This window comes from Callospermophilus lateralis, chromosome 4 (genome assembly GCF_048772815.1).
Source record: "Callospermophilus lateralis isolate mCalLat2 chromosome 4, mCalLat2.hap1, whole genome shotgun sequence".
In the NCBI taxonomy this organism is placed as follows: domain Eukaryota; kingdom Metazoa; phylum Chordata; class Mammalia; order Rodentia; family Sciuridae; genus Callospermophilus; species Callospermophilus lateralis.
Window position 1 is genome coordinate 79,879,268 of NC_135308.1, and position 72,089 is coordinate 79,951,356.

A 72,089-nucleotide genomic window follows, 5' to 3' on the forward strand; every position below is an offset into this window, starting at 1 on the left:
AGTATGGAGATTCCTGGGAAAGCTGGGAATGGAACCACCATTTGACCCAGCTATCGCCCTTCTCGGTCTATTCCCTGAGGACCTTAAAAGAGCATACTATAAGGATACTGCCACGTCAATGATCATAGCAGCACAATTCACAATAGCTAGACTCTGGAATCAAACTAGATGCCCTTCAATAGATGAATGGATAAAAAAAATGTGGCATTTATACACAATGGTGTATTACGCAGCACTAAAAAATGACAAAATCATGGATTTTGCAGGGAAATGGATGGCATTAGAGCAGATTATGCTAAGTGAAGCTAGCCAATCCTTAAAAAACAAATGCCAAATGTCTTCTCTGATATAAAGAGAGCAACTAAGAACAGAACAGGGAAGAAGAGCATGAGGAAAAGATTAACATTAAACAGAGACGAGTGAGGGGAGAGAAAGGGAGAGAGAAGGGAAACTGTATGGAAATGGAAGGAGACCCTTATTGTTACACAAAATTGCATATAAGAGTTTGTGAGGGGAAAGGGGGAAAGAAAACAATGGAGAGAATCAAGCAACAGCAGATGGGGTAGAGAGGGAAGATGAGAGGGAAGGGGAGGGGGGATAGTAGGGGTTAGGAAAGGTAGCAGAATACAACAGTCATTAATATGGTATTATGTAAAAATGTGGATGTGTAACCGATGTGATTCTTCAACTTGTATTTGGGGTAAAAATGGGAGTTCATAACCCACTTGAATCAAAAGTATGAAAGATGATATGTCATGAGCTTTGTAATGATGTGAACAACCAATAAAAAATAAATAAATAAAATAAAATACAAAAAAAATTTAAAAATAAATAAAGTTTTGACATCTTCAAAAAAAATTCTCTCTCTCTCTCTCTCTCTCTCTCTATATATATATATATATATATATATATATATGTGTTTGTGTGTGTGTGTATATAAAAGATAAGATTACTCCCCATTAATTCAGAGCTAGAAATTTGTATGACATGAGAAGAACATGGTATGTAGCAGGAGAAAGGTGATCACAGTTTGTAAGGCTTTCCCGTGGGCCATGGGCAGGCATCTCTGAACCCTCTGACATTGTGCTGCATCTCTTCAGATGTTTCCACAGGACATGATTAGCAGGCAAAAAGCCAGTAAGGACACAGAAAAGGGGATGAACATGAACATAGAGTTGATGAGAAAAAGAAGTTTGGTAGTTTGTACAGTGTTTCTGAAAATGGAACTGTGAGATGGGTTTCTTTCATATTCATCCCAGCCATCAATATGTTTGTTTGTAAGTATAATATTTAAAAACAAGAACATCAGAGACTCCAGCAGCATCACTGAAACCACTTTTTTAACTCTCCACCTTAAGTAGAGAAAAATAGACTAAGAAAAACTAGCTATTTTAAGAAAATAAAAGATGCCAAGGCTTGTTGACAGAAGTTGAAAGGATTGATCGCTGTCCAGATCAAAACAGTCGTTTTCATCATTTTTGCAGTCAGCAACGAATCTAGACAAAGCACAGGTGCAAGGATATTGATTGGTATTGATGAGAGCACACCAATTCTGGAGATTGCCAGAGCTCTGAGGATTCGTTCAACTGAAGAGACCTTCTCTTGACCCATCCACACAGTTCACCAGTGCTATGAATCCATTTCCTAAACTCCCAGTTATTACTTCCACACTTAAAATAATTGTAAATATGTTGTATATGACACCACCCACTATCCTAAAAGAATGTCCCAAGGTTTAATATCACTGCTGAAGACTAGTTTATACATTCATTTAAAATGCAATGGAAACTCCGCAACCCTGGGCGTGGATGGAAGTTTCAGAGCTGCGGGGCGTTTATTCTTTCTGCTGCAAAGGCGATGTCGCAGCGGGCCAGGCCCCGAGGCGCCCCCCATGGCGGGGCAGCGGGTGGAGGTCGACGGCGGGATCTTGGAAGGGGGCGGCCAGATCCTCAGGGTCTCCACCGCCCTCAGCTGTGTCCTGGGCCTCCCCTTGAGGGTGCAGAAGATCCGGGCGGGCCGCAGCACGCCAGGCTTGAGTGAAGGCCTGAAGGCCTCAACATTTATCTGGACTGGAAATGATTGGAGATTTGTGTGATGGGCAACTGGAGGGAGCAGCGAAGATCAAAGGTGGAACCCACACAGCAGATACCAAGACAGCAGGGAGTGTGTGCCTCTTGATGCAGGTTTCAATGCCATGTGTTCTGTTTGCTGCTTCTCCATCAGAACTTCATTTGAAAGGTGGAACTAATGCTGAAATGGCACCACAGATCGACTACACAGTGATGGTCTTCAAGCCAATTGTTGAAAAATTTGGTTTTAATTTTAATTGTGACATCAAAATGAGGGGCTATTATCCAAAAGGTGGTGGTGAAGTGATTGTTCGGATGTCACCAGTTACACACTTGAACCCAATAAATTTGACTGATCGTGGCTCTGTGACTAAGATATATGGAAGAGCTTTTGTTGCTGGTGTTCTGCCATTTAAAGTAGCAAAAGATATGGCAGCAGCGGCTGTGAGATGCATCAGAAAGGAGATCAGAGATCTATATGTTAACATCCAGCCTGTTCAGGAACCCAAAGACCAAGCATTTGGCAATGGAAATGGAATAATAATTATTGCTGAGACATCCACAGGCTGTTTGTTTGCTGGATCATCGCTTGGGAAACGAAGTGTAAATGCAGACAAGGTTGGAATTGATGCTGCTGAAATGCTGTTAGCTAATCTTAGACATGGTGGAACTGTGGATGAGCTTCTGCAAGACCAGCTGATTATTTTCATGGCATTAGCCAATGGAGTTTCCAGAATAAAAACAGGACCAGTTACACTCCATACACAAACTGCTATACATTTTGCTGAACAACTAGCAAAGGCTAAATTTACTGTGAAGAAATCAGAAGATGAAGAAGATTCCTCTAAAGACACTTATATTATTGAATGCCAAGGAATTGGGATGAGAAATCCAAATCTATAGGGTATTTACCTCTTAAATGATACCTCAGTGATGTATCGCACTAACTTATTTTATGTATACTACAAAACAGCGAATGTTATTAAAGGGCCTGACTAAATTTGGATATGAAATATGTTCTAGATTTACTGAGAATGCTTCATCAAATTAATCTTACTTTAAATATCTCCTGAGATATGGGCAATAAAATGTAAAAATTGATGGATATGAAAAAAAAATGCAATGGATGATGGATTATTGAAAATACAGAAATATTCTCCCTTCAAAAACTTGTGTATACAGTGACAAACCAAGAAACATCCAGATTTTCTCATGACTGGATTAAGTTTTCTGCATGAAAATCTTGTATTTTCCAGACAGCCCTACTCGGCTCCTCAAAATATTGTGTACCTTACACATAGTAGTCTGGAGTCTTTTGAAGTTGATGATGGATATGTTGAATTCTTTTGTGCTAACATTTGCATTGCTTTGATTTTTTTTTTTTTTTTGCCCTATCAACATATTTCAGTCTGGCAGCATGAATTCTGAGTAAGTAATATTACAAAATCCTAACATAACACACATAGCAGGTACCAAAAATGAGCTGGATCCTCAGCATCACAAAAAAATAATGAGGGGGGGAGCTGAGCTGGTAAATGAAACTTCCAAAGCATTGAGGATTTAAAACAAAAGTTAAGCATATATGGAAACCTATGCAGATGTTTTCCAGAGCTCTTCCTACAAAGTGTCAGCATGGAGCTCATTATTCCTACAATGCTGAGGATTGAAATAATGTCATTTTAGTTTTTATAAATACATGGGTAGACAACATACACAACCAAACCATAAAAACACATTTACTTAAATCCAAATCTCCTTCTCTTTCACTCTAATAATTGAGGTTTTTTAGATTTGCATTCAATATACCTCTACCTCATACTGAGTACAGTGATAGTTATTCTGTCATTCTTTTAAAAATGTTTCCAGGTTGATATATATATATTATTAAATGTGAATATTCAGTAAACTTTATTTTTCTGTGCATATAAAAAGTGGTGGAAATCTCTCTGTGGTCCCCTGAAGCAGTCACTTCAGCAAAAGAGTTCATCCACACAAGAATCCTCATCATTCTCCACCTGCTCCTTGCTCAGTAGGGACCATTCCTCCATCAGGGACCATTCCTCCACCAGAGACTTTCACATTTTATACACCTGCTCTCACATCCCACCAACATCTACTCCATGACCCTCACTACAGGTACCCAGGTAATGAAAGATAAAGGTAAAGGCAGATAAAGGTAAAGGTAAAGGTACCCAAATAAAGGCAGCCTGAGCAAGATGGGAACTAAGCAGCCTGGTGACATTGTTTCTCCTCAATAGCTAAGAAGTAAGCAGGGAACAAATAAGAGGAATACAGCAACAACTACCAGAAGGAAAAGAAAAACATGTATTCTAAACTTTAGGCATAGCAGGGAAAGACCTGGAATATTGCATGGTGAACATGTGACACACCCTCCATCATAAAACAATACTGAACCAAGCAAGTGAATCCAATATATCTTGAAATTTCTCACAGATGCCCAACAATTAGGGAAGAGAAATACTGAATAAAGGTAGACCTGCCTGGGCAAAATACAATGAATACTCCTCAGAACAGAAGAAAGTATGCAGCTGGAAGGTCCCTTGGCTTTACTCCACACATCAAAGATGAGCTCAAGAAAGACAACCTAGGGATAGGGATATGTGGAGGGGGAACTGGGACTGAAACTTCTTAGGCTTTTTGAAAAGAGCCAGAACGTGGGTCCCACGAAGGCCACACTCACCTCTGAGCAGCTCTCCCTGAAGCTTCACCTGTGCACCTTTCCCCTGGTGGGGAACAATTTAGGTTTCTACCTGAACAATAGTCCCAAAAGAAAAACAACACCTTAGTTCCTCAGGGAGAAACAGTTTCTTTATTCATTTCATAGTTAATGTTATATTTAGGCAATATTGTATTTAGACAAGGTTGAGAAATTTCTTTTTAACATTTTCATTGTGATTACAGTATCAAGTGCAAACAAAATGAAATGGACTCATGGAACATAATTCTATGTAGCTCTCTGCTTGGTCACTATATCCATAATAACAGTATCTGTTCATAAACCAAGTGATAAGCATATTGTTATCTTAAGTAAAACTATATTAAGTTTTTGGTCATCATCACTCTAATTTAGCAAAAATTCAGGCAAAATATTATTGGAGCTCCCCTCTCCTTGTTCAATTTCTGGTAGTGTTACTTCTAAATATATCTTTCATATTTGAAGAGAAAAGAGTATGTTTTCTTATGTGAGATGATGCATGGATGGATGGATGATATATTAGATGTATGTATGGATGGATAGGTAGGTAAGTAGATAGATAGATAGATGATAGATAGATAGATAGATAGATACACTCAGTTTTATTCACCTCTATGGAGCTGCTTAACTAAAGACTAGTAAAAGATTATATAAGCTGATCATGAGGTTAGCATAACTCCAGTATCTGTGGAACCAAAGAGACCTTGTGGTACACTGCATGGAGTAGGAGCTCCTAAATATCACATGAAACTGAAGTCCATCCCTATGTGTTTCTAAATGTGTAGTTAACATGAACAGATTTGGCCATTGGCAAAACTCTCACATTGCTTCCTGATCTGTATAGTAAGGGACATGGTTGTGAGCAGGACCAAGGGGCACTCTGAAACTCTCTCTTCCTGAAAGACAATGAATAAAAATTAAAAATCACACTTTTGAAGGAATGGGATAGATTACTGCCAGCATAGAAACCTTAAATGTTGCAGGGGATCATATTCCTTTTCATATCCTTGTTGAATTCAAGTATCTGGACTCTGCCAAAAACAGCTGGGATACAGGATATGGGTGCAGATTACCATAAATTTACATTTCACTGGTTGATCTTTCCAGGAAGTGTTATCTTCAATGAGTAGGACACACCATCTGGCCCTTTGTATGTGGTTATTGATTTGGTGAATGTATTTTTAATCGATAGCCATGAAGAAAGAAGGTCAAAATAATTTAATTTTATTTCTTAAATACAATAGTATACCTTCACTGTTTTATGTCAGCATTATGTCACTTTTTCAGTTCTGTTTCTTTGATATTTTGCAAAATATTTGTTTATCAAATGGTTCATATCATTAACACTATACTAATTGATATTCATAATCAGGGAATGGCAAGTTTCTTAATTATTATAAAGTACCATAACTTTAAAAACACAAATGAAATACTGGAAGAAGGTACATAAACCTGATAAGATTTAGAGACTTCAAAAATCAATGTCATTTTTAGGAGTCAATGGTTCAATTTATATGTTCCAATACATTTCCTAAGGTAGATATCATGTTGTCATATTTTTATTTCCCATCAATAAAAAGGTGGCACTATGCATTGAATTCATGAACATTGTACTGACATGGATGGAGTTTCCCTAAAGGCTGCTGGTTTCAAGTGGACCCAGAGCAAGAGAGGGCTCTGCAGCTGGTACAGGCTGTTGTGCAAGCTGCTCTTCCCATTGTGCCAGATGAGTCAGCAAATTCAAATTTGAGAGAGGTCTTTTCCAGTAGGGTCCAAGAGGCAACCAGATCTAACATTAATGTGGTAAGGACATGAATGTAGGAAAGACACTGTACAAGTCTCTAACAAGACTCATAGGCAAAGGGGTAAAGCCAAGGTCCTGCTGACTCAGTACAAGACAATACCCTCTTCAGGAGGAACACCCTGTGTCTGAGAACCAAGTGGTAAGAGCAGACATTTAAACAAAGCATAGGTCTATTCTCAGCACCACACCTTCTGTGAATGCACAAGTCATACATGTATAAGGCAAGTCACTATTGCAGGCACAAACTCAAACTCAAATGAATGGTACAAGGGATGGACTGTTCGAACACAAAATTGGCTGGTTCCTGAGATTCCCTGATGATATCCTATTGTCTTAGTCAACACTTTGTGTGATCCAGATTATCCTTCTTTTATGAACTTGAGAGTAGTCACAACGGTCTCAGCATCAGGTCTTATTTTACAAATGAGAATGAATAATGTAACACAGAAAAGTAGAGATGTTGGCTTGGGGTTAACACTGACCAATGAGAAATAGAAGAGAGAAGAAAGCTGAGAACATAAATTTCTGATCCTTCTGTCAGTGATGGATTGATGATAATTCTGGTTCCTCTTGTACCTCCGAGAAAAATTCTTGGGACCAAGTGCCCACCTGTGCTGACCACCTTGCTGCCTCTCAGCTCCTGGTGAGGAGGCCACCAGCAGAGAGTCACACACCACATCACAGTGTTCCACCCATTCTCATGGCTCAGTTTCCATATGTCCTCTGCATTTCTGCCTGGGACTTGCCTTCTTAAACAAGTATCATTACATTAATCCCAGATATCTGCTCAGGTTTTTGAAGTCTCAGGTTAGGATATTCATTGAGTTATACATTTTCTATTTGTTTCCTCTCTGTGAGTTTACAACATAGAAATAATTTAAAAAAAAAAACATCTATTTAGATAAGATATTGAAAAAATATGTCAAATATTTTTTAGGCAGAAGCTGGTTACTAACCATATTTTTTTAATCAAATGCCACTTTGTATAAAAAATAGTCACTGAGAAAATATCAAAAAATAACACATCACTCAGAATAGAAAATTTATATAAATTTACCCAATCCTTCTGTATTTTTTAAACTATCGTACTGTGAAAACTGTCATTGAACTTTGATGTTCCAACTTATCTCCACATTCCTAACATAGCTACATAAAGACTCAATTTTACTGATGGCTTCCCTAGAATCATGGGATAGCCACGATTTCAACAGCTTGAAACTTACTGAAATAACTATAACATGAAACCAGGAGCAAAACCCCATGCAGTGTGCAGATTTTATGATGGGTTTTAATTTTATTGGCTTATCATTTCTAATCTAGTTCATTCATTCACTAATTTCTTTTGTAAAATGTATTTTTTGGCCACCTTATCCATGCACCGGCTCTCAGGTCCTGGATATCAATAGTCAACAACATAGATGTTGTCTCTGCTCTCTTGATGTTTATACTGCATTACAGAGAAGAATGATGAAGTCAACAGAGAAAGCAGATTGGAACATGATTTATCTGAAATTTCAATAATAATGTTATTGAATAAGGTTAAAATTTCGTGACAGCCCAAATAAATAAAGTCAGGTAGATATCAATAGTCAACAACATAGATGTTGTCTCTGCTCTCTTGATGTTTATACTGCATTATGGAGAAGAATGATGAAGTCAATAGATAAAGCAGACTGGGACATGATTTATCTGAAATTTCAATAATAATGTTATTGAATAAGGTTAAAATTTCGTGACAGCCCAAATAAATAAAGTCAGGTAGAACTCAATTGTTGAACAGGTTATACATTTCCTTCTTATAATAGAATTTGCCATTAATGATACCCAACACACTTTCTCTCATTTACATGTTTTACACGACATTATTAAAAATAGGATCTTCCTTGTAATTATTACATGAATTTCATAGTTTCTATTTTTATGTTTGCAGAAAAGTTCATTGAATTATACATAATAATTTTATATACTGAGCATTTTGTCATAATAAGAAAGATCATTTTCATATTAAATTTAGAAGGAGTCTTAAGAATAGAAGATGGAGCCAGGTGCAGTAATGCATGCCTGTAATCACAGTGGCTTGGGAGGCTGAGGCAGAAGAATCAGAGTTCAAAGCCAGCCTCAGCAAAAGCGAGGCATTAAGCAACTCAGTGAGACCCTTTCTCTAAATAAAATACAAAATAAGGCTGGGGATGTGGCTCAGTAGTCGAGTACTCCTGATTTCAGTCCTGGGAACTAAAAATTTTTTAAAAAAAAGAAAAAGAAAGATGGAGCTAGACATGGTGGTGCACACCTATAATCTCAGCAGCTCAGGTTTGTGAGGCAGGAAAATAGCAAATTCAAGGCCAACCTCAGGAATTTAGTGATGCCCTAAGCAATTTAGTAAGGCCCTGTCTCAAAAAAAATTTTTTTTTAAAAAAGGGATTGGGGATGATGTAGGTCAGTGGTAAAATGGCCCTGAGTTCAGTCCTTAATACCAAAAAAGAAAAAAGAAAAGAAAGAAAGAAATGGAAGATGGAGATGATTGGCAATTCAGAGGCTCCTGGGTGGTGTAGGAAAGAAACAGAATCAAACAGAATCAAATCTCAACTACAAAAAAGGTCTTCCATAATTTAACAACTGTAAAAAATGCCTTACCTACTGTACATGGAAATCTGTAAGAGCATTAAAATCAGGTCACAATAATGGTCCTTTATTCTTCATTTCTATTATAGAAATGATCCTTTTATTAGTTTTTCATATATTCATACTAAATCAAATATTCTTCAGTACTGCACATGGTCTATACGTGTGTGTACATATTAAATTAATTCAAAGTATATTTGTCGCTCTTTGTTTTTGGTGCCTGTTTTTATAAGAATTATGCTGCATACTCTCTATTAAACATGAAATAAGAATTCAAAATGGAATAACTATCTCAAAACAAAAAGCTCAAAATGTTAATTTCAAATTTAATGTTCTTGCCATACAAAGTACTGGGGTTTGAAAAATGAGGCCAAACACCCTGTGTTACATATGTGTATACAAATTGCAATGCAAAAATAATGATTTCCCAAGAAAAGCTGACAATTCTACAAAATGTATAAATATAAATCATAAGTTATTCAATAAGAGGATAACAGTATTATGTGAAACCTATGGATTCTTAATTCTAAAAAAATTCCTACTATATTTGGCATCACTTTTACTTACAAAAAATTAAGGGTATTTTATTATAATAATTTCTATTTTCCATCTATATGCACAAATATACACAATCATATACTCTTCTATTTATAAAATGAGGTTTTCCTTCAACACAATGATGTTTCCTTCTGCAATGATGTTTCTGCCTCATCAAAGACCTAAAAGCAATGGAACAAGATGACCATGGATGGAAACCTTGGAAACCATGATCCAAAATAAATTTTTCCTCCTTTCAGATGGTTGTCAGGTTTTTTGTCATAGCGACAGAAAGAAGACCGACCTATACTCCTATAGTTTGATTTCTACTAGAAGTCACACCATGGCCCTGCTATTGATCTTATGCATTGAAGGTTTCCATTCTTTCACCAGCACCTCTCCTGCCACAGAACCCACAGAAAGACTTGTTTCAGCTCTTTCCTTCCTGAATCAGAACATATGAATTGTTTGAAGAATAAACAATGCGAGTAGCCTGGTAAAGCAAGGCGACCAGTTCATTGAGAAGCCTCTTAGAACTCCACCCTGATATGGCTGCAGAAAAAAGAATGCATGGCAAATAAGAGAAAGAGGACAAAATTTTGCAAAAACTACAAGTGGACTTTCTTTACAGCATCTGTGCATCCTTTGCTATAGAGAAGCATCTTCCCAAGATGTTTACACAGGGAGTCAATTCAGAGAAAAAGCAGATCAGAGATTTAATAAAGGGCTTGAATTTCACTAGAATGAATACTGTCATATTTGAAGGACTTACAAAGTTGCTGAATGTGATCTTCCAAGTCACATCTCCATATTCCTACACCTGTACAGTCTTACTTGTGTTTACCACCACAGCAAGATGAGAAAATTAATGACCAAAGTCCCCAACTGTGTCACTAGAATAACACTCTTATCTCTCTGCCTTAAGTGAAGAAAAATAATATTAAAGAAATTGGCTAGCTAGAACTAATAAAATATGTTTAGGTTAGTAGCAAGCCAGGCACCAACATGGTTGATTACTGACAAGACAATGAAAACTACAATTCTTACTTGTCCACGATAACCTGGATAACTATGGTTTAATATCATTATATTAACTTTTCCAAAGCAAACAACTTTGAGAGAGAATTCCATCAACTGAGGAGCTACTTTGCCTCTTGACTCTGTCACTGCAGTTTATCAGTAGTGTGAAGACAAGGACAAAAATTCCAAAATAAATCCTGCCATTACTTGGATTGAAATGATGATTTATAGTAATCTTACCAAGTCTAGGGAGTGGGACAGGCCTACTCTTCCAGTTGTTATTTATAGCCTCCTGACCTGAAGTTTCATCAGTTCCACTTTTCTGAATGTTCTTTATTTCTTTTACATTCTGTGACCAATGTCAAGCAGAATATCATAATTGTATGCTAAAGAATTATTTTAACCCTGGTTTATGGGAAACATCATGATCCCAAAAACAGCTCAAAATATTTCATATCCATATACTGCATGTCCTTACCCTAGATTGGGTTCTTTTATGGCAGGTGTTGAGTAAAAGATGAACTCTCATTTGCTAGCATGCAAATGAAGATATATTGTCTTTCATGGTTTTGCAAGGTTTTTTCCTCTTGTCTGTTTCTACATTATTTGGAGGACAGCTAGTAAAATTTTATAGCTAGTGCATGGAATTTACCAGAAGTGTTTAAATTGATAAATGAAATTTAGTCGTGTGGAAATTACCTGAATGGTTTATTATTACTGAAGATTTATCTTTTAAAAAACCCATATATGAAGATTTAAATGAAATGATCCATAGGTGTGTTAAGTTTTTCCTTTCAAAACCTCAAGGAAACTCCAGGAAAGCTAATTCTCCCTAAAACTGGGTGCTGACAACTAGTACTTACTTGTACATAGCTTTATTGTTCTCAAGCCAAGAACACAGACACACATATTCACCAGGACCACCGACACATTTTCTTGGGTTTCTGAAATAGTTCTAAGGAAATTTAAGAGATGAATTGTTATTTTATATTTTCCAAAATGAAAAATTAGTATCTGAGAACTTACTGAAATGTAAATCTCCTTATTTCACACTCAAGCTTCTCAGTGCATAATATTTATCAAGCTTGTTCCCACACTTAAAAGTCCTACAAAGACTTTATCTCAACTACATTTGGGTTTTCCTTCTTTAATGAAAAGATTCAGGAATTTTATAGACATTCCTGAAATTCACTATGATTTTAATTGAAATTGTACTGGATACAAGGAATTGGACACAATAACTACAGTAGAAAGTTGTTTCCTCTGCTCAAGAACCCAGTGTAGGATTTTTAAAGGTTTTTCAGTACAATTTAATAAATGACTTAAGAACTATAACACATGAGATCACTTTCCAACCACTTGTTAGCTTTTGTTGCTACTATTCAAGAATACAGTTTCGAGCAATATCATTAGGTATTACTGGTGAATAGTTATATCTTAATATCGTAAAGGATAGTTTTCCTAAACTTAGTTATTCTATTTGATGGTTATCTATTGTATCTTTATGGATCATGTGTTAGTGCACTTTTTGTCAGTGTGATCAAATCCTGATTAAAACAATTTAAAGTAGGAAAGTTATTTTGGTTCATGGTTTCAAAGTTCTCAGTCCATGGTTAGCTGGCTCCATGGCTTTGGATCTGAGTGAGGCAGAATTTCAGGACAGAAGGTTATGGAAGAGGAAAGTGTTTAACTCATAATATCCAGGAAAAGGAGAGAATCCTTCAGGAGTCAGATATAGAAAAGTTGCCTACACTAGCAATCCAAAAATGAAAAAATGTTCAATTTCTCTGAATTTTGTATTTTTCCTGAGTAAGCATATACATACACTTTTATTTTTTTCCTGTAAGTTTATTGTGTTTCTAGTACTCTCTATATTTACTTTTTCTATTTATTGGTTTTTAGAAAGAATCCTTTGGTTTGTACACACCTACATTTAATATTTGAGTTTTCTAAGTAATTAATTTCTTCTGTCATTTTTACAGTCAGACCTCAGTCTCCACAGGCTCCACATTAGTGGATACAGCCAACTGGGTATTGAAAAGCAATGGGAAAAACATTTTCATTTACACTGAACATGTACATAATTTTTCCTTATTTCCTAAACAGTAATATGTTAAAACTATTTACATAGTATTTTATTGTATTACACATTATACATATTTTGAAAGCATTTTAAAATATAAGAAAGCATAGGGATGGTGATTTATAACCAATTTTTATACCATTTTAGATAAGAGAATAGTGTATCCAGATTGGGGTGTCCCTGAGGAGGCCTGGGTCACTTCTTCATAGATACCCAAGGATAACTAACTGTACATGCAGAGGTACTGGCCACAGCTCACTATGCTAGCACAGTAAGATAGGTTGCCAGGAAACCAAAGAAGACACCCAGAGAACTGGGGCCGAGACACGGGTTTATGTAAAAATATTATGGGAAAGGTCAGTGGCTATGGGTTGGACAGATGCTGCACCAGAAAATTCCATGGCGACAGGCTGGACTGGTGGGCCTCCATTTATCACAGTGCCTTCAGTGTTTTGGCAGAAAATAAAATCTCCATTCCTCAGGATGCTTTGTCCAGAGACAGCTGGCTATCTGAGCACTTCCTGTTCTGTGGTGCTTTGTCCCACATCAGTTACCACAGGGAGAGGGGTCTTATAAGTCAGGCTGCAGACACAGTGATACCCTTAGTTCACTTAGTTTATTCTGCTCCTGGCATAATCAGCATTGCAAGGAACCATTGTCCTGTAAGACATGCAAAAAAGCAACTTTCCACACATAACACTAATTACTTCCCAGCTGCTTGAGAGAAAGACAATGTCCTTCAAAATAAAACTGATGTAGGCTTTAGAGCCTGGGCCAACCCTCACTGTTCCCTTAGGTTGGCTAGATTCTTGGGAACTAAAAGAGGCATTTCAAGGACATGGTGTTTTACTGTTCTTCAGTTTTTCAAAGTATGACACAACAGTCTATATAGTAGTAATGAACATACGCTTGGGAATCAGATTTCTTGTGTAACATTTTGATTTTTAATTCCATCATATAAAATGGGAACTTGGCAAGGTTTTTAGCCTCTTTTATCATCCAGTTTCTTCATGTACCAAAGTGTCATCACTGTTATCAGACTTCAACCTGATAATACAGGTGGAACATCGAGGATGGTTTTCTGTTCAGAATTATTTAAACATTATTTTACTTATTCCTATTTTCCTTGTTTGTGGTTTTGGTTTTTTGTTTTGGTTGTTGTTGGTTTTGGTACCAGGGATTGAACCCAGGGGCGCTTAACCACTGAACCACATCCCCAACCCCCAACCCATTTTATTTTTTGAGATTAAATTGCTAAATTGCTTAGGGCCTCACTATATTGCTGAGGCTGCCTTTGAACTGGCGATCCTCCTGCCTCAGCCTCCCGAGCCACTGGAATTATAGGTCTATGTCTTCGCACCTGGCTCCTTGTACTTTTTCTGAGATTTTTTCGTCATTCATTTCTATCTTCTTTATATATATATATGTGTGTGTGTGTGTGTGTGTGTGTGTGTGTGTGTGTGTATATATATATATATATATATATATATATATATATATATATATGGTTGTAAATGGACAGTATGCATTTATTTTATTTATTTTTTTATGTGGTGCTGAAGATCAAACCCAGTGCCTCACACATGCTAGGCAAGTGCTCTGCCACTGAGCTATAGCCCCAGCCCCAGCCCCATTTCTATCTTCTTGAGTTAAATAGTCTACCCGTTCATCTTTTCAACATTCCTTTCATACAAAATGCTATCCTGGATGTGAATTTTCAAATTTTGTTGAAATTTCCAAAGTTCAATTTAGGAAGTGCTAACATTACTATACAGTTGTAAATTTGACACTGATACTACTGTGCTGTTTTATTTTTAATTCATTGAATTACAGTACAATTTTTCCATCCAAATATGTAGAATGTTATGATTACTATCATCATTTCATTAAAGTATTACTGAATCATGGTGGTAAGAAAATATGTTCTGTGTAATAATCACTATGACATATATTAAGAATTGGCGGCTCAATAAAAGTCCATGTTTGGAGACAGCTGGATGGCTGGCTTCAGAGCGGGAACTTTTATTGCACTAGCCATAAAAGACTGTTGTGAATATCAGGTGCAGAAAATGCAGCAGAATTAAAAATAGGTGAGATTGAGAAAGGTAGTTTTATTCTTAAGCATGCTTAAAGACACACTGTGGAAAGGAGAGGCAAAAACACAAGAAAGGATCAAATCTCTTTGGGCTGTTTGGGCAGAAGACAGTTCAGGCTGTTGGATTCTCTTACACTGACACCAGTGCACACAAAGCCATCCCCTAAAGAGAGGAGACATTGATGGATTATTTAGAGAATCCCACAAAGTCCACCCCTGAACAAAAATGATCTTTGCTGGTATTGAGAAAGAAAAAAAGGACAGACTTAATATCTTACATCATCAAACAGAAGCTACTAATAAATAATGGCCACTGCCTTTTGTTTTATGTATATAAAAGAGAGTCTTCTTTTGACTTTTTATGTGCACCATAAAATATTGACATCATATCAGAATTCAAATCATGAATGGTTGGCAGAATATTTTTGTTGGACAATTCCGACTTAAGTAAAATCGGCCTATAGATAAATGAATATAATCGTTTGGGTGTTTTGTTTTTTTTTCAGTTTTGATAGGAACAACAGATCAGTAAATGGCATCGCTGTTTTACCTTTCTAAAAATATGGTTGGATTTCATGTTCAGTTTCTCACAGAGATGGTGATTGACATCTCAAACCTATTAAAGACTGGTTTTATGTTTAGATTTATATAACTGGTTATACAAATATGTTTAAATGCTGAAGGAAACCCTTTCACTGTCTCAGAACCTGGCAAGACTCGTGTGTTTTAATTTGTGTTCATTAGTTTACTGAAGGCAATAGTTGAAAATTAAGGGGACACCAACTTTCTTAATAAGACTCCTATGGCGCGAGAATTAAAACCAAGAATCAATAAATGGGATGGATTCAAACTAAAAAGTTTTTTCTCAGCAAAAGAAACAATCTGTGATGTGAACAGAGAGCCTACAATCCTGGGAGCAAATCTTTACCCCTCACACATCAGATAGAGCACTAATCTCTAGGGTGTATAAAGAACTCAAAAAGCTAAGCACAATAAATAAATAAATAAATAAATAAATAACCCAGTCAACAAATGGGCCAAGGACCAGAACAGACACTTCTCAGAAGAGGATATACAATCAATCAATAAATATATGAAAAAATGCTCATCATCTCTAGCAATCAGAGAAATGCACATAAAAATACTCTAAGATACCATCTCACTCCAGTCAGAATGGCAGCTATTATAAAGACAAACAACAGTAAGTGTTGGAGAGGATGTGGGGGAAATGGTACACTCATACATTGCTGGTGGGACTGCAAATTGGTGCAGCCAGTTTGGAAAGCAGTTTGGAGATTCCTTGGAAATCTGGGAATGGAACCACCATTTGACCCAGCTATCCCTCTCCTCAGACTATACCCAAAGGATTTAAAAACAACATACTACAGGGACACAGCCCCATCAATGTTTATAACAGCACAATTCACAATAGCTAAACTGTGGAACCAACCTAGATGCCCTTCAGTGGATGAATGGATAAAAAAAAAATGTGGCATATATACACAATGGAATATTACTCAGCATTAAAAGAGAAAAAAATCATGCCATTTGCAGGTAATTGGATGACACTGGAGAAGATAATGCTAAGTGATGTTAGCCAATCCAAAACAAAAAAATGCCGAATGTTTTCTCTGATATAAGGAGACTGACTCATAGTGGGGCAGGGAGGGGGAGCATGGGAGGAATAAACGAACTCTAGATAGGGCAGAGGGGTGGGAGGGGAAAGGAGGAGGCAGGGGGTTAGCAAGGATGGTGGAATGTGATGGACATCATTAGCCAAAGTACATGTATGAAAACACGAATTGGTGTCAACATACTTTATATACAACCAGAGATATTAAAAAATTGCGCTGTATATGTGTAATAAGAATTGTAATGAATTCTGCTGTCATTTATTTTTTTAAATCAATTTTTAAAAAGCTATTTAAAAAAAGAAAATTAAGGGGACATAATCTATGTTTGCATACGTTACCAGTTTTTTTTTAAATGATTGTGTATTTTCTGCTAGTAAAAGACTTTACATTTATCTATTAAATTAGACTTATTAGCTGTATTATCCACATTTTTTAAATATTTTTTTAAGTATTTTTTTTATTGGTTGTTCAAAACATTACAAAGCTCATGGCATATCATCTTCCATACATTTGATTCAAATGGGTTATCAGCTCCCATTTTTACCCCAAATACAAGTTGCAGAATCACATCGGTTACACATCCACATTTTTACATAATACCATATTAATGACTGTTGTATTCTGCTACCTTTCCTAACCCCTACTATCCCCACTCCCCTTCCCTCTCATCTTCCCTCTCTACCCCATCTGCTGTGGTTTAATTCTCTCCCTTTTTTTTTCCCTTTCCCCTCACAAATTCTTATATGTAGTTTTATGTAACAATGAGGGTCTCCTTCCATTTCCATACAGTTTCCCTTCTCTCTCCCTCTCTCCCACCCCACTCGTCTCTGTTAAATGTTAATCTTTTCCTCATAACTGCTTGACTTATCAGCTTGTGAATATTTAAAATTTTTATTGTACATAGTTCAGTATTTTCTCCACTTTTAAAAATCCTTGGACTTATGTTGGTACTTATTTTTATACTGATTATGACCCTAATTATTTTCTTATTTATGATTCTTATCTTTTATTAGTTTAAACATCTATCTTTCAATATTAACACATTTTAATCTTATGATTTTTTTCATTTGCTATTAGTATTTTTTTACCAGCTTTTATTTGTTTGGTATGTCAGTACAGAATACAGTGTGGTATTACAAAGTTAAATGAATGAGTTAAAACTTGGTGATTTAATTAGATGAAATTTTATCTCTCACTCTTCTAACAAAAAATCTAAAGTTTAGAGGCTAGAACAAGAACATTCACAGCTAATTAATAATAATATTAATATGTGGTGCTGAGGATTGAACAGCGTCCCATGCATGCCAGGCAAGCGCGCTACCACTTGAGCCACATCCCCAGCCCTAGCATTTCATTTTCTGAGCATTGTTCTCTGTACCCTTCCCATATATATATTAGTATGCCCAGGTTTCCATGACAAAATATCAAACACCATGTAGCTTAAACAACAGAGATTTATTTCCTCACAGGTCTGGAGGCTGGAAATTCAGATCAAGGGGCCAACAGTGCTGGATTCTGGTAAGCCCACTCTCACCGCTGGTCGACAGGCCACCTTCTTGGAAACCTGTCCTCCATGAGTGCACACAGCCTTCTCTGATGCCCAGCATTTCTCCTCTTCTCATAAAAAACATCAGTCCTACTGAATTAGGAACTCTGCATATGACCTCCCTTAACCTAATGACATCCATGGTTGTCCTATCATCAAATATAGTCAAGTTGGGGGTTAGAGATCCAACATTTAGATTTTCAGGACAAACAGTTCAGTTCATTACACAGTCTTTCTGAAGTAGGTCCATAGGAAGCATTTATAGTTAGGGTATGGGTATTGGAAATTTCTCCAGGTATTTTTGTATTAAATGATATTAACTAATTTAATCTTTATAGATGTACTTTTAGTCAAGAATTTAGGGGGCTGGGGTGGTGGTTCAGCAGTAGAGTGCTCCCCTAGCACATGCAAGGCCCTGGGTTCGATCCTCAGCACCACATAAATAAAATAAAGGTATTGTGTCCAACTACAACTAAAAAATAAATATTAAAAAAAGAATTTAGGGTTGTAGTTACATTTATTAGCACTTCGATGATGTGAATCAATTATCTTCTGGCATACTTTTTAAAAACTTTCTCATGTAATTCAATTTCATTATTTTGCCTATCATTACTTTGTAGATTCCTTCTGAATTTCTCTTTACCTCTGAGGATTGCAAATTTCTTACAAAATACACAAGTGAATATATATGAGGCATTTCACTGACTATAGAATGCACACACTAGAAGACATACCATTATTAACATGCCTTTAATTGGTGAGAGAGAAATACATATTGATTCTCATACATAAAATACAATTAATACTTCTTTTTTATTTATTTATTTTTATTTTTTTTTTTACAATTGATACTTTTAACACAGGTATTATCAGAAAAGGTAGGAAGAGAATGATTCTCTCTTCAGAAAACTTGTACAACTCTTAAAACTGAACACAGTGCTATGCTTATTGTTACACTTACCATGAAACTCTATTTGCAAACAAAGATGCTAAATTTCACCACAATTTTTTAACCTTTGGAATATTCCAGCCATTTCTTTATGTAACTAACCACCAAAAATAATCTATGAATAATTAGCAGAAGTAAAATAATGATTACAAATAACTTTTATGCAGATAATATTATTTTCACCTTCAAAAGTTAAGAGAATAAGATTATAATACAAGCTCATGTGCTACATTAGTAAAGCAGCTGGTTTCCAAGTCAACAAACAAAGATACCTGTACCTTGTCATGTGCATGTTGACCAAATTCTTAATGTCATAGAAAAATAACAGCATTAAATGTAAGAAACAAAATTATACATTCTTTTATGTCTTTTTCCACTGTATTCTGGATGTGGCTATAAGCAACCTCTTTCCAGTTGACATTTAATCTGAACATGGGGGAGATCCTCCCTATGCCACGTTATTACTGTAACTCTCAGCTGGAATTCTCAGGTAACACCAGATAACTCTTTTATCATTCAGAACCTACATCTCCTCACATGAAAAAATAGTATTACACATCTATGTGTAATACTAAAAAGGTATAAAATATATGGATTCCCTGACACATACATAATATTCACTTTTTAGTGGCTACCTATTATACATATCTGCTTCTTATTTTACAAATAAAAAGTTTGTCAGACATTTCAAAATGACAAATAGAAAATTTGTGCTGCATATATTTGCTCAATGAATAAATAATTAAATGAAATATATAGAAGAACAGGAAAATCTACATACCAAATTCAAACCAGCAGTTCAAAGGGATTTGTCAAGAAACTAAATCACAAAGAATTCTTCATGTTTAAAAATTTATAGACTTTTCCAAATGTTGGTGCAGCCAATTTGGAAAGCAGTATGGAGATTTCTTGGAAAGCTGGGAATGGAACCACCATTTGACCCCGCTATTCCCCTTCTCGGTCTATTCCCTAAAGACCTAAAAAGAGCATGCTACCGGGACACTGCTACATCCATGTTCATAGCAGCACAATTCGCAATAGCAAGACTGTGGAACCAACCTAGATGCCCTTCAATAGACGAATGGATAAAAAAAAAAAAAATGTGGCATTTATACACAATGGAGTATTACTCTGCATTAAAAAATGACAAAAATCATAGAATTTGGAGGGAAATGGATGACATTAGAGCAGATTATGCTAAGTGAAGCTAGCTAATCCCTAAAAAACAAATGCCAAATGTCTTCTTTGATATAAGGAGAGTAACTAAGAACAGAGTAGGGACGAAGAGCATGAGAAGAAGATTAACATTAAACAGGGATGAGAGGTGGAAGGGAAAGGGAGAGAGAAGGGAAATTGCATGGAAATGGAAGGAGACCCTCAGGGGTATACAAAATTACATACAAGAGGAAGTGAGGGGAAAGGGAAAAATAATACAAGGGGGAGAAATGAATTACAGTAGAGGGGGTAGAGAGAGAAGAGAGGAGGGGAGGGGAGGGGAGGGGGTATAGTAGAGGATAGGAAAGGCAGCAGAATACAACAGACACTAGTATGGCAATATGTAAATCAATGGATGTGTAACTGATGTGAGTCTGCAATCTGTATACGGGGTAAAAATGGGAGTTCATAACCCACTTGAATCAAAGTGTGAAATATGATATATCAAGAACTATGTAATATTTTGAACAACCAACAATAAAAATTTTTTTAAAAATTTATAGACTTTTATCTTATTGAAAATTTAATAGGAAGCCAGGAGTGGTGGTAATCCCAGTGTCTTGGGAGGCTGGGAGGCAGGAGGATCACAAGTTCAAAGCCAGTCTCAGCAACAGCAAGGCACTAAGCAACTCAGTGAGACTCTGTCTCTAAATAAAATAGGGCTGAGGATGTGGTTCAGTAGTTGAATCTCCCTGAATTCAATCCCTGATACCAAAATAATAATAATAATAACAGCAATGAACACAGGCACATGTTTCCCTCTCAATCTCCTCTCTTAAATGTAATTCATTGTAAAAATCTTCACCTATTTTACTAAATTTATGTAATTTTAGATACATCTAACCTTTGAAATATTCCAGCCATTTCTTTATGTAACTAACCACCAAAAATAATTTATGAATAATTAGAAGAAGTAAAATAATGATTACAAATAAATTTTATGCAGATGATATAATTTTCATCTGCAAAAATTAAGAGAATAAACTTATAATACAAACTACATATGATACCTTAGTAAAGCAGCTGGTTTTTTTCTGCCACACAATCAACACTAATAATACATATATATAAGTACATGTTAATTATGAGTAGACCACTTAGAGCTGACTCTAAAGTCCTGTACTATGACAACTTGGATGTATTCTACCCTAGTAAATTAGAAGTATGTGATGAACTAAAGTACAAGAAAAACACTAATTTCCCAGTGTGGTATTCAATTTAAATGAATTGTGATACGTACCTGTAAGTTACCCAGAAAATCACAATACATTCCAAAAGCAAATTATATATCTCTAATAATATTACATATGTTCCAAGAATTCTTGATTCTGAAACTCACAATATAGATAGGGTAATTGAAATAAATTTGCCTTATGATTTTGAGGAATTTCAAGTACTTTTCTAAATTGGATCTTATATTTGAAACATTGTATTTAGTGCAACTGATTTCCAAGCCCAGCACTGGAATCCTGGCTCAGAGGTAGAGTGCCTGCCTTAGAATGTATGAGGCCCTGGCTTTAATCCATGGCATCACACACACACACACAAAAAAAATCAACATGTACAATAAATATTCAAGAAATTTGTATAACCGTGTCATAGGTATTACTGAATTTGGGTCATTGGGTTCAGAGTCAATATAAACGGCTTTCTAATCTATATATTATGTTATTCTTCATTTCTTACCTGAAATTTTAGGCACATATTCTACATTAGGAAATTATTTTTATTTGTATATAACTATACAACTTTATTTTTACTATGTCTTAGATATACACATAAACACATATGTCTCATATATTATACATTGATCATTTTTAAATCTCCAAATGGACAAAGATTGTTGCAAAAATCATGTTACAAAAAGAGTATTTAGTGGAGTGTGGTGATGCATGATTATAATTCCAGTGACCTGGGAGGCTGAGACAGGGCAATAGTAAGATCAACAAGGCTAGCCTCAGCAAATTAGGGAGGACCTAAGCAACTTAGTGAGACCCTGTCTCAAAATTTAAAAATTAAAAATATCTTGGGATGTAGCTCAGTAGTAAAGCACCCCTGGGTTCAATCCTCAGCACCTCCAACCAAAAAAAAAAAAAAGAGAGCACTCATATTTAAGTGGTCCATATTCACATACTTCTTAGTATGAATATAGTAATATACATACTTGTGTCTATATTATGCTTGTTTTTTAACTATTATGTTTGGTTTTTTTAAGTATTATGTTTGTTTTTATTTAACTATTGCTACATGTTTTGTAAAATGCAGTTACATACAATAAAAATATTTGGAAAATAAAAATTCATAAATACAAGACTTTCTTGTGATTTGATTTTCTTTTAGACTGTAAAAGATAATCCCTGGGGCTGGGTCTGTAGCTCGGTGGTAAAACACCTGCCTTGTATGTGTGAGGCACTAGGTTTGATAATCATCACCACATAAAAATAAATAAAGATACTGTGTGTTCATCTACAACTAAAAAACATATTTTAAAAAGATGTTAATCTACGGCAAAGTAAGAAAATTACTTTCAAAAAAAAAAAAAAAGAGATAATTCCTAAAAAGTTTCAGGGACCAATGGGTCCACATCTTTGCACATGCACCTCAGCTACCACAACACGGAAAGAGAGGCCGTTTCAGCTTATTATTTCCCAGAATCAGGATAAATGAATGGCCTGAAGGAAAAGTCACTCCAATAGACCAGACAATTAAAATAATAATATATTTATCAAGAAACACAGGGTTACAAATTTCAACAAGAAGCGACAGAAAAAAAATGACATACAGTAGCAGAAAGGTGATCACCAATTGCAAGGCTTTCACGTGGGCCACGGTGCTGGCGTCCCTGGACCCTTTGGCACTGTGGTGCATCCTCTTCAGGTGCCTCCACAGAGAGAAGATGAGCAGGAGAGCAGTCATCAGGGACAGAGTGAAGGGTATCACCATGAACATAACGTTGATGAATGAAAAAGTATGGGAAAACTGTGCAAACTTATCCAAATTGGAACTGAAAGTCAGGTTTCCTTTATATGCAGCAATCCAGACATCAAGTTGAGTGTTCAACAATACAATATTCAAAATCAAGAAGTTTAGAGACATCAGCAGGGTCACTGACACCACCTTTTTAACTCTCCACTTTAGGTAAAGAAAAAGAGAGTTAGAAAAATTGGCTATCTTGAGAAAATAAAAGATGCTGAGACCTGCAGCAAGCCAGATGCTGGAATGGTTGACCATTGCCCCAGTAACAATTATTATTTTTAACATTTTTCTAGACATAAATACATCTGGATGCAGTGCATAGATGAATGCATATATGAATGGGAAAAGGAGCTGGCCAATTCGAGAGAGTGCCAAAGCAGTGAGAATTTGATCAACTGAAGAGATCTTTCTTCTCTTGACCCAGTCCACGCAGTTCACTACTGTTATGAATCCATTTCCTAAAACTCCAATTGTAAATTCCACAGTTAAAATGATTTCCAATATTCTATGTACAATACCATCCATTGCCTGTAAGAGAATGAATAACCCAGCTTCAAATACACAGCTAAAAATTCGACATTCATTTAAAAGACTATGCTTATCTTATTCTGGAATATTCACAGCATTGCCACTTCTAAAATTTCTCATATGAACCAACAAACAAGCAAGCATCCAGATTTGTCAATAACCAGGTTCATAGTTTTCTTCATGAAAATATTGTGTTTTCCAAGACAGACCAGCTGAGCTTCATCCAGATACTGTGCCTCAAACAAGATAGACAGTAGTCTTCTGTAATGAGGATAAAGGAAATGCTAGAACCTCAGTGTGTTAACATGGAGATAGGATAAACATTTATTAGCACTGTTTTGCTCTTTTGTATAACTCTACCTACTTTAATCTAACTACCTGAGTTCTGGACAAGCAACATTACAAAATTCTAAGATATATAAAAAATAACAAGAAGCTAACCATGTGTGGAACTTCACTATGACTTCCTCAGCACCAAGCTTCTTTAAATACTTCAAAGTTTGGCCTGTTCAGGGACCTAAGCACATATTGTCCAAAACTCTTCCTACAAACTACCAGAGTTTTGTGGATATCATTATTACTCCTCAAATATTCAGTACTGAGAATAATACTTCTTAATCATTTTACTTTCTACAAGGACATGCATATACACACACAATTCACACATAAATACACACATATTTGGTTCCAAATTCCCTTTGTTTTTCACTTCAATTTTTCAGGTGCTCAGTATTTTTATGCATGTGACTCATGTCTAGTTCTACGACAGTTGTTCAGACATTGCTTAAAAATATTTTCCAGGATAATGGGGCAGTATAAATGTGAACATTCAGTAAACTTGGAGCTATTAAATCTGTTCATCTGAAAAGCAGTAGAAATCTTTGTGGTCCCCTGAAGCAGTGAATGAGTTAATCCATAGACCAAGAATCCTCATTCTTTGCCTACCTCTTTCCTGGTAGGGACCATTCCTTCATCAGAACCAGAGACCTTCAGATTTTTATTCTCCTCCCCTCTCCTTCTACCAACACCTGCTCCATGACATTCACTACAGGTACCCAGGTTTATGAAGAATGGTACACTGCCTGGTGAAGATGTTTAATGAGGAACATGAAATAATCATTCTTTCCTTACTAAGGAATAATCAAGGAACAAATGAAACATACGCAGAAACTATTACCAAAGACAGCAGAAAAACATGTTTCAGAGATGGCAGAGAAAGACATGAGGTATATACTGGGAAGGGCAGACCCTAACCTCTGAACATTAAGAAATGAAACCAAGATCACTTGGGAAAAAAATCCACAAATAATCTCCATGTAAGAGAGAGAGAGAGAGAGAAAATAAATTAGCCAACATTAGAACATTTTTAGAGAAAACTCTTAAGAATAGAAGCACAAGCATACCATCCTTGTGGAGGCAGGAAGTTTCCCTGGCTTGGCTCATCTCATGTAACAAGAGGAGGTAGGAAAGGAGACAAAGAGCAAAGCAAACAGTGCTGGGGGTGGGGCTGTGTGGTGGGGGCACTGGTACAGAGCTTCATTTCCTTTTAGAAAAGAGACAGAGATCCATCCCGTACCAGTGAGGGCTGCGCTCACCCCAGAGCAGGCCTTCCTGAGGCCCCCACACTGCACCTTTCACTCTGGTTATTTGTAACCATTATTCCCTACATATAAATCTTTAATTTAGGTTTAGGTTTCCACCTGCACAATAGCTTCTAGGGAAGACAGGCTTTTTCCAGATAAGGTGAAGATGATACCCAGGATAATTTCCCCACATTTCATCCATAAAGCAAAACAAGTCAGGTCCTCAGTGAGGGGCAGCATCTTCAAGCATTTCTCTATCAATAATGTATTTAGGTGTGCTTAGAAGTTAGGGCACTTCATGTTCGTTTTTTTCATTTGTGGCAAGTCTTATATACTGACTACACCAAGTCATCCAAAAGGATTTAACCAAACAAAATTCTATGTATCTCTCTACTTACATCATTATTTGTAATCATAATCCTCCCCTGCATATAAATCTTTAATGTTTTTCTTTCAAATAAAACTAAATAAGTTTCTTGGTCACCATCACAATAGGTTAGCAGAAATTCAGATAAAAAGTAGTACTGAAACTCCCTTTTTTTCTCTAGTTTCTGGTAGTATGACTTTTAAACATACGTTTTACATTTTAGGGAGAAAAAGTACTTTTTCCAATGTGAGATAAATAGACAAATAGGGGTACAGATTTGATCAGTCAGCTTCATTCATCTCTAAGGAAGTGCATAGTTACATTCTCAGTAAGGAGACTGTATGAGATTACTAGTGAAAACTGAGCCTTTGGTTGGCCTTTATACTTTTTAGGGGAAACCAGCAAAAGAGACTAAGAATCTGCCCTCAATGGTAATATCAATATACTTTCTCTCGTTTCCACATTTTACATATGGTAATAGAACAGGTATATGATAAATTTCCTGTAATTCAAATACAAGTTTCATAGATGTCATTTTAATGGATGCAGGAAGGTTCGATGAATATGTGTGATGATTTCCGTATTACTTTTATATTATTTTCTTAAGTAAGGAAAGTTTAGACTCTTTTTAAGTTTAAAAAGCATTTTTAAAATGGAAGATACAGGAGATTTTTGGAAATCAAGTCCCTGGTGGTTTGGGACAAAATGGAAATATTGAAAATCCTATCTCAACTTTGAAAAGGTCTTCCTTGCTGGGGTAGAGCACTTGCCTAGCATGCATGAGACTCTGAGTTCGACCCTCAGTATCACACACCCAAAAGAAAAGAAATCATTCCAAAAAGGTCTTTCTTAGTTTAACAACTGGAAAAAATGACTTTCCTTACTGCAGATGGAAGTATATGATAGCAATTAAATCAGATTCATTCCTGTCATAAAAATGATCTTTTTCTAAGACTTTTACCTATTTGCATGAAATCTAATATTCTTCTGTACTACTTAAGGTTCATATATATATACTAAATTTACTCTAATATTTTTCTCACTCTTGAATCAGATTATGTGCATGTCTTACAATAATCATACCATTTAACAATTCATATTAAACATGAAATTAGAGTTCATGACGGAACTCATCATATCCACCTCAATATTCCATTTAGAACTGAGTTGTTTTTTTTTGTCATCCAAAAAAAATTGGTGGCTCAAACAATGAAATATAAACATACAGTGGTACACATGTGTGATACAAAGTACAATAGTAAATAGCAGTGATCCCTGAGATAAGCTGACAGTATTACATAATGTATAAATTAAAATCATAAATACTTCAAAGGAAGGTCAATATGGAGTAGGCATGTGAAATGCACATGGCTTAATTTTCTGAAATTTTCTTCCACGTTTTGAATAATTAGGTCATTTCCATGAAAAAAAAATGATTAAGGTCATATTAATGTCATTGTGTCATATTTTTCATATACTCATGTATTATTAAAAAGATACACATGACCATGTGTCCTTTTATTTAATAAGTTTAGGTTCCAGACTTTGGGGGCATGTCTTTAGAAATTAATCAAATACTAAACTACAGAAAAAGTGGTAGAAAGCATAATGTTACAGACTTCATCTGTTGGATTTCTGCTAGAAGTCACTCAATAGTCCTGACATCAATCAATGAACCTGAATGAAGGTTTCCATTATTTCAGCCAGAGTCTCACCTGCCACAGAACTGATAGAAGGCTTGTTTCAGCTTCTTTCTTCCACAAAGTAGAACAAATGAACGACTTGAAGGACAGATGATGCTAGTACTAAGGGAAATCCAAGAAATCAGTGCATCAACAGCCTGTTAGAATTCCAACCCAATGTGGTTGCAGAAGGAGAGTACCTGGCAGATAATAAGAGAAAGGAGATCACAGTTTGCCAGGTTTTCATATGAAACTTGATACTTGGATCTTGGGACCCTGTGCCATAGAGCTGCATCTTCCTGACAAACTTACACAGGAGTAGATTAACAGCAGAAAACAGTATTTCACATGTATGAAATTTACTACAGTAAATGCCATCATATTTTAAAATTTATGGCATCCCTCGATTTGGTTTTTACAGTCAAAATCTTTTATATTCATTCTCACAGCCCTTCTATAATTGTTTCTACAACATGAAATAACAAAACCACCATTATCCTCAAAAGAATCAATAGAATGACACTCTTCTTTCTCCTCCTCAAGTGAAGAAATAATAATCTGGAGAAATTTACTAACTTAAGCAAATAAAATATGCTGAGGCTAGAAGCAATCCAGGTACTAAAATGATTGATTACTGCCCAGGAAATAACAATAATTCTTACTTGTCCACTATATGAACCTGGATAATCACAGTTTTATATCAGTGTGTTAACTTTCCCGAAACAAACCAACTCTGGAGATGACCAAAACATAGAGAATTGTGTCAGGTAAAGAAATGTTTTATTCTCTTGACCTAATCACTGCCAGTTCATCAGTGTTATAAAGACACAGAGAAAGTTTCTGAAAACAAATTCTGCCATTACTTGGATGGAGAGGATATCCAGTAGAAAATTTATGAAGTCTAGAGTTTAATAAATAAATCCTGATTATGATTTATAATCTCTTTCCTTGAGTTCTACCAACACCTGGTTTCTGGACACTAAACTTCTTGTTTTCTTTTGCATTCTGCAACCTATGTCAAATAGAAAAGGACCACAGGTGCTGTTTTTAATGGAAAATACAGTTATTTCCAAACAAGCTCAAAATAAACCCTATGCACATACTTTATATCACTCCCATAGGCTGCAGTCTTTTCCAGCTGATGGTGTGAAATATGAGTTTGCATTTGCTAGCATGCAAATGAAGACATATTCTCTTTCATGGATTTACAGTTTTTTGCCTTGTCTAATATGTACATAATTTGAATTCATTAAGTTTACATATTGGCTAGTAAATTTAAAAACCTAATCCATAGACCATGAAGGAAAAATCTAAATTGATAGAAGGAACTTAGTTATCTAGTGATTAACTGAATGGTTGATCACCACTGAGAATTCATTTGAACAAAAAAATTGGATATATGTAGAAACTTTAAAGAACATAATCTATAGACTGCTTATGTTTTCCTATCAAAAGTTTCACAGTTTCCTTAGGAACCTCCAGGAAAGCCAATCCTCCCTAAAATCAAGTGCTGATAGCTAGTACATACACGTAGCTTTATTGTTTACAAGCCATAAACACAAACCCTCACTTACAACTACCATAAAATCCATGTATTTCATTAAGCTTCTAAGAACATTCTAAGGGACTACAAAGCATGAATCATTTTCCCAGAACTTCCAAAATTAAGAGTGAGTCTTAGAGAACTTAATGAGATTTGAATCTCCTTCTTTCACACTCAAGCTTTTCAACCCACAGTGTTTATCAAGCATGTTTCTCACACTTAGGCCTTTTACAAAAGCTTCTGTCCTGGTTCTATTTAATCCTTAACCATTCAAGGGGGCATAATAGCACACATCTGTAATCCCAGTGACTCAAGGCAAGAGGAGTACAAGTTCAAGGCCAGCCTCAGCAAATTTGAGAGACCCTTTCACAAAATAAAAAATAAAAAAATAAAGAACTAGGAATGTAGCTCAATGGTAAAGCACCCCTGCATTCAATCCTTAGTACCAAAAAAAAAGATTATTATTTAATGAAAAAAATTATTATTTAATGAATATATTTAATGAAAATATTCACGAATTTTACAGACATTTCTGAAATCCACTGTGATTTTTTCACTGCATTGAATTGGACACGAGGATTTGGACACAGTAGGTGTAGAAATTAGTTCTGTTGATCAAAAAACGTGGTAAATATCAACATTTATTCATATTTTTCGTGTTCCTCAATACAATTAAATAAATGCTTCAATAATATATAATATATTAGACTTAGTGTCATGCCCTTTCTATTGATTATTTGTTTTGCAGGACTGGGGCTCAAACCCAGGTCCCCGACATGCTAGGCAAGTTACATCCTCAGCCCTCCTTCTACTGTTTGTTGCTACTATGAAAAAGTCCAGTTTCAAAAGTTAAAGTCTAAATGGACATTACTAGTGAATAGTTAAACATTAATATTATTTTTGGCAATTTTTCTAAACTTACTTTTTTTAAAGAGAGAGAGAGAAGAGAGAGAATTTTTTTAATATTTATTTTTTCAGTTTTCAGTGGACACAACATCTTTATTTTATTTTTATGTGGTGCTAAGGATCGAACCCAGTGCCCTGCACATGCCAGGCGAGTGCGTTACCGTTTGAGCCACAATCCCCAGCCCTAAACTTACTTTTTCTATTTGACAAACTACTTATTTCTTCATGAATTACATTGATCGTAAATATTGTCTGTGAGAAAAAATAAATATCTTGTCCTTTGCATTCACATTTTCACGCATTTTTATCTCTTCTCATTGCTTTGGCCAAAAACTCTAAGCTTCTCTTAATTCTAGCTTTAGTTGTTAATGTTTACATTTCACCATTAAGTATAATATTTCTGTACTTGTTTCACATAATCTTTTCATTTGGTTATTATTGTTTCCTTATACTTACATCTTATATTATTATTTCCTTATAGGTTCAGTGAAATTTTGGGTCAAGTAATATTTCAATAACTATTAATGTTTAGATTTGAGTTGGGGTACAAACCACATACAAATCTGACCAAGAAGCATTTATCATAAAGAATTATTAAGTATTACAAAGGATAGAAAATTAATTAGAAAGAAATAGACAACTGGGCATAATATAGAAATAGTATATAGGAAACCTGGTCAGACTGATCTACCACACACCAGAGCCTGGCATAAAGAAGCCATCTATGGTATGCATCCAAGCACTAAAAATGTGCAATTTGCCCGAATTTTGTACTTTTGGTGAGAAACTGTATTTATATATTTTTATTTTATGTTTTCTTATAGATTATTATTGTGTTTCCAATATTTTTTATTTGCTTCTTTCTGTTTATTAATTTTTACCTAAAACTCTTTGGGTTTTTGGCTTATACCTTTAGTTTTCTATTCCATTAGTCTCTTCTTTCATGATTATGGTTGTCCCTCTGTATCCACCTGTGAATTCAACCTAATGTGGATAAAAAATATTTGGAAAAAGATCACATCTGTACTTATCATGTACAAAACGTTTGTTGTCATTATTCCCTAAAAATATATCATAAATATTATTTGCATACCATTTACATTGTTTTGATTATTATAAGTAAATTAGATGTGATTTAAATATATGAAAGGATATAGGTAGGTGATATGAAAATATTATGTCTTTTTACAAAGGGGACATGAACATCCATTGATTTTGAAATCCATCAAGAGTCCTAGAACAAATTCCCTGCAGATACCAAGACCTGACTGTGCAGATTATAAAGTATTTAAGACTGCAAGGCTTGGGAATTAGATTGCTTGTGCTAGCATTTCAAATTTTTCCACTCTATAGTTATGGAACCTGTGCAAAATACTTCATTTTTTTTTTAAGAGAGAGAGAGAGAGAATGAATCTTTTTTGTAGATGGGCACAACACAATGCCTTTATTTTTATGTGGTGCTGAGAATCAAACCTGGGTCCCACCCATGCTAAGCAAGCACTCTACCGCTGAGCCACAATTCCAGCTCACTTCATCTTTTTTATCCTTCATTTTTCTTATATTCCAAAAGTAATACCCTTTTTTTCCGGGATTAAACATGATTTGCATATGGAGCACTAAGTACAGTTGTCTGTATACAACAAAGCCAAGTTAAGACTATTCTACTCCCTCCAACTTCTTCCTTCTTTTTTAAAGATTACTTTGCCATTCATTTACATCTTCTTGGTTTAAATGTTCAATTATATGCATCTACTAGTACAGCATATTGAATCTCACTATTATATGTAATTATAATGCACCAATAAAAAATAAACAAAGTGAGTTTTAAAAATTGAGAAAAAAATATTCTACCCATTCATCTTTTCAACATTTTTTACCAAATATTTCCATAGTTATGAATTTTCCAGATTTGACTGAAATCTTCAAACCTCAGTTTAAGAAGTACCTTCAGGTGACTGGGGTGTGGCTCAGTGGTAAAGCACTTGCCTCCCACATGTGAGGCACTGGGTTCAATCCTCAGCACCACATAAAAGTAAATCAAGAAAATAAAGGCACTGCGTCCATGTACAATTAAACAATATTAAAGAGGTACCTTCAGGATTGTTTAATTCTAAATTGTGGATTGACCTCAAGATACATTTTATCTTTTATTTATTATAAAGAAATTTTTAGGGATAGAGTTGTGGCTCAGTGCAAGAGTGCTTGATTAGCACGTATGAGGCCCTGGGTTTGATTCTTGGCACCACATATAAATAGATAAAATAAAGTTCCATTGACAACTAAAAAATATTTTTTTAAAAAAAGAGCAATTTTTATTACAGAATTGCTATTTAATAAAAATACTATTTATACCAGGTAATCAAATATTTTTATAATAACCATCTTTAACATTCACTGAGAGTTTGTGGCTTATCAATAGTCTGTGTTTGTAAAAAATATGTATTTCGTTGAGATGATAGTGTATTCTGTTAGTAAAGGACTCTACTTTTGCCTATTAGATTAATCTTGTTAGTTGTGTGATTCATGCCTCTTTTATGATTACTACTTTCTTTTCGTGTATCAGTTTGTAAAATACCTTAAATATATACTCTATATTGATTCAATATTTTATCCATTTTAAAAAATTTAATGCATTTATCTTGGTACTACATTTTTAGAAGGAGTCTTTGTCTCAAGTATTGTGTTTTGTCTATTACTGTTTCCTTTTATACTTTAAATATCTTTGTTCAAACACTGATTAATTTCACTTTAATAAACATTTTATCTGATATTTGCATTGCTTCCCCAGATTTTGTTTAATTGTTATGTAGTTTCAGAATTCAGCATCTGAAATCTGAGTGTTTTTGTTAATGATTAACTTAATTCATTTAGTGATTTCTAACTATATTAAATTCAAATGGCCTCTTCAGTTGTTCATCATGCTTTCTCTTTTCTTCTTTAAATATTCCTGTCTGCTTTGTCTTGGAATTGCCATTTTTTCCTACCCATCCCCCCCCTCACTATTTAGCAGTTTACTTGTTATTTTAATTTTTTTATTAGGTATCATACATTTTGCAATTTACATACCACATCTCTTTTTAATCATGATTAGTATCACTGTCTCCTGTCGATCTGAGTAAAGACCTTGACATGATTTTAAATCCCTTTGCACAAGTCAAGACTTCCAAAACTTATATATAAATATTTTTGTTTTATTAACCAAATTTCACAGAATAATCTACGTAGGATAAAATTTAATCATTTTGAGTTATTTTATTTTATGTAGAACCTTTTTATGGTATGTAAATTATGTCTTTTTTTAATTTGTTCTTTTTAGACATAGATGACAGTATAGTGTATTTTGACATATTACACCTACATGAAGTATGACTTCCCATTCTTTTGGTTGTACAGTGTTAGCCAATCCAAAAAAAAAAAAAAAAAAGGCTGAATGTTTTCTCTCATATACGGATGCTAACACTCAATAAGGAGGGGTTGAGGAAGGAAGAATAGAAGTTCATTGGATTAGAGAAAGATGAATGAAGGGAAGGAAGTGGGGATAGTAATAGGAAAGACAGTAGAATAAATCATTCATTCCTATTCATGTAGAATCTTAACGTTAACTTGCTTTAAATTACAAAATATCAACTGTATTACACCTTATATACAGCCAATGGTTAGTTATTTTTCTCAGCTTACTTAAACATTTCTTTTGCTCAACTTCATTCTTTTCCCTTTAAATTTTTGTCTTTATATTAATGGGCTTAGGCAGCCTTAACAAACTGGCCATTTAAACAACAAATTTTTTTTCTCACAGTTCAAAGGCTGGATGTCCAAGATCAAGGGGCCAGTAGGGCTGGATTCTGTTGAGGTCACTCTTGCTGGCTGCTCTGCAGGCTACCTTCTCATAGCACCTGTCCTCTGTAAGCTGATGTGACTCTCTGTGCACACTCAGACTCCTGGTATCTCTCCAGGGCACAAGTCCTATTAGATTAGGATTCCTCCTTATGACCTCATTTAATCTGGAATTATATCCATAAGGAACCTATCCTAAAATGTAGTCACATTGGGGCTTAGGACATCAACACTAAGTTTTTCTGGCAAATGATCCAGTCCATAATACTATTTCCAATATTAACATTTTCACTGAAGTGTGTGTATAATATAGCATTCATTTTATTTACTCAAAGTGGTGTGAATTCAATTCCTCTGGCATTTTTTTAGCCTAGAATTAAATATTACAGCTTAATTCCCCATCACTTTTAAAATATGAATCACTTGTATGTGACACATAATTTTTTGATGAGATTTCTCAGAAAACTCAGATTGATTATTTTATTCTTTGGCAACTGCTTCCCATTACTTTGTAAGTACTTTGAATTTCAATTTGCCTCTGATAGTTGCAATTTTATTAAACATATACAAAAGTGAATATGTGTATGATATTTCACTAACTAGAATATGTGTACATTCTATACATTGTTTGTGTATCATTGTCAACATGTATCATTAATTTCATTGGTCAGAGAAAAGGGAAATATGTGATCATCCTAATGAATAACAAAACATTTGATACTTTTGTTTGTTTTTATTACAATTTTATTCATAAGTACCCCAAACTGGAAAAACAACCCAAATATCCTTAAAGAGGTAATAGAAAGCATTTCCCATACAGGAAATGCTACATAGACATAAAAAGTAAAAATGTAAATTCATATCAAAGAAATTACCCTGAAAAAAAGGCAATCTTCAGGTCCATATATAATGAACCTATTTATGTAACGCTCTGGAAAAGGCACATAGGAAAAGAGAACACATGAGAATTTGCAGGAATCAGAGAGGAATCACCTAGGATATGCACGTGGCAAGTCTTTGAGTGATGATCTGCTCTGAGGGTGGTAGTGGATACATGATTTTATACTTGTATTAAACTCATAGAACTGTATATTTGCTACTTTAAACACAGGTTTTATTGGAATATCACATGCAGAAAAATAAGAAAAATATTCTCCGTGAAAATTATTTTTAAAAGTACCTCAATACTAAAGTGATTTTTATGCTATTGGTGAAACACCAACCAACTCTCCATTTACAAAGATGCCAATTATTACCACAACTGCTTAGTATTTTGAATGTTTAAGCCATTTCATATGTAAACCAACAAAAATTTTCAGTGATACATTATTTCAAATAATAAAATAATCATTATAAATAACTATGCAGATGATATGACATTTTTATCTGCAAAAGGAAAGAGGATGAGAGTAAAAAGCAAAGCATATGCTATAGTTTAGCAAATTGCATTCTAACTCACCAAATGAACAAATAAAAACAATTATTGTAGCTTTTTAAGTTCACATAAACCAAGTACCAAATATCATTTTTAAAGCTTAAGAATATGTATTATATTGTAAATATAATGTTTAATAATGTTTAATATAAGCACCAAATTTACAGATTCCTTTAAGTCTTTTTTTCACTAGGTTCTGGATATGACTGTGAGTAGCCTCTTTCTATTGATATATCATTTGAATTTGGGGGACCGCCTCCTTTCCACTGGGGATTATCACTCTGGCTCTTTGCTGACCTCTTCATGCACTGCTGGAGAAGTCTTTTAACATCTCAGACACTCAGGTTCTTCACATGAAGAATAATATTAGACATACATGAATATTAAAAAGTTATGAAGAATGCATATTAACCTACCACAAAAACAGAACAACTTTCTCTTTTTACTTGCCACTTATTCCAATGCCCACTTTTTATTTCATAGAATCTACCTAGAAAAGATGTTAAACATATATTTTTTTCGATAAATAAATAAATGAGCAATATTAGGAAAACAAGAAAATCTATTCCAAATGCAAACTCTACAATTTGAAGGGATTTCTTTGTGAAAATAAGCCATGAATAAAGAATTCTTCATTTCTGAAAATACATAGGGTTCTAACTTATCTGTTTCAACAACACTGAATACAATATACATGACCATGTTTTCCTCTCCTCATCCCACAACTTAAACCTATTTATATTTTTCACATATTTAATTAAATTACTTTCTATTTCTGTAACACAACCAATATTATTATTATATGCACATAACCAAGTTCCATGTTGATTATGCTCCATGTTAAGTATTTAATAATGTTTAATATAAACACCAAATTTATATATTCCTTTATGTCTTTTTTTTCCACTAGATTCTGGATGTGTCTGTGAATAGCCTCTTTCTATTAATATATCATTTGAATCTGGGGGACCGCCTCCCTTTACTGGGGGGCCACCTATAAGTTTTTCAAAATTTCTATTCCTTTGACAATCTTATTTATTTGCAACCATAATAAAATATGGATATATGGTGAGACAAATTAAATCTAAAATACCAATGTACCAGTATGATATTCAACTAAAAGACTATCAATGTTAAGGTCTGTAAACAAGTCAGGATGGCACCTGGTATTTTGCCAAAGAAATGTTAGAGTCTGTAAACAAGTCTGGATGGCGCCTGGCCAAATGCCAGAGGGAGTGGTTTGTGAAGTAACAAAAGCAAGCCATTAAGTGTGGAGATTCCTTATTGGTTGACTGCTGTATCTATTTTATGCTAATTAGATAAGCTGTGTAAAATGTATAAATACCGCTCCTGTCCTACAATAAATGGCTTCCATTCCTGCTGTATCAAGGTACACAAGTCATTCGTCACCCCCCCCCCCCGGGCTATTCTGCTGCAGCCGGACTGCGGCATATCTGTAGCCATAATCTGGTATTAGTGTATATTAAAATCAAAATGGATTGTGTTACATACTTGAAAACTATGTTGAAAAAATACAATATATTTCCAAATCTAAATAACATATCACTAATAATAATAAATATGTTTCAAAAACTCTGGAATTTGAAACTCAAAATATAGACAAAATTATTAGAATAAAGCACTTTTGGGATTCTGAGGAAATTTTTCTTAATTTATAAATTGGAACTTGGAGTTAAAAGATAGATTTAGAGTATCTGATTTCCCATTGTATACATTTTATTCTTGACATCTTAGCTAAAACTTTAGGCACATTTACTATGTAAAAACTTGTTTTTATGTGTATAAAATTATAAAACTCTATTTTTAGTAACTGTCTCACATGCATGCATACACATAATAGCTTGTATATTGTAGGTTTCTCATTTTAAAATCTCAAAAGGTTAATAATTGACACAAAATTCATATTATTTGTTACTATAAAGATCTCTTTAAAACATCTATAATGATATATTTCTGTATATAAGTGTATTAATAGACTTATTATTTATGACATGGTTATAAATTTGGTTGTAATGTGATTAGTGCCTGTGCCAAACAGAATTTTATAAAATTCACAAAGTCGATAAAAGGAGAATATTAGAAAAACATAGATTCACAAATGCAGGAATTTTTGTGAACTGATTTTTTTCTAGATGATCCCAAAATGGCCTATGGACCGGTGGCTCAGCATCTCTGGACCTGCACCTCAGCCACCACAGCACTGACAGAAGGGCCTGTCTCAGCTTACCGTTGCCTAGAATCAGGACAAGTGAGTGGCTGGAAGGAAAAGCAATTCCAGCAGCCCAACAAAATAGAACAACCAGCTTTTCCCCGTGAAATTCAGAGCCTGAAGCTTGTGTGACAAAAGACAAAAAGAAAATGGAATATAGTATGAGGAAAGTGATTCCAATTTGCAAGACTTTCATGTGGACCAAGGTGCAGGCATCTCGGGACCCTCTGCCATTGTGCTGCATCTTCTTCAGATGTTTCCACAGGGAGCTGATTAGCAGGAAGAAAGCCAGCAGGGACACAGTGAAGGGTATGGACATAAACATACAGTTGGTGAATGAGAAAAACCTGGAAAATTGTGCAAACTTCCTCAAATTAGAACTGTAAGACATGTTGCTTTCATGTCCACCAATCCAGATCTCATTAGAAATGTTGATCAGTACAATATTTAAAAACAAAAGAATCAGAGACATCAGAAGAATCACAAAAACCACCTTTTTAACTCTCCACTTTAGGTAAAGAAAAATAGAATTAGAAAAATTGGCTATCTTCAAAAAATAAAAGATACTGAGGTTTGTAGAAAACCAGAGGTTAAAATGATTAGTCACTGTCCAGGTAATATTAATCATTCTTTTGTTTTTAAGAGAGAGAGGAGAGAGAGAGTTTTTTAATATTTATTTTTTAGTTTTTGGTGGACACACATCTTTATTTTATTTTTTTTATATGGTGCTGAGATTCAAACCCAGTGCCACACACATGCCAGGCAAGCATGCTACTGCTTGAGCCACATCCCCAGCCCTATATTAATCATTCTTATCATTTTTGCAGTTATCAATAAACCTGGATAAAATGAAGGAACAAATAAGCTTATGAGTACTGACTAGAGCACACCAGTTCTGGAGAGTGCCAAAGCAGTGAGGATTTGATCAACTGAAGAGATCTTTCTTCTCTTGACCCAGTCCACTCAGTTCACCAGTGCTATGAATCCATTTCCTAAACTCCCAGTTATGGATTCCACACTTAAAATGATTTTAACATGCTCTCTATGACATGGTCCTCAAAGTCTAATATCACTGCTGAAGATTTCTTAAGGCACTCATCTAAAATGCTATGAATATCTGATTCTTGAATATTCATTCACCTTTTAAAACTCACATACAGAGCATCAAATAAACAAACATCAAAAATTTCTGATGAATAGATTAATAGCTTTTATCATGAAAATATTGCATTTCCCAGACAGCCCAGCTGAGATCATTTAGATATTGTGTACTTCACACACAATAGCCTGTCGTTTTTTGTAGTCAATGATGAAGGAAACACTTTGCTCCCGTTTGCTAACATGCAAACTGTAATCTTTTATTTGCATTATTTTGATATTTCTCCCTTAATTACATATTTTAGTCTGGCAAAGTGAGTTCTGAGCAAGTAAGATTACAAAAATTCTAATAACATGGCAGGCAATGAATATATGCATAAGTATGTGGAACTTACTTAAAATCCCTAAGGATTTTAATATTTTTTAAAGTTGGCTATACAAAGAAACCTATGCAGGTGTTTCCCAGAGCTCTTCGTACAAAGTGTCATGATTGTCTAACATCCTGGAGCTCATTATTTCTACAATGCTGAGTACTGAGAATAATATTTATCATTTCACTTTTTACCAATTCATTTGTAGCACATACAACACACCCATAAAAATACATTTATTTGAATTCAAATCCCCTTCTCCTCCCATCCCAATAATTGAAGATTTTCAGATTCAACATTCAATATACATCTGCCTCATACTAAATACAGTGATAAGTTAATCCTTTAAAAATGCTTCCAGGTTGATATTATATCTTAATAAATATGAATATTCAGTAAACTTTGGGAATATTCTTTTGTGCATGTGAAAAATGGTGGAAATCTCTCTGTGGTTCCCTAAAGTAGTCACTGCAGCAAAAGAGTTCATCCCCACACCAAAAATCTTCCTCATTCTCTGTCTGCTCCTTGCCCAGTAGAGACCAGAGACCTTCAGATTTCATCCCTCTCCCTTCATCTCCCAGCAACATCTGATCCATGACTCTCACTGCAGGCACCCAGGTAGGTGAAGGATGATACCCTGCCTGGGCAAGGTAGGGAGTAAGTAACCTGGTGACATTGTTTCTCCTCAACAGCTAAGAAGTAAGCAGGGGACAGACAAGAGAAATACAGCCACAGCTATCAGAAACAGCAGAAAAAAACATGCATCCTAACTTTCAGGCATGGCAGAGAAAGACTTGAGACATTGCATTGTGAACATCCAACATAACCCTCCATCCTCTGAAGCAACGCTTAGCAGAAGAAATGAATCCAATATATCTTGAAACTTCTCTCAAATGCCCTTTATATAGGAGAGATATATGTTGAAAGATAAAAATAGGACTGTATGGATAAAATTTAAGGAAAACAAAGAAGGAGGGAAAAGTTATACTATCAATGAAGAGGCAGGAAGCTCCCTACAGCTCAGTTCCTTCCGTGTAACAAAGAAGAAGTTGCAAAGCAGACAAAGAGCAATGCAAACAACCCTGGGGGTGGGGCTGTGTAGAGCAGGCACTGGTAAAGGAGCTTCATGAACTTTTTAAGAAAAAAGACAGAACTTGGGTCCCAGTGAGGGCTTCGTTCATCCCTGAGCAACTCTCCCTGAGGCCCCAACACTGCACCTTTCACTCTGGATGAGAAATGGTTTAGGTTTTCACCTGAACAATAGCTTCTAGAGAAGACAGATGTTTCCAGAGAAGGTAGGATGGCACTGATGAAAAATCCCACACATCTCATCCACAAAGCAGAATAACAAGTCAGCCCTCAGAAAGGAGCAGTGTCTCCATCCAGTTCTCTGGAAATGTTGCATTTAGGTGGAGTTAGATGTTAGTAGATTTCACTTCAGTTTTTTTATACGCTGACTGCACCAAATGCAAGTAATCAAGAAGGGGTAAATCCACCATAATTCCATCTAAACATTTCTCTATTTAGATCATTATATCTCAATATTAGTCTATCAACACCTATACTGTTAACTTATTTATTTTTCTTAAATATTTACTCTTTAGTTGTATTTGGACACAATATTTTTATTTTATTTATTTATTTTTATGTGGTGCTGAGGATCAAACCCAGGGCCTCGCATGTGCTAGGTGAGCGCTCTACCGCTGAGTCACAACCCCAGCCCAACTGTTAATTTAAATAAAACTAAATTAGGTTCTGGGTCACCATTACCCTGATTTTATAGAAATTCAAACAAAATTGTTACTGAGGTTTCCATTTTTTTCCCTAAATGTTTTAATATTTTTATTTTTAAATCCAACTTCAACATGTAAAGAAAAAAGTATGCTTTCCAATGTGAGATGGGTAGGTAGGTAGATAAATCATTATATGGATTTGAATAATGAGCCTTACCTGTCTCTTTGGAACTGATAAGCTATGTTCTTAAGAATGAGATTGTGAGAGCATGATCAACATCAGCATAACTGGTTACAAATTGAAGAACTAGGATAGGCTGCCTGATATTTTCTGTCTGGGGAAACAAGGGGGAAGGGGAAGAAGTAGCAAAAGAAACTGAGAAGCAATGCTTGATGAGCCAGAGTATAGAGGAGGAGAGGCTGTGTCTTGAGAAGCAAGGAAGTTGCCTCCACCCTGCTCAGGGGCCATGCAGGGTGAAGCCTGAGTGCTGGCATCAAAGACTCACTGGTGACCCTGCAATGTCAGATTCAGGTTAAGTGGGAGGAGTGACATCCTTGTGAAATGAGTTCATAAGACAGCAGTTGAAGAGGTGTTACAGTCTAAATAATACTATAAACCAAGAGAACTGAGCAGTTGATTCTTGAGCTTAGTCTTTGAAGTGGAAAGTCAAAGGCCCTCACCTGACTATGAGCACTGAGCTCCTGCAAAGAACCAGATTCTAACAACTGAAGCTTCCCTCAGTCCCTGATGAAGTGCCCTGATAGTGCACCACAAGTATGTTTAGAGTGTGTTTGTGTGACATTTTCCAAAAACCTTTTGCCATTTACCAACATCCCAGAGGAGAAGGCCTGGATCCACATTCTCTAGGAGTCTTGGGTATGGAGACTGAATCAACTCAAAGGGACCTTATGGTCCACTGCATGAAATGGGAGCTTCTAAATGTCACATACTCTTGAGAGCTTTTACTGAAATCCATTCCAATGAGATTTCATACACTTGAGGGTTTTCCCTATTTCAAAATGTGTCCTTAAAATGGACAGATTTGGCCTTTGGCAAAACTCTCATATTGCTTCCTGAGCTGTACAGTAAGGGACATGATTGTAAGCAGGACCAAGGGACAACCTCTGAAACTCTCTCTTCCTGAAAGACAATGAATAAAAATTAAAAACCACACTCTTGAAGGAATGGGATAGATTACTGCCAGCACAGAAACCTTAAAAGTTGCAGAGGATCATGTTCCTTTTCATATCCCTGTTGAATTCAAGTCTCTAGACTCTGCCAAAAACAGCTGGGATATAGGATGGGTGCAGATTACCATAAATTTACATTACATTGCCAGATGCTCTACAGGAGATAGTACCTATTGCCAGATAGCCTCTGGCAATTTTGAGTTGGTAAATACTTTTGAATCTAAACCTATGAAGAGAGAAAATCTAGACAATTTGTTTTTCTGTCTTTAATGCAATTACATATCTTTACCATTTTATGTTAGGGTTATATCACTTTTCTGGCTCTAAGATTCATTATATTTTGTAAAATATGCTGCTCTTTAAATGTATTGTATTAATGACATTATGTTAATTGATACCCACGTGCAGGAAATGGCAAGTTTCTTAATTATGAAACTCTGGAAGAAGGTATATAAAAAATCTGATAAGACTCCAATATCAATGAATTTTTAAGACTTCAGTGGTCTCTTTCACATGCTGCAACATCTTTGTTAAAGTAAACATCATGTTTATTTCCTATCAAAAGTGGCAACATACACCATATTCAAAGACATTGCCCTAATCCACTAACAGATTTCCCTAAAGGCTGCAGGGTTCAAGTGGACACAGAGCAAGAGAGGGCTCTATCCCTGGTACAGACTGTTGTCCAAGCTGCTTTGCCCTTCATGCCAGATGAGTCAGTGACCAATCTGATAGAGGAATTTGCGTAGTACAAGCATAACATGCTTGTCTCTAAAGGACTCAGGAAAAAGGGAGACCAAACTCCTACAGAATTTCTCCAAGACTGCCGCCTCTTCCACACAGACTCCTCTGTGTCTGAAAACCAAAATAGCAAAAGGAGATGAATACAAGCATAGGGCCCTCCAAGCACTACGCCCTCTGTGACTGCACAAGTCATACATTTATAAAGCCAGGAACTATCGCATGGCTCCATCTCAGTTGAGTGGCATAAGAGGTGGCCTATTTTAGAAACAAATTTGAGGGCTTCCTCAGATTCCCTGACTATATCTTATTCTCCTAGTAAGCACATTTTATGTTGCAGATTATCCGTCCTTCATAAAGTCCACACTGTGAGCAGATCTTATTTTTGAAATGGCCACCAAGGGGCTGGATGATGTAAAGCAGAAAAGCTGAGATGATGGTTCTGGCAGGGTAAACCCTGGCCAATGAGAAATAGAAGGCAGAAGAGAGCTGAGAATATCCATAGCTGCTCCTCTCTCTTCCATGGATTGATGCTGGATCTGGTTTCCCTTGGACCCTGATGGAAAAGTCCTGGGCCCAAGTGCTCACCTCACTGCCTCTCAGATCATAGTGAAGAGGCCACCTTATGTTCACCACATTTTTCCCTGGACCTGCCTTCTCAAACAAATGACATCATGTTTATCCCTGACATTCACTTGGATTTGAAAATTTGCAGGTTAAGTATTCATCGAGTTGTACAACTTTTGTTTGCTCCCTCTCTATGGTTTTACAACACGGTAATATTTTTTAAAACTAATTTCTAATTTTTTCCTAATTAGAAAGGATATTGGATAAAAATATATCAAAATACTATTTAAGGAAAGAAATTACTGAATATATTTTTAAAAATCAAAAGGCATTTCTGAGTAAATGTAGCTACCCAGAAAATATAGTAAAAATTATGTATCATTCACACTAGAAAAATGCATATACATAAATTTACCAAAATCTTATACATGTTATCTGGGCTTTTACTCTGAAATACACTATTTGGATACATGAAACCAGAATCAGGAAACCCATCCACATGATTTTTGTGATAGGTTTTATTTTCATTTGTTTACCAGTCCGGATAGGATTCCTTCATTCATTCATTCTTCAGTACAGCATCATTTTAGACTAACTATTCTTTGCCCTGGCCCTTAGATCCTGGAAATCAACAGTAAACAACACAGACTCATTTCTGCTCTTATCATGCTCACATTGCACTGGGGAGATAGAAGATAAAGAAATCAACAGATAAACCAGATGTGGAAGTGATTGCATAAAAGTTTAGGTAGTATTATTGGGATTTGTTTTTGTAATACTGTTAAAGTTGCATAATTATTATAGTCATATAGAACTCAGTTCTTGAATAAGTTTACATATTTCATTCTTATAATTCAACTTGTCTTTAATGAATATGTCAATATTTGCACATTTTACACAAAATTTCAAGAAACAAAGCTTAAAGTAATTCCCTATCGTTATATGGATTTCACAAATGCTGTTTCAATGTTTTTAGAAAGGCTCATTGAGTTGCATATAATTTTACATGACTTTGATATGGGGCATTTTTTCATGATAGGAAAGACTATTCTCATGTTAACTGTAGAAATCATTTTAAGAGCTAGGTGTGGTGACTCATGCCCGTAATAGAAGCAGCTAAGGAGGCTAGGACAGGAATATTGAAAGTTCAAGGCCAGCCTCAGGAATTTAATGAAGCCCTAAACAACTTAGTGAGATTCTGTCTCAGTAGTATGATCCTTTCTAAGCTTTAAAACTATTTATGTTAAGTCTAACATTCTTCAGTACTGTACATGGTATACATATACTAAATTAAAATATGTTTGACACTCTGATTTTATTGTCTGCATATTTTTATAATATGAATTCCATTTACCCTCTATTAAACATGAAGTAAGAATTAATGATGGAATAAATCTATCTCAAACAAAAAAAAAAACCTCAAAAGTGATTTAAATTTGGATGGTTCTGCCATCCAAAGTAATTCAGGTTTAATTTAATTTAATAATGAAAACAGAACACCCTGTAGTACATATATATGATACAAATTACAATGCAAAATAGCAATGATTTCCCAGGAAAAGTTGGCAGTTCTACATAATGTATAAAAATATATCATAAACACTTTAATTGAAGGATTGTATCATAGAGTATGTATATGAAACACATAAATTCATAATTCTAAAATTTTTCCTACTGTATTTGTCATAACTATATCATTTGCAAAAAAAATAAAGGTGTGTTATTGTGAATCTATGTTCCATACACAAACACAAGCACACACATTCACATGTGCTTTTATTTAATAAGTTTAGGTAGAGGATTTTATGCATAGACCTTTTGAACTGACTCGAACACACACACTCTGGAAAAAGTGGTAAGTGCGTAAGTTCATAAAATTATAGACTCCAACAGTTTTATTTCTTTCAGAAGTCACATCATGGCCTATTAATGATCTATGGATTTGATGGTCTCTTTCTTTTTTTCTCTTTGTTCTTTTTAGCTATTCATGACAGTAGAATGTATTTTGATATATTATACATACATGGAGTTTAACTTCCCATTCTTGTGGTTGTACATGATGTGGAGTTACATTGGTCATGTATTCATATACAAACATAGGAAACTTTTGACCAATTCATTCTACTCTCTTTCCCATTCCTCCTCCCTTCCCTTCATTCCCATTTGTCAAATCCAATGAATATCTCTTCTTCCCTCCCCCCACCTTATTGTGTGTTAGCATCCACATATCAGAGAGAACATTTGGCCTTTGGTTTGGGGGGACTGGCCTTTTTCACTTAGCATGATAGTCTCCAGTTTTGTCCATTTACCTGCAAATGCCATAATTTCATTATTCTTTATGGCTGAGTGATATTCCATTTCTTTATCCATTCATCTGTTAAAGGGCACCTAAGATGGTTCCATAGCTTAGCTATTGTGAATTGAGCAGCTATAAACATTGATGGTTTCTTTTCTTTAACCAGCACCTCTCCTGCCACAGAACCCACAGAAAAAACTGTTTCAGCTCTCCTTCCCAAATCAGGACATATGAATTGCTTGAAGAATAAACAATACCAGTAGCCGGGTAAAGCAAGGGGACCAGTTCATTAAGAAGCTTATTAGAACTCCACCCTGATATGGCTGCAGACAAAGAGCGCATGGCAAATAAGAGAAAGAAGACTACATTTTGCAAAGATTACTTGAGGACTTTCTTTACAGCATCTGTGCATCCTTTGCTATGGAGCTGCATCTTTCTGGGATATTTACACAGGCATTAGATTCATAGCAAAAACAGATCAGGATTTAATAAAGTATGTGAAGTTCACTAGAGTAATACAATCATATTTGAAAGGCTTACCATATTGCTGAATGTGGTCTTCCAAGTTGCATTTCCTTCATATTCCTTCACCAGCATGGCCTCACTTTTGTTTGCCCCAGCAGGATGAGAAAACTAAATGATCAAAATTTCCAACTAGAACAACACTCTTATCTCTTCCTTTTAGGTGAAAAAAAAAAAAAAAGTAAGGTTGGAGAAATCTGCTATCTAGAATAAATGGAATATGCTTAGGCTAATAGCAAGACAGGTGCCAAAATGGTTGATTACTGACTGGGCAATAAGAACAATGATTCTTGGAACCACCGTTTGACCCAGCTATCCCTCTCCTCAGACTATACCCAAAGGACTTAAAAACATCATACTACAGGGACACAGCCACATCAATGTTTATAGCAGCACAATTCACAATACTAAACTGTGGGACCAACCTAGATGCCTTTCAATAGATAAATGGATAAAAAATAATATGGCATATATACACAATGGAATATTACTTGGCAATAAAAGAGAATAAAATCATGGCATTTGCAGGTAAATGGATGGAGTTAAAGAAGATAATGCTAAGTGAAGTTAGCCAATCCCAAAAAAACCAAATGCTCAATGTTTTCTCTGATATAAGGAGGCTGATTCATATTGAGTTGGGGAGGGGGAGCATGGGAGAAATAGAGGAACTCTAGATAGGGCGGAGGGGTGGGAGGGAAATGGAGTGGGTAGGGAGTTAGAAATGATGGTGGAATGTGATGGTCATTATTATCCAAAGTACATATATGAAGATACAAATTAGTATGGATATACTTTGTATATAGCCAGAGATATGAAAAATGTGCTCTATATGTGTAATAAGAATTCGATCTACATACTGTGGGGTTGGGCTCCAAATTCCTCAATAGGACACCCATAGCACAAGAGTTAATAACTAGAATCAACAAATGGGACTTACTCAAACTAAAAAGTTTTTTCTCAGCAAAAGAAACAATAAGAGAGGTAAATAGGGAGCCTACATCCTGGGAACAAATCTTTACTCCTCACACTTCAGACAGAGCCCTAATATCCAGAGTATACAAAGAACTCAAAAAATTAGACAATAAGATAACAAATAACCCAATCAACAAATGGGCCAAGGACCTGAACAGACACTTCTCAGAGGAGGACATACAATCAATCAACAAGTGCATGAAAAAATGCTCACCATCTCTAGCAGTCAGAGAAATGCAAATCAAAACCACCCTAAGATACCATCTCACTCCAGTAATATTGTCAGCCATTAGGAAGTCAAACAACAACAAGTGCTGGTGAGATTGTGGGGAAAAGGGTACTCTTGTACATTGCTGGTGGGACTGCAAATTGGTGCGGCCAATTTGGAAAGCAGTATGGAGATTTCTTGGAAAGCTGGGAATGGAATCACCATTTGACCCAGCTATTCCCCTACTAGATCTATTCCCTAAAGACCTAAAAAGAGCATACTACAGGGACACTGCTACATCAATGTTCATAGCAGCACAATTCACAATAGCAAGACTGTGGAACCAACCTAGATGCCCTTCAATAGATGAATGGATAAAAAAAAAATGTGGCATTTATACACAATGGAGTATTACTCTGCATTAAAAAATGACAAAATCATAGAATTTGCAGGGAAATGGATGGCATTAGAGCAGATTATGCTAAGTGAAGCTAGCCAATCCCTTAAAAACAAATGCCAAATGTCTTCTTTGATACAAGGAGAGTAACTAAGAACAGAGTAGGGATGAAGAGCATGAGAAGAAGATTAACATTAAACAGGGATGAGAGGTGGGAGGGAAAGGGAGAGAGAAGGGAAATTGCATGGAAATGGAAGGAGACCCTCAGGGGTATACAAAATTACATACAAGAGGAAGTGAGGGGAAAGGGAAAAAAATACATGGGGGAGAAATGAATTACAGTAGAGGGGGTAGAGAGAGAAGAGGGGAGGGGAAGGGGGAGGGGATAGTAGAGGATAGGAAAGGCAGCAGAATACAACAGACACTAGTATGGCAATATGTAAATCAATGGATGTGTAACTGATGTGAGTCTGCAATCTGTATACGGGGTAAAAATGGGAGTTCATATCCCACTTGAATCAAAGTGTGAAATATGATATATCAAGAACTATGTAATGTTTTGAACAACCAACAATAAAAATTTTAAAAAAAAGAATTGTAATGCATTCTGCTGTCATATATAAATTTTAAAAATTTTAAAGAACAATAATTCTTCCTTGTCCCTTCCCTGCATGAACCTAGAAAATCATAGTTACATATTGTTAACTATCCCAAAACAAACAACTCTGGAGATGTCCAGAGCCCAGAGGATTCAACCAGCTGAGGATTATTTTGTTTCTTTACAGGGTCACTGAAGTTCACCATATTATGAAGATGTGGACAAAATTTCCAACAAATTCTGCCATTACTTGGATTGTAATGATGCTCAATAGTAAACCTATGAAGTGCAAGGAGAGAAAAGTCAGACCCAATATCCTGGTTGTGATTCACAATCTCCAGACCCGAAGTTCTACCAGAACCAGGTTTCTGGGTATGCTCTTAAGTTTTTGTTTTCTTTTATAGTCTGTAACTAATGTTAAACAGAAATTGATTCAGTATGCTAAAGGATAGATTCAATGTTGCTCTTAGGGAAAACACTTATTTTCAAAACAGCTCAAAATAACTCCTTTCGAAATGCTTCCCATAAGCTAGAACCTTTCACAGCAGATGTTGGAGTGAGAGCTAAGTTCTCATTTGCTAGCAATGCAAATGAAGACATATTATCTTTCATAGTTTCGCAGGTTTTTTGGCCTTGCCTAACCTCTGCACAATTTATTGTTCACAAGCCCTAAACACAAACTCACCACTACCACTCACACATTTGTTTTAGTTTTTGAAAATGCCAAGAAACTGAAATAGATGAATTATTATCCTGTAGTTTCCAAAATGAAAAATGAGTCTCTGAGCACTTACTGAAATTTAAATCCCCTTCCTTCATACTTAGGCTGTTTGCCCGAAATATTTACTAATCATGTCTCTTGCACATAAATCTTATACAATGGCTTCTATCCTGACATATTTAATTTTTAAGTGTTCCTCAATTTAAGAAAAGATTCAGGAATTTTCTAGAGATTCCAGAAATCCATTGTGATTTTCACTGGAATCATTATGTACACAAAATCTACATTAAGAAATTGATTCTAGGTACTCAAGAACATGGTACATATTTACATTTTTCAGAGTTTTTAGACTTTTCAATAAAATTACAATAGATGTCTTAATGAAATACAACACATAAAACTTTTCCAAGCAGAGTTTGGAGATACAATAAGTCCAAGTTTCGTGGGGTTAGGGGGGTTATTTGCTTTGTGAAAGATTCCAGTTTCAAATGTCATATTCTAATTAGATATTTTAGGTGAATAGCTATATCTCAATATCATAATTGCAAAACTTCCTAAACTTATTACTTTATTTGACAAAGTTACTTATTTCTTTTTGTATTACATTGGAATATCCATATTTTAAAACAGTAGGTGTCCAAAAAATAAAACTTTTGTCATTTGCATGCAAAATTCCATGAGTTTGTTTTGTGTTTCATCATTTCACTAGCTAAAAAATCCCAATACAAACCTTTCCTAAATTCTAGTATCAATGTGAATATTTCTGCATTTCAACAATAAACATAATATTCTTGTATTCATTTAGTATACATAATTTACTGAGTCGCTATTGTTTCCTTCTACACATTTTGATTCAGCTAAAATTTTGGTTATGTAACACTTCACTAGTGTCCACTTAATAGTCAGTGTCCAATCAGGAGAGAGATCACAGTGGAATTTGATCACAAAATGATCACCATAAAGAATGATTAACTATATATAATAGAGTTGAGGGAATAATAAGTGATTAAAATGAAAGAATTAACAGATGACTCTACAGAATACAGAAATAGTACATAAAAGGAACAGCTGTTAACCCTAGGGCTAACACGTGGCAACCAAGAAGGAGCCCCCTGTACACACACACACACACACACACACACACACACACCAATACAAGACTAAGAAGACCTCATTGAAGAAAACAGCAATTGTTCCCCCACTCACCCAACAGAAAGAGAAATCCACTGCCCAGACCTGGCCAGAAATCCTCCTTCTGGATAAGAAAAAAGCTGCTTATAGACAGATAACGTGGCAGAGATGCTCTGTATGAGAAAAGCTCTCCAGGACTAGGTACTGTTGTCCATAACCCACTTGAGGAGTTAGTCCCGAGGACTTGTCCATGCTATGGATGCAATAACTGCCCAATAAATTGGAATTTTTGTATTTTTCCTAAGTGTGTGTGTGTGTGTGTGTGTGTGTGTGTATTCCCCCCTATGGACCTAATGTATTTCCAATATTATCTATATTTTTTTTCTCTTCATTGAATTTTAGAAAGGATTCTTCAGTTTTTACCACACTTATATTTTATTTTAGTTTTCTAAGTAATTAATTTCTTCTTTCGTTGTTACAGTCAGCTCTTCATAACCACATCAGTGGATACAGCCAACTAGATACTGAAAATCATTGGGAAAAATATTTTCATCTGTGCTGAACATTTATACACTTTTTTAGTCATTATTTCCTAAACAGTAGTGTTCGAACTATTTACATAGAATTTCCACTGTATTAGGTATTATAAGTAATTTAGAGGTGATTTAAAGTATAAGAAAAAATGTGGATGTGTAACCCATGTGATTCTGCAATCTGTATTTGGGGTAAAAATGGGAGTTCATAATCCACTTGAATCTAATGTATGAAATATGATATGTCAAGAGCTTTGTAATGTTTTGAACAACCAATAAAAAAAAAAAAGAAAGTTAGGGGCAATGGCTTGTGTTCAGATATTGCACCATTTTACATTGTCACACATTTTACGAAATCCATGGATTTTGGTGTCCATAAAAATGATACCTATTTCTCCTACTTTCCTTCCACTTTTTCTAAGATTATTTGTCATTATTTTCTGTCTTCTTGAGTTAAATACTTTATTCATTCATCTTTTCAACTTTTTCTTTTATAAAATGCAACTATAGATATGAATTCTCCAAATTGGATGAAACTTTCAAGCTTCAATTTAGGTAGTGCATCATTATTTGTTCATTTCTAAATTTGAGTTTATTACTAATGTGTTGTCTTACTTTTAACTCATTGGAGTGCAATTTTCCTTTCAAATTTATAGCGTATTATTATTATTAGAGTTCCTACCATTATTTCATTAGAGTGTTATTGAGTCATGGTGATAAAAATATATTCTGTGTAATAGTCACTCTGACATATAATCAAAAATTTTTTGTCTAATTTAAGGAATATGTTCACAAAATTTAAAGGTTCCTGTATTCTGTGTTGGTTTTTTAAAAAAAAAAAATCTACACTTATCTGTTATAATTATATTATTCACATCTCTTTATAAATATTAATTCTGATTGATAGATCAGCTTATGAAAAAGTTAAAGTTTCTACTGTACATGGATTCAGTCTTTTCTCCACTTTTTTTTACCATACGATTTATTTTTATTTTTTTTAGTCATACTTGACAGCAGAATGAATTTTGACATATAATACATACATGGAATGTATATACATCAATCATAATGTCTATTCTATTCTGCTGCCCTTCCTATCCCCCCTACTCCTCCCCTCCTCTCCCATCCTTTCTCTCTATCCGATCTAATGTGACACACTTTTTTTCCTTTTTCTCATCACAACATTATATATGTATTCTGTATAACAATGAGGTTCTCCTTCCATATTCCATGCAACTCCCCTTCTCCCTCTTTTTCCCTCCCACCTCTCTTCCCTATTTAGTGGTAGTCTTCTTCTCATGTTCTTCCTCCCTATCCCATTTTGAGTCACCCCGCTTATATCAGAGAGGACATTCGGCATTTGTTTTTTAGGGATTGACTAACTTCGCTTAGCATAATCTGCTCTAATGCCATCCATTTGCCTGCAAATGCCATGATCTTGTTATTTTTTAGTGCTGAGTAATATTCCATTGTGTATAAATGCCACATTTTTTAATCCATTTATCTACTGAAGGGCATCTAGGTTGGTTTCACATTCTAGCTGTTGTGAATTGTGCTGCTATAAACATTGTTGTGGCTGTGTCCCTGTAGCATTCTCTTTTTAGGTCTTTTGGGTATAGTCCGAGAAGGGGAATAGCTGGGTCAAATGGTGGTTCCATTCCCAGCTTTCCAAGGAACTTTTCTCCACTTTTAAAAATGGGATGTTTGTGTGTGTGTGTGTGTGTGTGTGTGTGTGTGTGTGTGTGTGTGTATTTTATTCAGAGACAGAGTCTCACTGAGTTGTTTAGGGCCTTGCTAAGTTGCTGAGGTTGACTTTGGAATTGTGATCCTCCTGCCTCAGCCTCCCAACCCACTGGGATTACAGGTATATGCTACCACACCCAGGGGATGTACTCATTTTGATAATATATTTTTTAAAGCACTTATGGCTCTATTTTCCTGTTTTTCAATTCTTTTATCAGTTTAAACATCTCTCTTTAAATTACCTAAATATTTTTCATTTGGTATTAATTTTTGTTCACCAGCTTTCATTTAGTTGATATGCTAGTATAGAATTTAGCTTCATAAATAGAGGAGTAAAAACAGTGATTTAATTAGACAAAAGCTTATTTATCTCTCATCTAACAAAGGCATCCAAAATCTTATTACTTATTATTTATTTCTTTTAGATGTGACTCTTGTATATAAGATGTAATATATGAAACATGAAATATGCATATAAAGTTCATGAATTTATAAAATATAAAATATTGAATTATATAAAATATAGGATATGTAATCTTAAAGAGAGGTGTGCATATCTCAACTCTGAGTGTATCTTCTTTTTAATGACCAAGGTACTGCATGGATTTTTGATGACTTTGTGTCACCAGACAAGGGATAAGAGAAGGTCCCTCCAAAGAAGAGAATGAGACATCAACTGGGCCTGAGTGGGTTCCTGACTTTCCTGCTGAAAAGACTTCCAGGACACATCAAAATCAAAGCACAAGCAAAGATTTATCTAAGTACAGCAAAGTTTCACACCCTGAACACAGGATGTAGGAGCCCCTGGCCTCTCAGAAAAGAGGAGTGACTACACCCAAGATTGAACTCTCTGACTATATATATGATTTTCCTGGGAAGAAATGTACATTCTCAGGTAAGCTTCTGTGAAAATCAAGTCCCATGGCAATCATTTATATTTGGGGTTCAGAACATTTGTTTTTGGTTAAACAGTCAGTCATAAATCAATTGTGGGTGCCTTGTATAATCTTTGAATCTGGTGACATTTAAATGGAGTATGTTTTTGTTCTAGTTGAGCTGGTACAAGCATAAGCTGGAAGTTTTGTTCATCTAATCAAAAGGCAGACATGACTGGTCATAGTTGTAGATTCATCCTCCATGTACTAAAGGCCTATTTTCCTCTCTCCCTGACAGCCCACTGTTTCATGGAACTCTTTGATGTCCTACTCTTTGTAGTCTAACATGCCTTCTCCAATTCTTTTTTTTTTTTCTGCTTTATTTTGGATTGATGAAATTGATATTATTCATATTCTCTGTCTCTCTCTCTTTCTCTCTCTCTCCCCTTCCCAACCCTTTTCCCAGCTATTTTCTAGTTTGCTTATGATTTTTTATGGGTTCATATACTCTTGTTAAAACATAGTTAATGCACTTCTCTTTCTAATGATTCTGAATTACATCACTGTCTCCTTTCAATCTAAGTGAAGGTCTTGACATGCTTAAAAATACCCTTCCAATATGTGTCATGTAAATATTTTTTGCTGTAATACCCAGCTTTATTAAAAAGAAGAATTTATGAAAAATAAATTGAGTATTATGAGAAATAAGTTTATTTCATGTAGAATCTTAATAACAGTTTGCTTTGAAAACAATTTCAACTTTATTACAACTCATATGAACCCAATTCTTTTCAGCACCTTAGATTTTTGTTTCTAATCTCTCTCTCTCTCTCTCTCTCTCTCTCTCTCTCTCTCTCTCTCTCTCTCTCTCTCTCTCTTCCCTCCTCCCCCAGGGATTGAATCCAGGGTGTTTAACCATTGAGCCATATTCCCAGTCATTTTTATTTTTAAGGGTCTCGCTTAGTTGTTTAGTTGCTGAGACTGGCTTTGAACTTGTGATCCTCCTTTCTCAGCCTCACGAGCTGCTGGGATTACAAGTGTGTGCCACTGGACCCATGAGTCCCTCTCATTTATATCTCTCCATATTAGTGTGCCCAGACTTCCATAACAAAACACCAAGGACTGGATGCTTAAACAACAGATTTATTTCCACATAGTTCTTAAGGATGAAGATCCCAATCAAGTGGCCAGCAGGGCTAGTGAGGCCACTCTTGCCACAGGTCAGCAGGCCACCTTCTCACAGGATGACATGTCCTCTGTGAGCACACATGGCCTTTTCTGCACACTCAGATACCTGGGTTTCTCCTCATACGAACACCAGTCCTACCAGATTAGGGCTTCAGTTTATGACCTCCTTTAAACTTAAGGACATCCATACTTTCCCTATCATCAAATAAAGTCACATTGGGGGTCTATAGATTTAACATTTGGATTTTGGAGGCAAACAGTTCAATCCTAAAAAATCTTGAAAATAGCTTAGTCACTCTTATTTTGGTATCTTTGCATTAAAGGTAGATAAGTAAAATTAGAGCTAATAAAGCCTCATATTACCAGTTTTTAGAAACACTCCTCATATGACTAATATACCTACATGCAGTTTGGGACAGGAATCTGAAGATTTTATCCTGCTCCTAATTACCCATTGGACATCAGTAGGTCTAAATGAAGAATCTGTGCATTTAGTAAAAACAGCTTTTCTATTACCTTTGGATATCACCTGTTATTACTTTGTTGATTCTTTCTGAATTTCATTTTGCCTCTGCTGGTTGCAAGTTTCTTAAAATACATACAGGGGAATAGTTAATGGGACTTCTCATCGAATATAAAAATGCATGCTTTAAAAGATATACTATTGTTTCATGAGCCACTATTAACACATATCATTATTTTCATTGGTCAGAGGGAAATATATAATCATATTTATAAATAATAACACATAGTTGATAATATAACATGTTTGACACAGGTTTCATCAATAAAGGTAAGTACAATTCACTCTGAACATGAGTTTTTAAAAATATTTATCTTAAAGCTAGACAGTATTACAATTCATAGTGAAACACTAGGGAACTCTCCATTTACAAAAATGTTGCCGGTCATCACCACAATTACTTAACATTTGGAATGTTCCAGCCATTTCATTTTTGTACATAAAGTCTCCCCCCAAAAAAGAATATTTTCCACTCTAGTAAAACATAGGTAAAATACAAATATGTGATAACATAAAGTGTATTAGGGGCTGGGATTGTGGCTCAGTGGCAGAATACTTGTCTAGCACGTGTGAGGCACTGGGTTCAATCCTTAGCATCACTTAAAAATAAATAAATAAAATAAAAAGGTATTGTGTCCACCTACAACTAAAAAAAATTTTTTAAAAATACTAATTTTCCAGTGTGGTATTTAATTACAAGGTTATCTTTAGCCATGACTTGTTATTCTTGTGCATTCAAATTAAAATTGATTGTGATATTCACAGGAAAATACAATATATTTCCAAATATAAATTGCATATTTTTAGTAATACTATATATGTTCCAAGAATTCTTATTATAAAACTAATAATATAGGTAAGGTAATCGAAATAAAATAGCCTCACAATTCTGAGGAATTTGTAAAACACCTTTCTAAATTGGGTCTTATATTTAAAACATCGTATTAGTGCATCTGATTTCCAAGTCCATATGTTAGTCTTCATTTCTTATCTGAAATTGTAGGCTCATATTCCAGATTGGGGAATTATTTTTATGGGCATATGATTATAAATTTTATTTTTTATATGTCTCACATGCATATACACACATATATATGTTATAGGTAAATAATTTTAAAGTATCAAGAAGTATCACCATCTAGCAAAGCTGGCGATCTATGCTGGGTTCACAAAATCTGACTAAATCAATAACTGAGAAAATGGCGAAGAAAGTACACAAGCACAGAAATACCTTTTTAAAATCTAGGATGTTTCTTGACCTCAGGGGTCCGTTGGAAAGAGAGAGAGCATGCCGCAAACCCTAATTTTTATTGGGGAGCACTGTTCCATAGAACCTCCCATCCAATTAAGACAGAGAGGTACTATTACAAGAAAACAAAGAGTCAGGTTTCAGAGGGTCGATTCTTGCTTGGTGATGTCTTGGTCGGCAATTTGACTGACATCTTGGAAAATTACATCCATCTTACCTAAGATCATCTTACTTGTGTGGGGATCATAGGCAGAGTGAGAGAAAATTACACACATGTGTTGCACCGACCAAAGAGCATGCAACACCAGGCCAGTCCTCTCACACTCAAATGCACATAGCTCACATACACAACCTATGGATGGCCCACAACAAAGAAGGTGTGGCAGTCTGGCTGCAGCAAAATAACCAGGGGGTGATGAGCAACTTGTGTACATTGTTACAGCAGGAGTGGGAGCCGTTTATTGTAGGACAGGAGGGGTATATATACATTCCACACAGCTTATCTTAATTAACATAAACTAGACACAGCAGTCAACTAATAAGGAATCTCCACACTTAATGGCTTGCTGACGCCACCTCACAAACCACTCCCTCTGGCAAAATGCCAGGCGCCATCCTGACTTGTTTACAGACCCTAACAGAAGGTTAGTGAGTGACAAGAAATTATATAATGTTACTATAAAGAGTTCTTATATTTAGGCAAAGGATATATTTATATCCTTCTTTCATAAGTATTCTAATATACATATTTGTATGTATTTTGCTAAAGTTGTTAAATGCCTAAATACTGCTTAATCCAAACATATTTTGTAAATTTGATAAACTTACATGTAACAAATTATTCAGAAAGTATAAATTCATAAATACAAGAATTTCTTATGATCAAATTTTCCAGACAATCCTCAAAATGTTTTAGGGATCCGATGGTTCCACATCTTTGGACCAGCACCTCAGTCACCACAGCACTGACTGAGAGGCCTGTCTCTCAGTTTACTATTTCCCATAATCAGGACAAATGAGTGGCCTGAAGGAAAAGCTGTTCCTATAACCCAGATCAATGAAACAATCAGATGTTTCTCTGGAAACTTCCAAACTTGTACAAAATGCGACAGAAAGTAAATGACATACAGGAGCAGGAAGGTGGTCACAGTTTGCAAGGCTTTCACGTGGGCCGTGGTGCTGGCATCCCTGGACCCTTTGGCACTGTGCTGCATCCTCTTCAGATGTTTCCACAGAGAGAAGATTAGCAGGAGAATAGTTGTCAGGGACACAATAAAAGGCATGAGCATGAACATAGTGTTGATAAAAAAGAGGTTGCAAAGATGTTCAACGTTGCTCAAACTGGAACTGTAAGACAGGTTTCCTTTATATCCACTATTCCAGACATCAAATTGTGTGCTTATAATCATAATATTTAAAAATAATAGAACCAGAGACACCAGCAGTGTCACTGAAATAACTATTCTAACTCTCCACCTTAGGTAAAGAAAAAAAGAATAAGAAAAGTTAGCTATCTTGAAAAAATAAAAGATGCTAAGGCTTGTAGCAAGCCAGACACTAATATAGTTGGCTGCTGTCCAGATACTAAAAATGATTCTTAACATGTTTCCAGTCATCATTAAACCTGGGTACAGTGCAGATACCAATAAATACACCATGTTTGACCAGAGCACAACAATTCTGGAGAGTGCCACACCAGTGAGGATTTGATCAACTAAGGAGATCTTTCTTCTCTTGACGCAGTCCACACAGTTCACCAGTGCTATGAATCCATTTCCTAAACTCCCGATTACTAACTCCACATTTAAAATGACTCCAAATATGTTCTGTACAACACTATTCATTGTCTAAAACAGAATGCCCCAATTTCTAGTATACTGCTGAAGATTTGTTCACACATTCATTTAAAGTGCCAAGTATATCTGACTCTTCAATATTCATATACTCAACTTTTTAAAATTCCCATCTACAATAACAAACAAGCGAACATCAAGATTTGTCAATAACCAGTTTTCTTCACGACAAACATGTATTTTCCAAGACAGACCAACTGAGCTTCAACCAGATACTGTGCCTCCTCACTCAGTAGACAGGAGTCTGTGGTAGTTGAGGATGAAGGAAACACTAAAATCTCATATGATAACATGAAAATAAAGATATATTTATTTGCATTGATTTGCTCTGTCTTATTTACATATTTTAATCTGGCTACTTGAGTTATGGGCAAGCAACATCACAATATTCTAATGTTTACAAAAGACAATGAGAATCTCAGTGGTGTATAGAACTTCCCAAGCACTGAGGTTCTATAAACACTTGAAAATTTGGTCTCTACAAGGACCTATGCACACATTGTACAAAGTTTTTCTGTAAATCATCAGTTATCTAGTGATCTCATGGAGATTGTTATCCCTCAAATATTCAGTTCTTTATTATTTTACTTTGTACAAGGTCATGCATAACACACACACACACACACACATACAATTCACATATAAACACTATTTGGATCCAAATCCTGGTTATTATTCACTTCAATAATTCGGCATTTCATTTACTCAACATTTATTATGCATGTGACTCATGTACAGTACTATGATAGATGTTGAGACAAAAGTGTTTCAAGTATAATTTTTGCAGTGTTAATGTAATTTTGGGGACTAACAACTCTGCACATCTGAAAAGCAAAGGAAATCTCTCTGGTTCCCTAAAGCAGTCACTGCAGTGAATGAGTTCATCCAAGAAACAAGAATACTCCTCATTTTCTGTCTTTTCCTTGCCCGGTAGGAACCATTCCTCCACAGCACCAGAGACCTTCAGAACAGCCACCTGCCCTCACCTCACACCAACATCTGCTCCGTGACCCTTACTACAGGGACATGTAAGGGACATTGTTGTAAAAGGAACATGGGGAAGCCTCTGAAAGTCTTCCTTACTGTTAGACAATATAACTGCATTCTCTAGGGAATGAAATTAATTTCTGTCACCATAAAAACACTGTAAATCACAGGAGTCGTGTTCCTTCTCATGTCACTATTTAATTAACCTCTACTGACTGTGCCATAGCCAGATGCAATCAGAGCAGAATCTTAACTGAGCAGAAAATTGCCTGTGATGCTTCATTTCAGGCTATTGATTTGGTGAATAATTTTCCATCTATAGCCATTTTGGGAAAAATCAAACAATCTAACATTTGTTTATAATGTTGTTATAGCACACCTTGCAGAGGTATGTCAGAATTACATCTCTTCTTCTCCCAGTTTCATTTACATTTTTCAAACATTGTGCTCATTAAACATATTAGTGATGTTCTACTAATTAGTACCTATAAGCAGGAAGTGGCAAGTTCCTGAAATACTGTAAAATATCATAACAGTACAGAAGAGAAAAGCACTATAAGGAGAGAGAAGAAAGAGAGGATTTAGGGACCTCCACCTTCAATGTTGTTTAAGGAGTCCAGTGGTCTGATCTACTTGTGCAAACATCCTTACTAAAGTAAATGGCATGTTGTGCTATCTTCTATTTCCTATTACTAAAAACGTGCCATAATACGTGTTGTGCTTTGGAGCCAGGTATACTACATTTGAGGATATTGCACTGAACCATTTATGGAGTTTCCCTAAAAGTTGCTGGTTTCAAGACAGCCGTATATCTGGTGTAGACCAGCATCCAAAATGCTCTGACCATTGCTTTGCAAGATGACTCTGCAGTTCAAAGCTAATAGAAGTGTTTGTAGGGGGCAAGGATGCTATGTATGTCTCTGACACAACTCATAGGAAAAGGGGTGACCTTATGCCTACTGAATTAGGATGAGGCCATACCCTCTTCAGCAAAGGGGTACACTGTGTCTGAGAAATAAAATGGTAAGAGCAGATGGTTAAAACAAACATAAGGTCCCTCTAAGCACATGGCCCTCAACAACTACAAAAGTCATACATTTACAAAGTCAGTTACTGTAAGAGGCAATGAGCACCTGATTTTCCAAGAGGTGGACTGTGTGGAATACAAATTTGTGTATATCCTTAGATTTCCTATCTCCTATTCTCTTGGTCAACATCTTGTGTTGACCTTCTATTTTGTACTGTAGCAGAATTCCATTCTATGAGCCTAAGATCTGACTCTGTAAATGGCCACTAGGGGACAGTATAATAAAAGTTTTTTTTGTTTGTGTTTTTTTAAATTCCCCCTTTGGTAAACTCTGACCAAAGGATTAGAAGAGAGAAGAGCTAACATGAATAGTCACTCCTCTCTTCCATGGACTAAAGTTCAATCTGGTTCCCCTTGGACTTTCCTAGAAAAGTTCCTACACGTGCTGAGCCCTGGTTCTCTTAGCTTATTGTAGTTCACCAGTAGAATCACATCACATCACCTTGCTTCACGTCTTTCTTTGCCTCCTTTTCCACATTCCCTCCACACTTCTGCATTGATTTGCCTTCTCAAATAAACGCAATCACTCTATCCCAGGAATGACTCAGATTTTAAAAGCTCCAAGCTAAAACATGCATTGAATTGCATGATTATTATTTGTTCACTTCTCTGTGAATTTATAATATGGCAATTTTAAAAGTTTATTTAGAAAACATGTTGGCGCTGGGGCTGTAACTCATGGGTAAAGTGCTTGCCTAGCACGTGTGAAGCACTGGGTTTGATCCTCAGCACCACATAAAAATAAATAAATAAAATAAAGGTATTGTGTTCATCTACAACTAAAAATATTTTTAAAAAAGAAAAGAAAATATGTTAGAAAAATATTACACTAAACTAATATTTTAGGAAAGAAGCAGGTTACTAGCTAAATTTCAAAAAGCCAAATGACACTTTTGTGTATAAAATAGCCAGCTAGAAAAATAATAATAATCTATCATTCATAATAAAAATACATATGTAAATTTTAAAAGCCTATTATACTTATTATTTTTTAATACTGTATTGTGGTGAATGCCTTCTGCTTTTGGTGTTCCACCTCTCTCTACTTCACACTCTTGATACAGTTGAATCAAGGCTATATTCTTTTTTTTTTTTAATTAGGTTGTGGTAATTATATATATATATATATATATATATATATATATATATATATATATTGGTGATGGACCTTTAATTTTATTTATTATTTATTTATATGTGGTACTGAGGATCCAACTCAGTGCCTCACACATACTAGACAAGGGCTCTACCACTGAGCCACAACCCCAGCCCCAAGGCTATATTCTAATGATATTTTCCCTGGAATTATGGAACAGCCATCCTTTTACTCTGAGAAATACTTTTATTTGGGTAAGCCTGTAACCTCAACGTGGAACCAAAACCAAGAAATATGTGTAATCTGAAGGTTTGATGATGGACTTCATTTTCATTGGTTTGCTGATCCTAATATACTTCATTGTTGCATTTACTAATAAAATATTATTTTCACCAAATATTCTTTGTGCTAAAATCAAGATGTTAGAAGAAGATGGCAAAAAATGCAGATATGACCTCAGCTTATTTAGGGCTTATACTATACTGGGGATACACAATAACTACACAAATAAATAAATCAGATGTGGACTTGATCTATCCTATGACATTGCTAAAATTTCGTAATACCAAGAATTAATGTAGTCATGCAGAATTTAATTAGTATTCAAGGCCACACATTTCCATCTTATAATTGAACTTGTAAATAATTATAGCATCAACACATGTTCTCTCACTTCCACATTTATACCAGATTATAATAAAACAGGTATATGGGAAATTCCCTGCAATTATTATATGGATTTATAGGTGCGATTTTAATGGTTGCAGAAATATTCACTGAATTATGTAACAAGATTTTTATACTATTTTTGTATGGCATCTTTTCTTAATATCAGAAATATTTAAAAATTCACATCATAATTTAAAGGGTATTTAAGAATGGAAGATGAATGAGATTTGGGGAAATTCAAAAAGCACAGAGGTGTTTTAGGAAAAATGGAAATATTTAAAATTATATCATGACCACAGTTCTTCCTTTTTCATCCATCCTTATTATAAACATTAGCCTTTTCTAATCTTTCCATCTATTATTTTTCAGTACTATTTATGGTAGTCACATACTACATTAACACTGTATTTGTTTTTATTGTGTGCATGTTTTATTCCAACAATTCTGGTTATTCTTTATTAAGCATGACATAAGAATTCATAATGACATAAGATCTATTTCAAACATGCATCTTTGATATAAGCTTTGACAATATTTTTCTTTGAAATACTGGGGTTGAACCCAGGAGGGCACTCTATCCCTCATCTATATCCCTAAGTTTTTCTTTATTTTTTATTTTGAGACAGGTCTAACTAGGTTGCTAAGGCTGGCTGGCCTGGAACTTAAAATACTCCCCCTTCATCTCCCAAGGTGCTGGAATTTCAGGCAAGCACCACCAACTGCTCTACATTGATTAAAATTGAACGCTCATAGCTGGGGATATAACTCAGTCGTAGAGCACTTGCCTAGTAAGAGTGAGGGCCTGGGTTCAACCCCTAGTATGGGGGCAAGGGGGATTGAATGTCCTTGCAATCCAAAATGTTAGAAATTCAAAAATGAAGAAATCTAAACATACTATGCCACTTAAGTAAGGTATAAAGAACAAGGGAAAATAGTATTCATTTACTGAGATAACCAAATGCTTTTACACTACTGATCATAAATATATCTGGAAAATGTCCTACCTTGCTTTGTATAATTAGGTTGTTTACATCAAAAAACAATGATTGTATGTAATAGTGAATCTTTCTCATTTTCCATACATGCACAGAAACACTCACATGTGTATACCTTTGCTTAATTAGCTTAGGTAACCGACTTTCTAAAAAATTGCTTAGAAATTACTCAAAATCATACACATACTTCTCATCTGCAAAGAAGATAAGAAACATAAAATGTTGCTGATTCCATGTGATTTCTACTAAAAATCACACCTTGTCCCTGTTATTGATCTATGGACTTGAAGATTTTCGATTTTTCTTGGCCACAGGAACAACAGAAAGGTCTATTTCTGCTTTTGTTTCCCCAAATCAGGACAAATGAATGACCTGAAAGATGCACCAAACCAGTAGCCTGGCAAGAAGATGACCAGGTTTTTCAGCATTCTATTAGAAGGCCCACAGATACAATTAAAGACAGAGAAGACATGGCAAATAACAAGAGAATGGAGACCAGAGCTTGTAACACCTTCATGTAGACCTTGGTGCTTGGGACCCTTTGTCATGGACCTACATGTTCCTCAGAGGTTCTAATAGAATGCTGAAAGAACTGGCCATCTTCTTGCCAGGCTACTGGCTTGGTCCATCCTTCAGGCCATTACCTAAGAGTAAACAGCTCAGGGATGTAACAGAGTACAGAGTTTGCTAGAGTGTATTAGAGGGATACAGTATTGTTCAATTTGCTCCTCTGGGACACAATTATTTGTATACTTATACCTGCAGGATCTCACTTATGGTTACCATGTAAAATGAAAAACAAAATCATAAAAATTCCCAATCATGACACTAAAATGACACTCTTCTCTCTCCTCCTTAGGTGAATAAAAATAGGTTGGAGAAAGGCTATCTTGAGCAAATAAAATATGCTGAGGCTAGAAGCAAGCCAGGTGCTAAAATGGTTGGCTGCTACCCAGGCAATAAGAAAAATAATTCTTAATTGTGTCCACTATATGGACCTGAATTATCATAGTTTCATTTCAGTGTTTTAACTTTCCAAAACAAACCATCTCTGTGGATGACCAAAGCAGTGAGAATTCCATCAGCTAAAGGGATATTTTGACTCCTGCCCAAGTCACTGCAGCTACCAGTACTACAAAGACAGGAACAAATTCTACCATTACTTAGACAGAAATGATGCTCCATACTAATTTTATCACATCTCTGGGGGAGGAGGATCCATGCTTAATATCCTGGTTGTGATTTATAATCTCCTAACCTAGACTTCTACCAGCCCCACTTTTCTGGATGTACACTAAAGTTCTTACTTTCTTTATATTCTGTGACCAAGGTCAAACAGGAAATAGAAAATATACTAAAAAACAAGTCTGTGATGTTCTTATGAAAACCATTGTTATTCCAAAATAGCTCAAAATATTGCCTAACTTATTTCAGTGCCATAGGCTGGGTTCTTTCAAAGCAGGTGTCAGTGGAAAGCTGAATTCCCATTTGCTAGCATGCAAATTAAGACATATTCTCTGTCAGGCTTTTTGCCGTGTTTATAATTTGAATTCCTTGGGTTTGGATGTCAGCTAGTAAAATGTTAAAACCTAATACATAAGCTACATCAGAAATATCTAAATTGATAGATGAAACCTAGTCATGTGGAGATGACCTGAATGGACTATTATTACAGAGGATTTATTTCAAGGAAAATACTGGATCCACATAGAAAGGTCTAAAGGAAGTGATTGGTGGGTTTTTCCTCTTTCCTAGACTTTTCTAGGAACTCTCAGGAAAGCTGACCCTCCTTACAATCAGATATTGATAGAAGTATTTATATGCACCTGCATTGTTTATAAAACATAAACACAGACACACATTCACCACCACCCTGGTTTCTGAAAAAAAATCTAAGAAATAAGAAAATATTTTATCTCGTAATTTTCAAAATGAGAACTCGGAGAACTTGAAATTTAAATCCTCAGAGGGAATAAAGGTTCTGGGAATTGAACCCAGAACCTCACATGCCAGGCAAGCACTCTTCCACTGAGCCACAACCCCAGCCTTAAATCCCTTCTTTCATACTCAATCTTCTTAGCCCATAACATTTATCAAGCATGTCTCCATGCTTTAGGTCTTTTACAAAGGTTTCCCTCCTAACCCTATTTAATATTTAATGGTCAGTGCTAATGAAAAGATTCAGTAATTTTACAGATATTCCTGGAATTTGTTGTGATTTTTACCGGAATCATATTGAACCAGAGGATTTGAGCATACGAGTCACATAAGGAAATCGATTCTATAACTCAAGGACATGGTGCATATATACATTTATGTAGAACCTTTTTTGTGTTCTTCTGTGCAATTCAATAACTGTCTCAACAAAGGATGACGTATGAGACTTATTTCCATGCCCCTTCTGGCTATACAAGAAGTCCAGCTTCAAATGTCATATTCTAAGTAATCCTTACTGGTGAATAGTAATACCTTAATATCATATTTGGCAATTCTGTAAGACTTACTGATTATATTTGATACACTCACTGCCCACTGCTTTGTGAATTCCACTAGACTACCCCTAGACAAAACTCTGTCTGCAAGACAAATAAACCATTTTGTCAATCTCATCCAATTTTTTATAGTTTTTTTCTTTTGTCTATGTTAACACTAATAATTCTAATACAAACCTTCTTAATATTCTACATTTCACCGTTATTCATAATGTTCCTATATTTGATTAGTTCACATATTTTGTTGGTTTGTCATCATTCTTCCACATATATTGGTTCACTAAAAATTTTTTTCAAGTCTTTAAATATATTTATTTGCCCTGATTAAATGAGAGTAGTATTAGTACATGTAAACCAATCCTCAATCCCACTTAATAAAGATAGGATCAATAAGAACAGAAGAGAGGTGGTTGAAGTCTATTTCCTTCATCTTTGGGTCTGTAGCATAAGATTTATTTCTGGGGGCTGGGGATGTGACTCAAGCGGTAGTTCGCTTGCCTGGCATGCGTGCGGCCCGGGTTTGATCCTCAGCACCACATACAAACAAAGATGTTGTGTCTGCCAAATACTAAAAATTAAAAAAAAAAAAAAAGATTTATTTCTGTACAAAAGTCCAAAAATAATGTTATATTTTTGAATTGTGATTCTAGATTTCAGTGAGTCTCAACTCCCCTAAGTGTGTATCTACATCACTTCTATCAATATAAGTTACTCATGGAGGTCTCAAAAGTGATAATGCTGAGGACTATGATTAAATACATTAGCAATCTACACCTCTGCAGGTTAATTGATCCATGAGCTGAATGAAGAATTATCTAAAAATTCAGTTTTGGAATGTGAGATTTCTTGTTATTGTACTTTTTAAGTGAAAAAATAATAATAAATTAATTATATAATGGCCCATAGGGGGGAAAATTGATTTGATGGACTACTTGTGTTATATGCCAAGAACAAAACTAAACAAAGAACAAAAAAGCATTAATGAGGAGCTGCTCTAAATGCTCAAAAATGAAAACACTATATGCACATGGATTGCATTTGAAAGAAAACTAAAATTCTTCTTTGGAAATTTAATTTTCTCTTACCATTTTGATAAATGTACAGAAGTACTGGTGGAAGTGAATACAGATCACTTTCACAAGGAAATATTATTTGGGAACAAATGGAATTCAGATATCTATTTTATTTTTCATGGAGAAAGAGAGAGAGAGAGAAGAGGGAGAGGGAGAGAGGGAAGAAGAAAGAGAAAAAGAAAAGGGAAAAGAGAAAGAGTAGGGACAACAAAAAGAAGTATATATCTACTTTTTCTTAATGTGTTCAGTTCTTTGTTATTAGACATATACAACTTTCAGCTTTTATTTGCTCATAATGAATTTAACCTTTTTTCATCACGAAATCTTCTTTTTTGTCCCTGGCAATACATTCTTTGTCTTTAAATCTATTGCTTTGAATTTATACCATCACTCTAGCTTCCTTATTATGGTGGCATGTCATATCTTTTTTCATCATTTTACTTTTAATATATGTTTTGACTTTATAGCTTATATATAGACATAATATTGTTGAGTAATGATTTTATCCATTTTGATTACCTCTAATATGTCATTTTTTAAAACACTGCAAATGTACTATAGTTATCAGTACAAATAGATTGGTCTTTTTGTTTTTGGTTCACTGAAATTTTAATAAAATGATATTTCAATATCTGCTAATGGTCAGTGTTCAATCAAAAGACAAATCACACAGGAATTTTGACAGGAAACATTTAATATAAAGAATTGTTGACTATAACAGTGGGGTTGAATATCAAAATAGCAGATAACTGTTATACCTAAAACAAAGATTTAGAACCAAAAACAAGTCTATGTGCACATGCGTGTGCGTGCATGCACACGCACACATACCCCCACACACACACCATCCAAGAATAAGAACAAGACCCCATTGATAACAGCCATGGCTCATCCAGCTGAGCCAACAGAAACAACTGGAAATCCACTCTCAAGACCTTTCCAGAATTCCACCTCTTGGATATTGGGAAAGCTGCTCACAGACAGATGTCTTACCAGAGGTGCTCTGCATGAAACTATTTAAGGTTCTGCTGGGAGAAGCTGCAGACAGCAGTATTCTGTGGTCCACTGGGCACTTCAGGAGCCTGGCACAGAGAAGCTTCCCATGCCACTAATGTAAGCATTAAAACTGTTTAATTTATTTAAATTTTGTACATTTTGTTGAAAATAGTGTTTAAATACTTTTATTGATAGACTATTATTGTGTTTCTAATGCTATTTATATTTTACTTTTTGTCTGTTTATTGATTTATACCAAGAAATTCTTTTATCCTCACCTACACTTTACTTAGGTTTTCTATATCACTAATTTCTTCTTTTATTATTATAGTCAGCCTTCCATAGTCACTAGTTCCATCCCTGTGGATTCAAGCAACAGCAGGTAAAAAATAATTGGGAAAAAAAATGTTGGCACTACTGAACATATGCATCTTTTTCTTACCCCTATTCCTTAAAGAATACATTATAATAACTATTTACATTTTATTTACATTTATTAGGAATTACAAGTAACCTAGACATGATTTAATGTTTACAGAATGATACACACAGTTTATATGCAAATACTGTCATTTTTATAAGGCACTTAAGCTTTCACGGATTTGGGAAACCATGAGTATTGAAATCAACCTGCACAGATAGCAAGGGATGTCTATATATGCAGATCACAAAGTAGTTAAGCTTAGGAGTGAAACTTGGGCTAACATTTGACTTTTTTTTCTGTGTTCTAGCTATGGGACCTTAGGCAAGGTACTTAACCTCTTTTACCTGTTGTGATTTTGTTTTTGTTTTTATGTAACAAAAACTATGACATTGTTAGAGAGTATTTCTTTTGATAATAGTATTGTTCCACCAGCTTTTACTTGTTTAGTATATTAGTTCAGAATTCAAATTCATGTTAAAAACTAAGTAAAATTTTACTAGTTTAATTAGATAAAAATGTAACTATCTCTCATCTAACAATGTATTCAATGTTTAGCATTTAGATACCAACATCAGCTGGATGACTCTGGTGTTCTCTCACTGACCAAGAAGGGAAGAATAAATACTACAAAGCACCCAACAGTCCTTTGACCACTTGTATTCTTTCATTTTCATTCACACAATTTAAACCATTTTCCACTTATTTATTTTACATGTGATTCTTGATGTAATATATGAAATGAAATAATTTCAAAATGTACAAAATATATGACCATACTAATACTATATAAAATGTTACATAATATTATATATGCATAATTTTAGAGTAGTACACGTAAAAAAGTAAACAAGTAAAACTTGACTAGTTTAATTAGATAATTAGATTTACTAGTTTAATTAGATAGTTTTAGAGTATGTGTACTACTCTAAAATTGGAGGGTCTCTGCTTTCTTTCTTTTTTTCCCCAGTACTGGGGATTTTATCTTAGCTTTCTATCTTTATTTTATTTAGTAAACAACACACACACATACATATACACACACACACACTTTCAAATTTTTTTAATTAAATCATTGTCTTCTCTCAAAATTATTTTTAATTAAATCATTGTCTTCTCTCAATCTAAGCAAAGGCCTTGACATGGTCTATAATCCTCTTAAACTGTTACCCTTTCCTATGGTGTTATGTAGATTTTTTTAATAAACCAGTTTTATTAAGAATAATTTATATAGATAGAATTGTGTTTTTGTGCAGTTAATTTGATAAAAGATCTTATCATATCTTGCTTTAAACTATAAGCTACCAACTTTATTACCACTCATACAAAGCCAGTGCTTATTTATTTTCTCAACATATTTAGCATTTCAATTGGTAAGCATCACTCTTTCCCTATTAAATTTTTGACTTTATTATTATTATTATTATTATTATTATTATTATTATTATTATTGTAATGTTCCAGTTTCCCTTACAAAATACCACAGACTGGGTGTGTTACACAAGAGTTTATTTCCTCACAGATCTGGAGATTGGAAGTCCAGATCAAGGGGCCAGCAGCACTGGATTCTGCTGAGGTCTCTGCTGGTCAGTGGGCCATCTTCTTACAGGATCTGTTCTCTGTGACCTCGCAAGACCTTCTCTGTGAACTCAGACACATGGGGTCTCCCCTCTTCTCATAAGGACACCAGCCCTACTGGATTAGGGTCTCAGTTTATGATCTCCTTCAAACTTAATGACATCCGTACTTCCCATATCTTCAAATGTAGTCACACTGGGGGTTAGAGCTTTAACATTTGGGGTTTAGTGGCAAACCATTCAGTCTACCGCAATCTTTCCAAAGTAGGTCCATTAATGGCCTTTACAGAGAGGAGGTGTATATAGGGAATTGCCCCAATCATTTTCATATGAAATATTAATTAGTTGGATCTCTAAGGAAATATTTTTAGCCAAGAATTGAGGGTTATAGTTACATTGCTCAGCATGTTGATAATACAAATCAGTTGTCTTCTAGCATATGATTTTTTTTTAAAAGAGAGAAAGAGAGAGAGAATTTTTTAATATTTATTTTTTAGTTTTCGGTGGACACAACATCTTTATTTTATTTTTATGTGGTGCTGAGGATCAAACCCAGCACCCCGCACATGCCAGGTGAGCGCGTTACCACTTGAGCCACATCCCCAGCCCAAGCATATGATTTTTTAAAATAGATTTCTCACGTGATTCAATTTTGTTGTTTCCCTTTTGGATATTGCCTATCATTACCTTATAGATATATTCTGAATTTCACTTTGCCTCTAATAGTTACAAATTTCTTACTCTATATATATGAATGTGAATACTTACACAACATTTCATTGAATAGAGCATGTGTATGACAGAAGACCTCAGTGTTTTATGCAAGACCATTAACATGCATCATTATTTTAATTGGTCAAAGGAGAGGGAAATATATGACATGTTAATAAGAATGCATATTGTATGCCTTTTAGACAACTTTTATCAGAAAAGATAAGAAGAGAATGAGTCTCTCTAGAGATAATTTTTAAAAGTATTTAATCTCAAAGCTGAAGTCAGTATTACACTTAACTGGTGAAACACCAGGAAACTCTCCATTCACAAAGAGATGCCAGTTAACACAGTTGTACCTAAGATTTTGAGTATTTGAGCCATTTGAATATGAAATCCAACCAAAATAAATACTTACAAGGAAAAATTAAAATAACCATTTTGCAAAATATTTTATGCAGATGATAGGATATTCATCTGCAAAAGAAAGAGGATGAGCTAAAGACACAAAGCTCATATGACACATTGGTAAGGCAGCTGACTTCTAATTAGCAAACAAGCAAACAAAAACAATACCTGTACCTCTTTGTGTACATCTTAGCCAGGTTTCTAACACCATAGAAAAAATAACCTTGAATATAACCACCAAAATTGAGTAGTCTTCCACCAGCTCACAGATGTGGCTGTGAATAGCATCCTCCTGTTGATATGTCACTGAATTGAGGGGTGCCTCTCTCTACCAGGAGTTATTGCTCTGGCTCTCTGCTGTCATCTCCATGCACTGCTGCATAAGTCTTTTAGCATCTCAGCATCACAGTATCTTCCCATGTAAAATAGCATTACAGGTATATGAGCATTAAAAAGGTACTTAGCATACAGACTACCTGCCACATAAATATTATAGTATTCTCTTTTTAGAGGTCACCTATCACACACATTCACTTTATTCTATAACATCTATTTCTTATGAAAATACCTCCAAATACACAGAGAAAAGTTTTTTTAAAAAATGAATAAATAAATGAAGAATTAAGTTAAAGGAAAAAACCTATACAAACACCAACCAGCCAGCCTGAATAGATCTGTTTTCAAAAGAAATTATGAACAAGGAATTCTTCATTTCTAAAAATTATAGGATTCTATTTTCCTGAAGATTTAACAACTCAACACAGAGCACATGACCATGATCCCCTCTCTTTATCTCTTCTCTTGAAGTAATTTAAATTTTTTACCTATTTCATTAAGTTTGTGTAACTTTTTATTTACTTTTAATTTCTACCAGAGTTAATACTAAAAACATATATACATAGCAAAAGTTCATGTTAATTATTTGTTAGTCACTCACATGTTACTCTAAATTTCTGTTTCTATGACAACATGATTGTTTTCTACCTCTAGTAATATACAGGTATATGATGATATATTGTATAACAAAACACCAGTTTCCCAGTATGACATTCAAAAGGACCATCATTATCCATCATTCAGTATTCTCATGTATTAAAATTAAAATTAAAATGGATTAAATTACCTAGAAAAAAGCAACATATTTCAAAATGTAAATTACATTTTCCTAATAATGTCATTTTGTTCCAAGTATTCTTGATTATAAGGTTAACAATATAGGTAGAGTAATCAAAATAAAGTAGCTTCATTATTCTGAGGAATTTCTAAAAAACTTCTTTAAATTGGATTTGAAATATTTAAAATATTGTATCTAGTGCATCTGGTTTCCTAGTCTATATGTTATTCTCCATTTTTCATCTGGAATTTTAGGCATATATTCTACATTAAAAAATTATTTTATGTGTATATAATTATACCATTTCATTTTTACAGTGTCTCATGCATATTCACATGTATATCTCATATATCATCATGGTTTAATCATTTTAAAGACTCAAGAAGGTTAATGAGTGGCAAAAGATTGTATCATGTTACTATAACAAGTTCTTATATTTAAGTAGTCTATACTCACATCCTTCTTTTATAAGCACATTAATATACATCCCTACGTATATTCTGCTAAAGTTGAAATGTGTTTGAATAGGACTTATTCCAAAAATAATTTTTGTAAAATCACAAAGTGATAGAGAATAAA

The 72,089-nt window shown here is 35.0% G+C and overlaps 1 protein-coding gene and 4 pseudogenes across 1 annotated transcript; 1 reads left to right on the plus strand and 4 right to left on the minus strand.

The window, feature by feature from the left end:
- The first annotated feature begins 1,881 nt into the window (after positions 1 to 1,881).
- Positions 1,882 to 3,170, plus strand: LOC143396719 (RNA 3'-terminal phosphate cyclase pseudogene; annotated as a pseudogene).
- Positions 3,171 to 22,891: 19,721 nt separating this feature from the next.
- On the minus strand, positions 22,892 to 23,791 carry LOC143398383 (taste receptor type 2 member 140-like). The gene has a single exon (XM_076855339.1). The coding sequence runs from the start codon at positions 23,789 to 23,791 to the stop codon at positions 22,892 to 22,894; it is 900 nt and encodes a 299-aa protein (XP_076711454.1).
- Positions 23,792 to 27,568: 3,777 nt separating this feature from the next.
- LOC143398385 (putative taste receptor type 2 member 33) lies at positions 27,569 to 28,591 on the minus strand (annotated as a pseudogene).
- Positions 28,592 to 37,216: 8,625 nt separating this feature from the next.
- LOC143398386 (taste receptor type 2 member 140-like) lies at positions 37,217 to 57,245 on the minus strand (annotated as a pseudogene).
- Positions 57,246 to 63,139: 5,894 nt separating this feature from the next.
- Positions 63,140 to 71,997, minus strand: LOC143398387 (taste receptor type 2 member 50-like; annotated as a pseudogene).
- Positions 71,998 to 72,089: the final 92 nt, after the last annotated feature.

Excerpts from the sequence above, each read along its gene's own strand:
- LOC143398383 (XM_076855339.1), bottom strand. The coding sequence starts at position 23,791 with ATGGATGGTATTGTACATAGAATATTGGAAATCATTTTAACTGTGGAA.